Source organism: Homalodisca vitripennis, chromosome 4 (assembly GCF_021130785.1).
Source record: "Homalodisca vitripennis isolate AUS2020 chromosome 4, UT_GWSS_2.1, whole genome shotgun sequence".
Lineage (NCBI taxonomy): Eukaryota > Metazoa > Arthropoda > Insecta > Hemiptera > Cicadellidae > Homalodisca > Homalodisca vitripennis.
Window position 1 is genome coordinate 91,897,266 of NC_060210.1, and position 72,089 is coordinate 91,969,354.

General features: G+C 36.6%; 1 protein-coding gene and 1 long non-coding RNA gene across 2 annotated transcripts; both read right to left on the minus strand.

The window, feature by feature from the left end:
* Positions 1–34,007: 34,007 nt before the first annotated feature.
* On the minus strand, positions 34,008–34,808 carry LOC124361121. Its single transcript, XM_046815156.1, has 2 exons — positions 34,611–34,808; positions 34,008–34,530 (listed from the first exon to the last, which is right to left on the minus strand). The coding sequence occupies exons 1-2, from the start codon at positions 34,806–34,808 to the stop codon at positions 34,018–34,020; spliced, it is 711 nt and encodes a 236-aa protein (XP_046671112.1). The 3' UTR covers positions 34,008–34,017.
* Positions 34,809–34,815: 7 nt separating this feature from the next.
* On the minus strand, positions 34,816–35,204 carry LOC124361475. The gene is made up of 3 exons (XR_006922305.1): positions 35,183–35,204; positions 35,062–35,103; positions 34,816–34,985 (listed from the first exon to the last, which is right to left on the minus strand). It is a non-coding gene; the product is annotated as an uncharacterized LOC124361475 (long non-coding RNA).
* Between the last annotated feature and the right edge of the window lie 36,885 nt (positions 35,205–72,089).

Genomic DNA, 72,089 nt, shown 5'->3' on the forward strand with positions numbered 1-72,089 from the left:
TGGCATGTCCGCGAGTTAGCGAAAATAGACTTCACCGGAAGTCTTTTCAACCGCAACAGGAGGTCTCGGAAGCGCGCCCCTCCCAAACTCGGAGCAAAGCATAAAAAAAACAACCACATGCCACTAGTGGGAAGAGAGACAAAATTTCCAGTACATGATTTATAATTAATTATATGGCAAATATTTTCATACAAAATACAATTACTGCAGCACCACGGTGCACCGCGTAACTTAAAACTAGATAACAAAATAGATAGAATTCCAAATTGACAATAACATAATAAATAGAAATTTGGTATATAAATAACATAATAAATAGAAATTTGGTATATAAATAACATAATAAATAGAAATTTGGTATATAAATAACACAATAAATAGAAATTTGGTATATAAATAACATAATAAATAGAAATTTGATATATAAATAACATAATAAATAGAAATTTGGTATATAAATAACATAATAAATAGAAATTTGGTATATAAATACAATTTGGTACAGCATGTAGGAAACATTTTAACTGGTAATTATTATGAACTGAGGGAAGGGAAAAGGTTGTAGAATTTCTAGGCCCACTATTTTTAAAAAGTAATTTTGGTTTCAGGTTTGTAGCCAAAAATTAAAAAAAAAATATTTAAAGCCGATTTTCGAAGGAGGCGGGGGCTTAGTTGCCTCCACGAATCCGAATTAAAGATGAAATCCTCCCCTTCAGATCATGCTACTAAACTAAATAAACACTAGTTAATATTAATACTGGCCCTCCTCCAGATATAATATCTGGCAGCGCTCCATACAACCCAATCCTCTCAAGTTGGAAGAAGGAAAAAAACATTTTAGATCCAACCTTGTTCAAGACGAATAGGAGCACAGACACTCCACTCCAGTTGGATGACAGTACAGTAGCGCTGGCAGGGCGCGGGCATTCAGTTTTAGTTTACCAGTGCTGTTCCCGTTGGGCAGACTCGCCGCACCAGTCAAGTTGACGGCACTCACGGGGACCCACAAAGTAAATATAAAATATTTACATTTAACAATTAAAAATAACAATCTGTAACTAACAGTACCTTTTAAGTATTGAAAAACTGTTTCGCAAAAATAACTCAAGACACCAAGTATTATAAGATACACTACTTGGTGACAATATTAAATATTACATACAAAACAAATTTTCAAACATTTAAGGGGGCAACGTACCCAAAAAATTGATTTTTTATAAAAAAAAATTATTTTATTTTTTAGTTTCTAAAATGTTTGGAAAAAATAATCAATTATTGGTTTTGCATTATCATTGCCAAAAGTGTGTTTTTTTTAAAATAAAATCTATTAGCGTGTAGAGCTGATTTTTTCTCCTCCAGCCGGCCATTATAAGTGACAATCTTTATGTCATATATATATTCATAATATATCATATAACTATTCATTACTAATGTATTTTATTGCTGTATTCAGTATATTAGAATGTCATAGTTTCAGAACTTACTAAGATTCCAGCTTTTTTATGTATTATGGTAATCACTCAGTAGATCAGCTGTTGTCAGTGATCAGCTGTTAGTTCCAGTTACTGTATTCTAACCTCACTTTGTGAATGACATGTGTTTGTTGTGTTTTGTTGAACAATTTAGTGATTTAGACTATTAGTTTTCATTTAGTCATGAAGCAATCAACTAAAAATCAATATTCTAGATACAAAATTAGTAAGAAAAACTTGATGTATAAAAAATACTGTCAGCAAGTTAAATTGAAAAATATGAAAAAGGAAGAAAAGAAATTAAAAAAAGGTGTTACCTATGGGGCTGGACTCTTTTAAGTGTAAAAATATATTTACACTAAACACAAAAACAATGGTTATGTAAATAGTCTTACTTTTCATATATAATAAACATATGAAGTTTTTTTGCCTTTTCCCGTAAGTTTGTTTTTTTCCGTGTTTTCCAACACGTTTTACAACGTAACTTCTTTATTTATTGACCTAGAGACCTCATATTTTGTACATATGATCTTCAATATATAGTGCACAAAGTGTAGTATGGGATCAAGTATATTTTAAATTATACTCCTAATATAATTTTTTCCACTTATAGGAAATTATAATTTTTTGAAAAAATTAAAATAAAATGTCACTTACCTATTTTGATAACTACAAAAACTTCCATACTACACGTTGTAAGGCTATTTATTAGCTTTAAATAAATATCTAAAAATTTGGAATAGGTGCAATACAAAAGCAGTTATGGCGTAAAACAAGAATTCTTATTTTCTTGAAAAACCCCCTCCCTTTCCCCTGAAAAGGGGCGGGAGGGGGTTAATAATATATTTTCTTTAAATCCTGTCCTAGGGAGACACTTTAATGAACAAAAAGATTAATTAGTGGCAGAAATTAAAAAACATATGTTTTGGGTACATTGCCCCCTTAAACATTTACTTATAGTCTAGAACAGCCATACTAAATTATTCAGCTTGGTAACATTTACTTGTAACAATAATTCACTGTACTTTAATCATTCTATAATATTCATTTTAATGTAATAATAATTATGTAATTTACAAATAATAACAATACATTATTTCCCAAATAACAATAATTAAATTATAATCCGTTCGCGCTACTATAAAGCCAATAATTAAACAATAAAATTGAAATCATGAATGTTGCCACCCAATTTTTGCACGCAACACAAAACACGAGGTAACAAAATTTGCAAAGTCTGTACCGTCTCGCTTACACTAAATAAATACAAGGTGACTACTAAATAAATAATTCCCGTTCGCCGAACGGATCAAATAGAAAGCACTAGAGAAAAAAATATAATAAACTTAACTTAAATAAAGTAACAAATTTAGAACGTACGAAAGACAGGATAGAACACTTAGCGACACGAAAAACGTACACAAGGAACACAATTTATAAAATAATAAATAAGCTACTTTTAACTAAACAACGAAAATATATGTCTGGGTGAGAGAGAAAAACCGCCAAGTATATTAAGTTAAGAGAATGAAAGAGAAAAACAATTACCTGCCGAAAGTAGGAGAATTAGCATTAGCCAGCCATGGGCATCAGGACGAGCAGTCAACAGCCAGAGAATTACGTCGCCTCTGCCGAACGTGTCCGACCGCTCCGATCAGTAGCCGCTGCCGGTAAACAGCTGGTCAGTAATCAGTCAAGGTCAACCACCTGACCTCGACCAATCAGTCCATCCAGGCAGAAAATAATCAATACGGTCACTCCCCCACCGACTGACAAAAGTAGCCGAGGTGGGAAAAATAATAGGCAAAAATGTCCAAACTGAGCCCCGGCTCAGGCAAGCCTGAATATCTCAGGAAAAAGCTTACTTTCAGGCACGAAATAAACGCTTTCAGTACTGGACAGGATGGCCAACTTAATTTGCCAAGGGGCCGTCTAGAAATCGCCAAGAAAGCTTTTAGATACTTTGGACCAGAAATATACAATACTTTTCCCCCTGCTTTGAAGAGCCTTAGTTACCGTTCGTTTAAAAACCATGTCAAAAAGAGTTTTATGTCATTTTATTAAGTTTTAGATTTGAACAATTATTTATTTGTATGCTATGACAAGAGTTGTCTTGTAAATCAGAGTCTGTGTGTTTGAAGAACACTTGCTGAATAAAGACGTTATTTATTTATCTTCCCCCACCTGACGAAGATGATAGATTCCAATCCCCGAAACGTTGTGTTATACATCTTATAACATATAACAATAGCTAATGTTAATAACCAATCAGTCAACCATCAGTTGAGATTAGTTCGCTTTGGTTGCCAATTCTAAAAAATGAACTAAAGAGAAAACCAAAAGTATCAAACGGACCAGATATTTGTAATAAACCAATGCGGAGTCACAATATGGTTTTAAGAAGTTCATCTCGCATGAACCAATAATAACGAAAGGGCCCATTCCTGTCACCCTTCCTTTTTATTTCTGCCATATTGTTTTGGTCGGCCGTGACGATTACTATTGGCTAGCGCCCTCTGGTTAGTCGTAGGTGGTCAGTAGACGAATGAAGACGTATTGTGACCTGTATTCCGTAGTTCAGTTATAATGATTAGTGTTTTATATAGTTTTTTATTAAGTGCATGGTTAAAGAGTTAGTGAAGTTGACAAACAACATGGTGGTTGTGATTCGTGACCTAGGCGTGCCACAACGCTTTGGTAAGATTTGTTTATTTTAACCTAGTTTGTAATTATGTATTAGGTTAGTTCTTTACCTGAAGAAGAGATCAGATTGCAGATCTCGAAACGTAGTGTTACTGATTTCTTGTTTCACTGAACGATGGCAAATGTCCGGAAAAGTCCTGTTTCCTTCACAATCCCTCCATCGTCAAAAATAACCTTCAAACTTAGGTTACCTGGTAGTCCATAGTTACATAAAATATGTTTTTTGAAGTGAGCATTGATATGAACACATACTCATTTGTATATGGCGGAGGTTCTATACTAGCTGGATCCGAAACCGAAGTGGAAAGATATTATAACAGTTCCAAGTTGTCTAGCATTGGAGCCAAGATGATCCCTGTGGATGACTTGGTCATTCACATCGCCCTTTATTGTTCTTTTAAGGTATAATGTAGACAATTTCATGTACTATGCGTTAGCATTATTCTTCCCTCCTTCATTCCCAGCTTCGGGCCTGAGGAATACTGTATCTTAACTAAGAGAGGAAAAAATAAATTCTCCTAATACGAGATTGACAACATTGATTTAACATGTTGATTTCTCAGGTTATGGGTCTGATTTTTATGTATAGCAGATATAAAGTCTGTTACAATAGACTATGCTAGAACTGGTTTTCTATATTTTAAAATTCCAATAAGTCCTGGTGTGCCTATACAGGCAGGTGTTCTGTATATTTAGTTTTCACTTTATCAGTCTTGATCATATGTTTACCATATCATGCACTTATTAACATTATTTATTGCGTCCAGTTCACATCTAAGTTTGTGATTTGTAGATTAATTGGTCATTGTTGTTGCTTATATAGTTATTATTAAATACTGTCATATGTTATGTTATTGTTTAAATTATTTATATTGTTGTTAACTTATTTATTTTTATCACTGTTAAATTTATCACACACATCAAATTATTGAATTTTTATCTATTTATTATTGTTAAAATATCATTATTATTGTTATTATTATTATTATTGTTATTGTTTCTAACTTATTTATTTATACATTGTTAAATTTGATGCTTTTTTTCTGTTAGTGTAACAACATAAGTAGATTGGTTGAGCAGTGTATATTGTTAGTTGCTTTTTGTTATTATTTAATTTACTCGTTATTGTTATGGATTTTAGTTGTTTTTGATATTCTTATCAATGTATCTGTCACTTATTTAGACTATCTTGGTAAATTCTCATTGATATAATACAATTATTAAGTAAGTAGTCAAGTATTATTGAGTCTATAATTTTGTTATTGAATGGAAATGGTGTAACCGTTAATACAATAAATAAATAAATCAGTACAGAGCGTCAGTTATAATAAAATAAATTGGCCCAGGTCAATAGTCCTTATCCCAGAACGGTTTATGAAATTGATTTTGAATTATTGTAACCTAGAAAAAGTTGGAGGTTACCAAACACAATTTAGTTATTTGTTATGTAGTTTTATTTAATTGTGGTAAATGTTCTAAAAATCCAACACATTAAATTACTTAAAAATATTCAAACCTATTACTCCATGTCCACTATTTTGCTTTAATTATTACAAGTATTCGTCATCTTAATTTAATTTATTTAAATATTTTTATTTCAACGTTTTTCTAGTAAGGTTCTAGTAAGATCATGACATACGCGTTTTTCTATTTCAGTATATTTACATAACTTTATGAAGAGTCAACAAAGAAGAATCTTGAAGAGACGGAGTAGCTACAGGTTATTCACAGGCACTAGTTGCCAACAGTAACTGCTATATAACTTTAGCTTGCCAATGTTCCTGTATTAGAAAGGGATGTTGGCTAATTAATTAAAGATATCGGACACTCCATTGCGGTATAATACTGTTACAGTAACCTACTCCACCGCTACTGTGTTCATATACCGAGATCAAAGTGTGACGACCCCAGCATATAGTTCTAAGACCAGACCGGTGACATCGTATGCGGTCTTAATCAGCCAATTTAAAATGTTAAATTATCAGTAATATATTTTATTTTTATTCAGCATAACATCTAATTGTAGTAACGAGTAATGAATATATGCAGTCAGACTTATTAGGTTAAGCAGTGCAGGTGGAGAAGATATATATTTTAATTCAGCACATGAATTGTAAGTCCAAGTCTGTCAGCAGTAAGCCTGGTAACTTTCCATACCCAGAGCAGCTGCGCAGTTACTGGGTGGTAAACAGGCAGGAATCTGCTGAGGTAGCGTCTGGAACAACGCTGCTCCCTGGAGTTCGTTGTTCTGAGTTGCAGTCGTGCCAGGGTTTTGAACGCGTCAAGCTCGCGTGAAATCGCTCTCTCTCTCCCGTTCTAAATTTGTAATTGTTCAACTGATTCTAAATTATGCAATAAAATTCAAATTGTTTTCGCAATAAACTAAATTGTTTTATTTGGCCAACCGAGGAGAGAATTTTTATTACAGCAACCTGGGCTAGTTTCCATCACCGTGTCCGAATTAGAACCCGAGAACTTTTAAAATTAAATTACGTGTGGTCGTCACGCCACAAAAGTACACCTTTTATGTACGAGGTAAGAAATATTAATGAATCATGTGGCAGATACTTTTAAATTGGGTAATATATAGTCGCTAATAATTAGAAATATTAATATAATGTATTTACCAGGCGAAATTATGTAAGACACACCCTCGCTTTAAAGTAGTAGGTGAGTGACTTGGGACCAACTTCCGGCCAAGGTGGTTTGCAGAAACAGGATCTCTCAGCAGTCATCCAGCCACGGAGCAGTCACGGAGCAGCCACGTAGCCTACTCTGCGATAATCGTTGTACCTACCTGACAGCGCCACTGGCTCTACTTTATCAAATTTAACCACTTTGCTTGGCAGGCAAAAACTAACAAATATTATGAGTTAGCATGTCTTCTATCTAGCCTAATTTAAATTTTATTTTATTTCCTTTCAACGGTCAACGACCACTTTATAACAATACACATAGTGCAAGGTAGCTAATTACCATTATAGTGCCCAGACATAACAGGGACAAGCCAAACATGCGATTGGACTCTATACTCCTAGACATGATTGACAGAGTACATAAAGTATAAATTATAATAAATATAACAGTAATGATAATAATTGTTGAGCAGATAAGCAACCTAGAAATAAATAACAGTGCAAAAACAAACTATCCATAAAAAGTAACAATGCAGAAAACTATAAATGGATAACAAGAACAAAAAAAAGAAATATATAAATGAACAACAATGTTAATAAAATAGTTTTAAATAAGTGACAATGCAAAAAAAACTAAGAATGAATAACAAGTAACAAGATCCATAAACACCAACAAAGTAAAAAAAAAAAATAAATAAATAAAACATTTCACAATACAAACTACCATCCTTAACAGTAACGAGTGAAAAACACATACAAAACAAATGCCAAATATAATAATAAATAAATAAATAACAAATGCACAAAGCATATAAATAAATAAATACGAACAGCTACAATTATGGCAAAAGTGACAACTACATAGCGCTATGAATAAATTAATTACTTCTTAAAAAAAAGAAAAACATGTGAATTTTTTCTGTTTGTGATTTTTAAAAAAAAAAATTACATCATGACTTAGTTAAATTCATAAACCTCAGCAGAAATCTGTATTTTCCAAATTTAAACAGTTATTTAAAATATCAAATCAATCAGTAGGTGTCTGTTTCTAAATGGTGGCAAGTCGAAATGTCAAAGTTAAATATTAAAAGATCTTAAGATTTAATAAAAAGTCTAATAAATGTAACATATGTAGGAAATGTGAAGGAACGCCCTGTGATTTGTCATATAGTAAATTGTAACTGAAAAACAAAATTACAGGCATCTTTCCTGATTATTAAGAAAAAATTATGCTAGTTCAATAATTATAAAATACGTCGATGTTAAATGTATGTAAGGCGAGGTAAAAGAAACAATCTATCAGAACGCTTGGACATATTACTGGTGATGGAAAATCTTTATTTTGTCTTTTGAGAGTATGATGTACATGTAATTTTACTCGTTTTAGGCCATAGGTAAATTGAAAGGTATATATTCTGTAGGGGTTACAACATAATTTAACCGCCTAAGGGTGGTTGATTTTAATGACTACTCTTATTTTTTATATTTATGTGGTTTGGAACGTATGCGTGATACGTCATGTTTTTAAGGCAGCGTGAAGTTCAAAAACAAAATATAGTTATTCTAGAGGTTAAAAGACTATGCATCGTTAATCTGATTAAAAACCTTTTCTTTTTATTCTTAGAGCATGAGGCGGTTGTATGTTAACATTTCATCGTAGTATGACGTTGTATAATTGAAAGCTATTTCAGCCCTATGAATGGTTGGAGTGCAATAGATCAAACGTTCATGGAGATTGTCTCTCTTCTTTCTGTTGAGAGCATATAACACGTGTGCGTAAAATGTTATCTTTCTACGACATTGAGGATCCTCCCATAGATATTGATTATCATTTTTCAGATGTTAATTGGTGGTGAGGGGTGGTGGGAAATCTTAAAATTTACCAATTACTCTTCTAAAAGGTGCATTTAGCTATTAATAAATTCAGAAAACAATTTAGTTTCAGAGTTCCTGCATATTGAAAAGCAACTACGTTCTATTAAGCCTTAAAGTAAATTCCTAAAAAATATATAAAACTTTTTGTTCCAATACAGAACAGGATTAGGATTAAGGCTTTACGGCAGGATTTTATTGACTAAAATCTGCCCTTACCTGTTACTATGTAAATGTCCAATACGCTTTACATATATATAAAACATGTATTTCTGGGTTTGTCGCTATTGCCTATTCATTGTTTAATTTTTTATGCGTTATTTTTGCTTTGTATTCTCAAATTCAATGGTTTTTTAATTAAGCATTTCTCAATGCAGAACTTATGATATTGGTTTTGTGCTAAGAAATATTTGGCTACATGTAAATAAAATATGGTTTTGGTTTTTAAAATTTATTATTTTAAATAATATCGTACATTGTCATAGTAAAGCATGGTGAGTGAAAACAATTAGTGTGGTGCTCTGGTTAGTTCTGTTACCATCTGGAGGCAACTGATTATTAAAAAAGGTAATTATTTACAGCTCCGGAAAGCTATGGCACCCAATATCTTGTATGTACAACCTACTTATGTATTTGGTCAGTAATTTTCCTCCCTTGTCTGTATTTTAATTCTGGAATGTAATAAATGGGAAGTAAAAGTAAAAATTATAAATCGTACGTTTTTTCCCACCCATCAAAATATTTGAGTTGCCAAAGAAATTTGTATCTGTTCAATAACAGGTTTGCTGTTAGAAGAAAGCTCTAATATATTAATTTTATGCCTAGTTTTTTAATTATGAAAACCTTTCATTGGATAAAAAGACAATTTTACTGACATGATTCTTTGGGTGGACTTAAGGAAAATCTGTTTTCCTCTACAAAACACGTAGCTGTACATAGTAAGTGAATACTTATAGTAATAAGTAATATAGTACTAATAGTAAGTGTGTACATGTAGCTGCGACCAATACTACTTAAGTTTACTATAGGATTAATTGCCTTAACGTCTACTATTACCGCGTCGCTAAGCGTAATACCACGTTGAAAATTTAATGTTAACTCAAGTTGAAAGTCTTTAGTTTAAGTATAAAACCAATACATTAAAACCTAAATTAAATATGTTTACTCAATCAAATACTCATTAGGATCAGTTCTTCTTTAAATATGCTTTGAAAAGTGTTGATAGTAAATTATAAATTTTAAGATACTGATAGGTCGAATTCTATTTCAAGCGTATTACGTAGAAATTACGTAATCGAATAGCTTGAATCAATTTGCATTCTCGTGTAGGAGGAAGACTAAAAACCAAGAAGTCTGAAAGAACAATCTAGTCGTTGTTTCCTAATCTGGTGGTAATTGAAGTACATGTATACTTCGATCCTAGGTTGGACCTTCGTGTAGCAATGCGGAGAAAAGTCTGAATGGGAGCAGTACCTGTTAAGGGTGGACAGGGATTATAGAAAGTCTTTCATTTAAAATGTCTCAAATTGGATAACTTATACATCCTTGAACAGTGAACTAATTCGTGTCCCATCAAAACCAATCCTTGAGAATAATTCAAACTGTGTTAATGAATTTTTAAGTACAGAATGTGTCAAAATCCATAGGTTTAAGACTCAATTCCTAAACTTCTCATGTTATAATTGGAATAATATTTATATTTTTAAAAGTATTTGTAAGCTAAACACTTTGAATGAAAAAATGTACTTTTCTATCACAAAACTGCGAAGGAAAAATTATGATGCATAGAGTTATTTATACGAATCACAACTTTTATTTTAGCTGTAAAAATAAACATGTATCTTTTGTATTTATTGACGCAAAAAAACTTTGGTTTATTTTATATGCAACATAAAAATTCTATCATAGAAGTGTTATTGGTCATAAAGTTAGAAAGAAAAACATGTTTTAATCTCAAATACCTATAGTTTTGTACTTTTAGTAAAATGTTTTGTTGTAAAATATTTTATATGGTCTCACAATATTTTTTGCCAACATATTCTTCTACATTATGGTTCTACATATTCTACATTCTACATATGGTTTCTCTTCACTCATATTTAAGTCACATTTACTGCTGAGAATCTGATCATTTTGGTATAGCACAATCACTGATGTTACAGATCAACAACCCAGTTGAGGGACTGAACCCATGTGTCTACGTCACCGTGATATCTTCAGCTCCATTGCTCCCAATCTTCGATTCAACTTGATTTATTATCCTTACCTCTCCTCACTAACTTGACTGCTAAATTGTTCATTACTGAGAAATAAATTACTGAATATTTTGTAAAATACCTCTTTCCGATTATCAACTCTTCTTTTTTGTTGATCTGCAAAAGGAATCATTGCAATACCAATGTTTGCCGACAAAGATAACAGTTTACATTATACAATTTTACTACATATATCGATTAAAGATGTTTAATTTGTAGTGAAAAGTTGTTTATTTCTGATTTAAATAAAGTTGTTCAAAGAAAATATTGGTTTTAAAAACTACATTGACTGATATGGTCTTAAAACCACATTTGTATCCTTAAAATTTGGCACCCACGAATTACAGTGCCAAAACTAATTAAAAGTAACATATAATCTAAGTATGGGAAAATAAATTGTTATCCTAATTATAACAATGATCCTTTCAATTAAAATTCTCATTTCAATTTCTCCTAGATAGTAAATAACGTCAGCAATTAGTACTTGTGAATAACCTGTAGTTACTACATTCCTTGATACTTCTTCTTCGTCGACTCTCCATAAAGTTACGTTACATTCAGGAAGATATGTCGAAAAATAATAAAAAAGTATTTACATTTACACATAAACATGGGTCCGGAAATGATTTGTTTAGCGAGTTAAAGATTTCGCCTGGATTTCAGCTCACCATGTAAAACGAGGTATTTCTGGACTTCTGGATCCAAAAACGGGTATAATTTTAAAATCAGCGGTTTTCCAAATCTGAGATTGAATTATAATTTTATATTTAGCCTTAAAGTAACAGACGTAGTTTCTTTAAAAAAAAATATTTTGTACTCCGATATAATTTATTCAGTACCAGTATATAATGATATGATTTAGTTTTTTATGTTGTCATACAATCCTTTTATGAATAAGCTAAAGTGATGAAACTAACATACTCATTTACTTAAGTTAATCATAACACTAACCACTAACCATATAAATTGAAAAATACGTATTCTTTTAAATGTATACTTCTAGTCGTATATTAGTGGCTTTTTACTTATTTTGTATTTACTCAAAACATGAATGTATAATGTCACTATCGAACAGTTCCCTACTTTTATATGTATAAAGTCACAATCCTTGTACAGGAAGCCTGCCAGGCCTGGGGAAGCTATGTAGCTGACGATACTGGTCATGAATATTCCGCCACCAGTAGCCAAGCGTTCTGAGAAATTGCTTCTATTCCCTCACCTTATTTACATTGAACATCTACATATTCCATAGTTATTGAAATTAGCATGATTGTTTTCTTAACAATCAGGGATGATTACTGTTAGAAAAATAAAGTTCTCTATTATCAATTGTCTGACTTGTATTCAGTTATCTGGGTCTGATGATGTGTTCTTCGAATACGACAGGCCCAAAAAAGTATATTATTGATTGGAATGTTTGTTTTCAAATTTACAAAGAACTGCAATAAGAAAATAGCTTCTAAAATGTTCTCAATTGTCACTGACTATGACAAAACTTGATAAGCCATTGGATTTTCCTTGACATTTCCTACATATGCTGTATTTTGGCCTTTTTTTCAATTTGTAAATTTTAAATATTTAACTTTGAAAACTGCCGCCATTTAGAAACAGATGATAACAGATAGTAGTTAGTATTTTGAATTCGTATAGCTTAATATAATACAGGTTTCTGCTGAGTTTTAAAAATTTCTTTATTTTTATCTAACACATTTTTATCTTAAACTGTTCATGAGAGTATGAAAATACATATTGTTTTAAGTTTTCATGTTAAAAATTCTTTACATAAAATAAGTTTTACTGGTCTCTCCAGGCAATTAATAACAATTAGATTAGAGTTACATAAGAAAGTTTTAATCAACAAATAGGTAACTTCTATTACGTAAGGGTGAAATAAAGAAACAAAAAAAATATTTTCAATGTAGAAGATATATAGAACCAATAGCGCTGTCTGGAAGGTACAACAATTATCGCAGGAGAGGCTACGCGGTTACTCCTGGTCTGTTTGAACGCTGAGGGATCCTGTTCCTGCAAACAGCCTTGGCCTTGGTTCCCAGTCACCTACCTAAAAGCGGTAGTTACCATGGTTACATAACTTCGCCCAGCAAAATCAAATATATTTATATTTTTTATCATTAGCTACTATATATTACCGAATTTAAATGTATCTGTCATATGATTTATTAATCCTTCTTACCTTGTTTATGAAAGGTGTATTGCATATGACCGTTAAGGTAACGGTAGAATACGTTACTGTAACATTATACCGCAATGGACTGTCTGTAATTAGCCAACACCCCTTACAAATACAGGAATATTGGCGAGCTGCCGTTATGTATTGCAGTTACAGTCGGCTTTGTCTAACAGAAGGATATTTGTTTTCTTTTCTTGAATTTACTTACTTAGTATGTTAAACTGTACAAACAATTTAGTAAGAAAACCTATCTTCAACAGAAAGTTCTCATCAATAAATGTATTGGAAATGGCATGGCTTTCATCCTTTTGTTCTGGTAAGCATATATTTCGTGTCAAAGCAATACTTTCCAAGAAATGGTGATAAATACGCCTGCGAGTATCCAGCCAGTACGATATTCATGCGATGAAGTAGAAATCTCTTTTATTTATGGTCAATTGTTTTAATATAAATATATAAATGTAATTTTAAGTAATTTATGGAGCTGTATGTATATTAATGATATTTAAATTATTCGATGTGACATTATATATTATGATTAGCGCAAAGGAAAAAATAAATATATATTTTATATTTTTACACGATATGATATTTTCTTAATCACTGTAGCTCAACCGCGGCGCCCCTAGCAGGATTCGGGGCGCCTCATGGCCCCGCCGCGCACACAGGGAAGAGACTCTTTGGGAATCACCGAGTTAATGTGAACCATATACCGAGCTGACACCATTTGGAACTCCGCAGATTACACGTTTGTGTTGGTTAATCCTTTAATCTGGCAGTGGAACTTCACTCTTCCCACAGAGATTATTACTGCCTACTCGAATAATTTTAGTTGTTTTCATCCAAGTTATTATATACCATGTTTTTGTACTAAACAAATTGAGTTATGTCAAGACCGAGATATTAATGCGTAGATTTGTGAATTTAGGCGACCGTATGTTAAGGTTTATACCAAAGCGAACATATTTCGTGGCGTCCACAGTGTAGTAACTTGCCGTAAGGACTTATTTACGTGTATTCCAGTAGCCATCGTGTGACCGACAAAGATTCTCCTATACGTACATTCTTCGCAAAGCCAACTTCCGCCTAATTACCGCAATAATTATTTAAGCATCATTGTCAGCTGATCAGACTCCAGGGCATTCCTGTTGCCTTAATTTGTAACTGTTTTATTACTTTTCTGATCCCTCAGGTACAAGAACATACTTCTACAACTACAATCAATTATTGTTCTCTATAAATACAATTCTAAAATATTAAAATATTAGGCTATAAATATACAATAAAATATATATTGTGATTATAATTGTACTTATGTTTATCCTTTTCCTTTTTTTGTAACTTTCAAATTAATAGCATTTAATCATATTAATATTGTGTATACTATAGCAGTTTATATTATTCTATAAGTACTGCTTCATACATTTTAAGTATTTAAAAAACAAATAATTTGTTTAGTATTAATACCTATAAACCGTGATAGCTCATTTTCTCCAAGATTTGGCAATAATAACACGGTGAAAACATAGCAGTAACCAACTATAATATCAGATACCCGAAGTTATGGAATTTTAATAACGGTGTTAGTATAAGTTTAAAACTCTATACTAACATAGTACACTGAAAGTTTGTTGAGATCACATTTAAGTGTATTATGCACAAAGCAGATTCTAGGTCGTATTTAGGTTTACAACATATTATAAATAAGCAACAATATTCGGTATTATAATGTCGGCTAGTACTTCACACTGTGGAATTAGGTTAATTTTAATAACGGTGTTAGTATATAAGTTTTAAACTCTATACTAACATAGTACACTGAAAGTTTGTTGAGATCACATTTAAGTGTATTATGCACAAAGCATATTCTAGGTCGTATTTAGGTTTTACAACATATTATAAATAAGCAACAATATTCGGTATTATAATGTCGGCTAGTACTTCACACTGTGGAATTAGGTTATAATTTTAATAACGGTGTTAGTATAAGTTTAAACTCTATACTAACATAGTACACTGAAAGTATTGTTGAGATCACATTTAAGTGTATTATGCACAAAGCATATTCTAGGTCGTATTTAGGTTTACAAACATATTATAAATAAGCAACAATATTCGGTATTATAATGTCGGCTAGTACTTCACACTGTGGAATTAGGTTAATTTTAATAACGGTGTTTAGTATAAGTTTAAACTCTATACTAACATAGTACACTGAAAGTTTGTTGAGATCACATTTAAGTGTATTATGCACAAAGCATATTCTAGGTCGTATTTAGGTTTACAACATATTATAAATAAGCAACAATATTCGGTATTATAATGTCGGCTAGTACGTACTTCACACTGTGGAATTAGGTTAATTTTAATAACGGTGTTAGTATAAGTTTAAACTCTATACTAACATAGTACACTGAAAGTTTGTTGAGATCACATTTAAGTGTATTATGCACAAAGCATATTCTAGGTCGTATTTAGGTTTACAACATATATTATAAATAAGCAACAATATTCGGTATTATAATGTCGGCTAGTACTTCACATTGTGGAATTAGGTTAATTTTAATAACGGTGTTAGTATAAGTTTAAACTCTATACTAACATAGTACACTGAAAGTTTGTTGAGATCACATTTAAGTATATTATGCACAAAGCATATTCTAGGTCGTATTTAGGTTTACAACATATTATTAAATAAGCAACAATATTCGGTATTATAATGTCGGCTAGTACTTCACACTGTGGAATTAGGTTAATTTTAATAACGGTGTTAGTATAAGTTTAAACTCTATACTAACATAGTACACTGAAAGTTTGTTGAGATCACATTTAAGTGTATTATGCACAAAGCATATTCTAGGTCGTATTTAGGTTTACAACATATTATAAATAAGCAACAATATTCGGTATTATAATGTCGGCTAGTACTTCCCACTGTGGAATTAGGTTAATTTTAATAACGGTGTTAGTATAAGTTTAAACTCTATACTAACATATGTAGCGCGCACGCACACTACTATTTTAATATAGTAAATTTTAGATGGTATTTTAGTAATTACACAGTGTGTAAATTAACTGGACTAACCCAAGTCCCTTAACCGCGTGATGTGAGGTGACTGGCCGTGCTGAGGAAATGCAAGGGTCAGCACTCGTCAGCACGGGTCGGCAGTCGAGTTGAGGGCTCGGAGGTAGGCGGAGGGATTGGCAATGTAGAGTGTGTGAAGGGAAGTCTATTTTGGTGGAGTGAGATGCGAACACACCGGTACACATATAGTGTTTGGGTGCGCCTACGAGTGTTTTTAGTGCATTTTGAATATAGATTGGACTCAAACAAAGGAGAAACGTGAGTAATTATTTCAAGACCCTTCTCAACCACTATTCTAAATTTCCCTACGAGCTAGGGTGGTGGCAGCAAAACGCTATCCCTTTTATTAACCATGAGCCTCTCTGGCTAATATCGGAGGGCTTACAGTGGTGGCAGCGGTGGGATACGATAATTAAACCAGCAAATTATTTCAAAATGATTTCAAAACTTTAAAAGAACCCTAAAAGAAATAAAGAAGTGTACCACGTGGTTGAGAAAATTATTAGAACATTTTCAGTTTACACTCCATTATCCAAATAACTACTATTCTAAATTCATTTACAAATTAATTGCAATGTTTATATTTCTAAATTTCGAGTAAATTCAACTTATATGAACGAAGATGGACTTGGATTAGTTCTGTGTGCTTATTACACCATGTGCAACGCCATTACACTATGAAGCGGAAGTTGGACGCCATCATCATACGTCATCATAGAACATAGAAAGGAACAAGGAGGGCATACGTCACCGGACATCCAGTGATCCAGACCGGAACTACCAACTGCCGACCACTGTCTACGCAGATGTTGTCATCTCCGTCAACGCAGTCAACGATCATCCACAGCCTTCGAGATGGCAGCCCTGTCACTATTTGGTGAGCAGTGGGAACTAAATTAAATTAAATTAAATTAAATCAATGGCGAAAACCTAAGATTAGACTACCGTATTATTAGTAAATAGTTGGTTAAATAATATGGTTCAAAAATGCTTTGGAAATAAATGGTGAATGCAGCATTGAGGCCAGGCTTTAAGCATTAAACTTCTTTATTGACAAACAGATTTCAGAATTATTTAAATAAGAGAAATTAAAAGGATAACATCCTAGTATTTTATTTTGCCAAAGCCTCCATGTCAGGTCGTCACCTCCAGGGCATTCAAGTCCATCATGTTTTCAGCGTAAATATAAGCAGAATAACGTGTTGATTAAAATCATTTGCTTGGAAATAGGGATATGCCAATGATTCTATATTAGCTTACTGTTCAATTTTGATTGATAATTCATTAATATCTGTATACAAAAAGAAACCCGTAGAAATTTTAATATAAGTGTAAAAAGTATAATAGCAATAATTGTTGGAAGTAACTTGTTTGCTGACTTATAAAAAGGGTAAATTTCGAATTATACTGAAAACAAAGTGATATCAGTTAATGTGATTTAACTATTAGAGTATATAAGTAATAGCACATAGTATATCATATAACAAATACGATTATTTAATATTATTGCAGCTGTATTGAGTCACATTACAGTATTGATATACTTGTATATCGAGGCATTGTTAGACTATTGATCCATTGATAACTCAATACTACCGCACCGATTAGTGATTGGTATCATTTGGAAATCGAAAAACTTTATTGTTTGATTGATCCATTATCGAAAATTGAAAAAAAAAGGGGAAAGTTATTTTACTGAAAAATAGGGAAACTAGTTATTCACATTGTTGCTGTCAATGTCTTTTAGGGATTTCATTTAGAGCGTTTAAGTTTAACTATTGAATATCACTGATAACCTAGAGAATTGTATAGCTACTGTATTCCAAAGAGGAAAAACCAAATTTTTTTAAATTATTAACGATGGGCACTGTACACCTAGAAGGGAAGACCGTTGAGGTCCAAGACGCCTTTGATTGCCATATCGAATAAAGTGAGGTCGCTTCAAGTAACACTAGATGAAACGTTAGCCAACGCTGTCTACCTCCGCGGTGAACAAAACTGAAACATCTCCGTACCCGATGGACATGACCCTTGCAGACAGCAAGCCGTCATTTGAGCTTGTCTCAAGTATAGCCCATTACGATGGAGAGAAAGCAGATCTAGTCGCCCCCTTCTTTGACAACATCGAAGGAATTGGAGAGCTCAGCAATTGGAGTGAAGCTCAAAAACTTCAAGTTTTAAAACTTAAACTAACAGGCAGTGCTCTACAGTTTGCAAAGTCAGACGAAAAATGTAAAAACTCAACAACTTTAGAAGAAATAAAAGCTGCTTTTATGGAAAAGATTCGGCGATAGCCTACCAGATCATTACTACTTCGAGCAATTGGCTAGCATACGACAAAACAGAGGAGAAACTATTGAGCAGTTCTCTGACCGAGTAAAAAGGGTCAGTGATATAAAACTCTAAGAGTTACAAACAACGCTGAAGCAAACCAAATTCTGAGAGAAGAGGCCGATAGAAGAGCCATGGATGCCTTTGTAAGAGGATTAAATGGTGAAATAGGACGGCAGACCAGGATCAAGTTTTCTAAAACATTCAGAGAAGCTGTAACCACGGCGATAGCTCTAAACAACTTAGAGAAAAGACCATCCGAATTTGAGGAGAAGACAAGGCGAGTTTTTGGAACGATCACCGATACTACGTGTTACACTTGTGGGAAAACCAGGCCATAAAAGCCAGAGAATGCCAATCCAGGCGAGTAGATTATTGTATGTTATACATGTAAGAAGAAAGGTCACAAAGAGAGGGATTGTAGAAGTAAAAGTGAAACAACTACCTATTATTGTGAAAATTGCCGAAAACCTGGACACACAGCAAACAATTGTTGGGGTATGAGAAATACAGCATTAGGAAGAGGCGCAGCTAGAGGAGGAACCTTCAGGAGCAGAGGGTATCAGCATGGAGGACGTGGATCAGCTTCGAACACGTTAAACCACAACGAGGGACCCAGGCACGCCGCTGGGAACCTCAGAAATCATTAAATCTGAACCACACGGGACTCAGACAGGCGAAGTTGAATTTCAAAAGCTGTTGCCACTTTGACACAAGAAAATGTGAGTGAATTAATTGTACAAGGGTGCATAGGAGGAGTGAACGGTCTCATTGTAATCGATACAGGAGCACAAGTATCACTGATCGATAGGACAATGGCTCAGAACAAGCTAACTCCAACTGAAATCCAAATACGAGGTATCACTGGTGCTGTTATGAACGTTTACGGCACTGTAACAGAGACCTTGCAACTGGAGTTACTTGATTTAAAATGTGACTTCGTAGCAACAGATCTCCCTGAAGATTATATTGCTATCCTAGGATACGATGTTTTGAAACGAAAAAAGGCTGTGATTGACCTTGAGAATAAGTCTCTGAGTATTGGAAACAAGATAGCATGCAGTTTCCATGAAAGAGAATCCCCTGTAACTCGAAGCAGGAGAAGTGGCATTGGCATTGTTCCAATGTTCCCACGAAACAAGTTCAACAAACCTTAATCCACCAAAACAAATCCTGAAGGAAGAAATACCTGACATTTTAGCGTATAGTCGCACAAACATCAACGTGCCTGCCCGTTCAGAAATGCTTATTCAAGTAAAATTAAGCAAAAACAAAAAGGATCAAATGGAACAAATGGAAGGAAAAACAGTAATTACAGAACCAGCGTTAGTAAAAGTTCATGGCATCAATGTCGCTAGAAGCCTTTCAAAAGTGAATAAAGGAATGTGTTGGACCAAAATCATAAATATCACCTCTGAAAATTTAGTGATATACAAGAATACGCCTGCTCTGCAAAATAGAAGAGCCACACAGTGAAGCAAAATAAAAGGAGCATGGAAACGAGTAAATCTAACACAAAATAGGACAGAGGAATTCAATGGAAAACTTGAAGAAAAATTAAAGCACCTCCCAACTGAAGACCAAAATATAATTAAAAAATGTTCTCCAACGCTACAAGCGTCTATTTAGCTTAGGAGGAATAGAGAATTTGGGGTGTACTTCTTTAGTTACTCACAAAAATCAACACGAGCCAACATCCTCCGATCAATAAGAAACCTTACAGAGTGCCACAATCACAGAGAGGTACTCTACAAAATTTGATACAAAACAATTAGATAAAGGTGTAATTGTACCCAGTACTTCCCCATGGTCAGCACCAGTAATCATTGTCCCCAAGAAAGCAGGCTCTGATGGTACCATCAGTTATCGTCTATGTGTAGAAGTAGCCAAAATGATCCAAAAGCTGCTCAGGTAGCAGAAGAAGAAGAACAGGAAGAAATCATTGAAGAGACCGAAGACCATGAAGAGGCATTCAATAGAGTAGCCGGACAAAATGAAGAACAAGACAGGAGAGAACCAAGCCCAGGAACCGCAGAAGAGCGACCAGGCCCTTTTAGATCCATAAGAAGATAGAAGAAAACCGTGTAGATTCAAAGACTATGAAGTTTATTAAATAATAGGAATGTATATACATATTGTTATGACAGTGAACGTGTATTGCATCGTTTATTTAGTAGTTAAAAGTAAACGCAATGTATTGAATAATTATGTATTGTTTGTTATTTGAGGATGTTATATGATACACTAAAATATTCCTCGTTAGTATGTTATGCTTCTTGTCTGATGTGTAAGTAAAAGATGTTTTAGAGTACCACGTACAAAGCAGAATGCAATAGTTACTCCGAATTGAATGGGTTGTATGCGTGAGTATGAATGTTGTATGACTGTGAAACGAATGTTGATGAATGGGTATGCAAGGTGTGTGAATAAAAGCCAAATTAAAGGATCCAAACAATTCAAATGTGTGATTGAGTACACTATAAGGAAAGAAGTTATATCTACGCAGGTTAAGATAAGAAACATAAGATCAAGCTGTACGTAATAAAATAAATTCGAATAAGTCAGGATATTCATGAAGTAAAACAATTATTAGGATCTAAATGATTGATTTCAGGAATACTTGTACTCTTTGTCGAGACAGGAATGGCAGAGAATGAAATGACACAGGGAATCGTTTTCAAGAAACTTCATGACACAATTATTTCCGAGGATGAATGGAAGATTGTATTAGATTTTAATATGATAGAAATAAGAGACGAAACTTGAGTCACTTAAGACATTGTGCACAGACTTAGTTTATTATACGAACACTAGTGTAAATGTGTGGGATGAGGACTTTGCTTTCGAATATAGTAGAATTAAGACCGGGATAGACCAGTATGAATCCGATGTAAGTGACTTATTTAGACTTCTACCTACAGAACGCTCCAAGCGAGGACTAGTTGATGCAGGAGGATATGCATTGAAATGGTTGTTTGGTGTGCCCACTAGCGAAGATATGGAACAAGTTAATAGTAAAGTTGAAGAGATAAAAAAGATTAGCGGATCACTGTTGAGTTCTAGAGAAAACCAAATCACCTTAATGAAAGACATGAATGAAAAGATGGTAACAAATACTAAAGCCATATCAGAGATAATGACTAAACTTACTCATTCAAATAGCATGTTAATCACTTCACTCCAAGGATTCGAACAAGAAAACATTATGCTACATCGTTCATTAACAAAACATTTAAAATCTGTCAGTTCTAGCACGTCATTTAGGTCAAACCATAGATGAAGCAAAGTTAAGAATTGTTGAGTTTAGGCAAGCTTTAGAATTAGTAAACACAGGTAGAATAAGCAGCAAATTACTACCACCCCATGAGTTTGTAAACATATTGCTTGACATAGGAAAAAGTCATACCTCGTCATTTGAAACTAATTATACCAGTTAATGAAGAAGACGTATTTATGTATTACACCTTTTGCACTGCTCATGCTTTTAGCCACCAAGACAGGAATTAGATTGATCGTAACTATACCTTTAAGTTCGCAAAGACAGACGTCTTGAACTTTATAAAGTAGAAGTTATTCCATTGTACCAACACAAACCTTCAACATTGGTTAAAATGGAATGTACAAGTTGATTATTTGTTGATCTCCAAAGAGAGACAGTATTATGCACCTATCGATTTTAACACACTAAGTCATGTAGACTAAGTCATTTTTATTTGTGTCCTAACTCTATAAATGTATTGCATCATAGCGTTAATGATTGTATATTCGCTCTATTCATGGGATCTAACCTAGTCACAGAAAAATGTTCACGAACCTTAACCATAAATGTAACTTCACCTGTATGGATCCAAAACGGCAATGATTGGATCTATAGCCTAAAGGAACCATATAAAAGTCATACTTAATTGTATGAGGAGTTCTGATGGAGAAAACTCAGTTATCTCTCCACCACATCTAGGTTATTTAGAATTAACTTTAAACAAGTCTGGAATATTTAAAACAGGCTTTTCAAGTTGCGCTATCTTTGGTAAATATAATAAGTTATTCTCGAGGACTCAAGGAAATATAAAATATAAATTTGACATTAACCATTTGCACATCCCAAAGATTAATCTGTTGCTATCTCACGAAGAAAATCTAATCTTTAAAAACAGTAGCTTGTTATTTGAAACAATGCAAAAAGTCAAGGACAAATCTTAAAGATAATCACATAGAACTAGACCTTAACAAGCTTTTAAATGATACACATGTTTTGTACCCTAGTATCAAAGAAAGTATAGAAACCCCACTGAACTATTTCTACATTATCATAGTTTCAATGTTTATTTTGTTCATTTTTGAATAGTGTACTTTGCGTAGTTTTGTTTTGTCACAGGAAAATGCCAACCTGTGTGAGGATGTCCTCAGTTGCTGAGCGGCAAGCCCCAACCATTCGAGTAGAACATGGAACTCCGCTCGCAGAAATTATTCAGGAGTCTTCCTTTGTTCAATTCAATACACCAAGCCGCCTTGAAGTACGGTATTGTGAAATTCATTGTAGTGCTGAACCAGTCAGGTCAGTGTTGCAAAGACTATATTTGTTATAAATATGTGGGGACTTGCCAAGCTCAAGAAATGTAATGTAGTTAGGAGGACATATATCTTAAGTGATTGTCAATGTCAAGTAGAATTAAATTGTAGATTATAAGAACTTACGCAGCCTAAAATACTATTTTGTCCTTTTAAAGTTGTGAAAAAAAATGATGTAATGTAAAATGTTATCCTATACATTTTTTTTTGAAGTATTGTAAATGTTTGTTATATTCTGAGAATCTAAGATGTATCACCATGAAAATTCTGTATGATCCATCTTTCCTGAAAGGGAGAGTGATGTAGCGCGCACGCACACTACTATTTTTAATATAGTAAATTTTAGATGGTATTTTAGTAATTACACAGTGTGTAAATTAACTGGACTAACCCAAGTCCCTTTAACCGCGTGATGTGAGGTGACTGGCCGTGCTGAGGAAATGCAAGGGTCAGCACTCGTCAGCACGGGTCGGCAGTCGAGTTGTGAGGGCTCGGAGGTAGGCGGAGGGATTGGCAATGTAGAGTGTGTGTGAAGGAAGTCTATTTTGGTGGAGTGAGATGCGAACACACACGGTACACATATAGTAGTTTGGGTGCGCCTACGAGTGTTTTTAGTGCATTTTGAATATAGATTGGACTCAAACAAAGGAGAAAACGTGAGTAATTATTTCAAGACCCTTCTCAACCACTATTCTAAATTTCCCTACGAGCTAGGGTGGTGGCAGCAAAACGCTATCCCTTTTATTAACCATGAGCCTCTCTGGCTAATATCGGAGGGCTTTACACATAGTACACTGAAAGTTTGTTGAGATCACATTTAAGTGTATTATGCACAAAGCATATTCTAGGTCGTATTTAGGTTTACAACATATTATATAAATAAGCAACAATATTCGGTATTATAATGTCGGCTAGTACTTCACACTGTGGAATTAGGTTAATTTTAATAACGGTGTTAGTATAAGTTTAAACTCTATACTAACATAGTACACTGAAAGTTTGTTGAGATCACATTTAAGTGTATTATGCACAAAGCATATTCTAGGTCGTATTTAGGTTTACGACATATTATAAATAAGCAACAATATTCGGTATTATAATGTCGGCTAGTACTTCCCACTGTGGAATTAGGTTAATTTTAATAAACGGTGTTAGTATAAGTTTTAAAACTCTATACTAACATAGTACACTGAAAGTTTGTTGAGATCACATTAAGTGTATTATGCACAAAGCATATTCTAGGTCGTATTTAGGTTTACAACATATTATAAATAAGCAACAATATTCCGGTATTATAATGTCGGCTAGTACTTCACCACTGTGGAATTAGGTTAATTTTAATAACGGTGTTAGTATAAGTTTAAACTCTATACTAACATAGTACACTGAAAGTTTGTTGAGATCACATTTAAGTGTATTATGCACAAAGCAGATTCTAGGTCGTATTTAGGTTTACAACATATTATAAATAAGCAACAATATTCGGTATTATAATGTCGGCTAGTACTTCCCACTGTGGAATTAGGTTAATTCGTTATTCCCGGTAATTGAGAAAGTTTACGAGGTAGTGGCTTTCAGAATTAGAGGAGAGAAATGGCCGTCTGGGGATTGATGACGTGCACAAAGACTCAAACTGAGTTGTAATTTGTGTAGTAACTTTGGTGAATAGAACAGTATTAGTGGCATATGCCCGAAACAGAATTTAGAATATTTTTAAATTATGATTTGTGTTGGTTCATTTTTTGAACTAGCTTTAATCTTCTTTCGTAACTAATTTATGGAAAAAGGTGGGTGCTAAGTACAAAATCAATGTAAAAAAAGGTAATTGTATAATATTTTTCAAAAACAATATTTAAATAGTTGAGTATAGTCTCCTATACCTGCTGGGACGGTACTTGAAGAGAGTAAGGCTGAGTACGCTGTAACATTTCAGTACTATCCCAGCCAGTGTAGAAGTCTAAAGTTTAATACTAAATCTGTCCTGGCTAAGATATTCTTATTTTAAGTCATACAATGAACAACAGCGTTATTAGCTATTTAATTTAATACGATTTAATGTATTAGCTTTAATTAAAATAAGAAGTTTGGTTTAGAGTTGTTATTTATTGCGAAATACTTTAAGCCTAAGTTCGTAAATAAAGAAAACTCTGTTAAATTAAGTCAACAGATCTGTCTTAAAATATTCATGTTAAGTCTTGAAATATCTGTTATTCTTTTCGCACTGAGAAAATTGCGTATACATGGAGGAAGAGCTTGGTTTCTCACCATCAGGGACTATGACAGGGTTAGGCTTACCTTTGGTAGGTGACAATATTCTTTGCTTTTTAAAACTATTGCTACTTTCTTAACTCAAGGAGCGTTTTAACCACTTATACATTTTTTTCAATTAAATCTTTTACATTAAATTTAGAGTGATGTTTACACTCTAAAGAAGAAGGTAGATTTCAATCCTCTTGAAACGATATATTATTATTAACATATAATGATGGCAAATCCTATTATTTGTTCTATCCTACCATCGTCAATAACAAATTTTAAACAAAGTAACAAGTTTATCGGAATACAGAGAAGTTATTTTAAATATTACATATGACACAACTGTAACAGCGTCATTACGTTGTTTTAAAAGCTATATGGGTATTATATTGTATGTATTTTTTTAACCACTTATATAATGAAACAACTTATACAATATGGAATAAGCGGAGTTAGGACAGATAGAAAGCTAGTTGTTATGATGCACGCTTGACTTGTCGGATTACTTGTTAATGAAGCTAAGTTTCAGTAAATTTCTTCAGTACAACTGACACACTATTGATAATCTTATCAATAACATTTTAATTTAGGGATGAACTAAGACTGTTCTCTGGTAAACTAAAATAAAAATTATAATAGAACCGTTACAAATTGTCATTTTCATGGTTTTTAAGGATTCTCTGTTTAATATTATTTTTAACGATCTTTCAACTTAAAGGAATACAGAATCTCGGATAATTGCCATATAAATTTTTCTGCTGCAAATTTTCTTGAATTTTGTAATTTCATCACCATATATTGATTTGTGCTTTCTTAACCCTATATATTAAGTTTTAGCACCTGAATATGAAGATAGTTTTCAATCCTTGAACGTAAAGGTATTAGGGTTTTTGCACCGGAAGAATAAGGTAGAATGCAATTCTTGAAACGTAATATTCTATCTTTTCTAACATATAAACCATGGTATACCTAAGACATACGTGTGAAATCCTGTTTTCTTCAGTACAGTTTCGAACTTTTCCAAATTCTGTTAACGTGAGTTGATTAGATTGGCTTTCTTTTATTGGTTACATATAAGACTGTAATTTCCAAATCGTTGAATAATGATGTAACTTACGTCATTAGTTAAGATAAAATATTATAAATACTCTTTATTTTGTGAAAAGTAATAATCTGTTACAATATTAATAATAATTTAATTGATTAGCTGTGGTAAGAAATCCATTATTTCTTATTAGGTTTTAGTATTAAACAGATCTCCTGTGGACAGAGCAACAGACATTAAAGTTCCCTGGTAACAAAACACAAATATATGAGGAAATATCACATACACTGCAGATCATTATTTTCAGTCAAACTAACTACTGTACAAGGCAAAGCTTTCGTTATACTGAAGTAGTTACGCGCTTACACACAGGTTTCGCATACAGCTGAGTGTACTTTAACAAATTTAATAAGGACATAATATCTTGGGATAGCCTAGCACGAAAATTTTTAAGAAATGTTTAATTTTTAAAAGTTAGTGAACATTTCTTAAACGTCTGTAATGCAAAACTTCTGTTTTGCATGTCTATGTTAATGTACCAAATACACACAACATTATGTATATAATTGTTTTAATAGGTAGAATACTTAGTATGTTAGTGGAATTCCATTTATAAAAGTTTATTATAAAACATCATAAAACAATATCAAAATACAGCACTGATAAAAATGCAACAATGATTTTAAGCGCTATTAATGATTTTTAAATTTAAATTGATTTAAAAAACGAGTTTTCGACTTTTGTTAGAAATAATCATTTATCCTTTACTATTTCTGTACAGGGCAGATGCCATATTCGCCACCGAGTACCATTCCTATCTCCTGCCCTTGCTGTGGTCTTTATTCTCTCCTGGCGCTTTTAGACACGGCGTCATCGGCAGTAATGGACTGCTACTGTTACAGATTAATCCATAGGTAGCCTAGCCAGGGTGATCAATGTCCATATTTCTTCTGGTAACACTACCCGTCAGATATTAATGAATGTTTTCACTAAAGTAGCTGTTCAAAACAACTATGCATATAGTCTGTTAGATAGGCTGTACTAAGTAGAAATACGACCACTTACAACAAAATAAGAAGTATTTCTTGTCAGTGGAGTAATAACTAAAAAGATTACTTCCATATTATTATAGAGATTTCCGGGATATTTTCATTAAATTACGCACGCTTGAAAAATATGTTTAATTTAGTAACCATAAAAAATATTTATTTCAGATTCCCGTGTACACCGAGATGCGGCAGTGGTGACATCTGTGTCGTCCCTCCCCCTAAACGTTCCCTCCGCCCGCTTTTAGTACTTCTTTGCAAGCACTTTGACAAATGGAGATATCTTGTTAACTATTTGATGAAATGTAAAGAACGTTATCTATTTTTTTTTCTTTTAGTGTTATGTAGGTTTTTGTAACTTGTCCAGCTGTGATGGGAAGGGTTTAATAAATGTTTAAATATTTGTGATTTTAGGGGATAAGTACTCAGATAGGCCTTGTATAGAATATTGTAAGCTATAAAATAATGTACAGATAAATAACATCATGCAGGTTAAAGCAAGGGAATGCCGAAGATAGGTGGCAGGCGCCTAGTCTACGAAGCTCGTTGAGCGCTGTACGGCTAGTAATCGAGTGTCGTTAACACGAAACAAACTGTTCAAATTACATCTCATTATATTATTATATTATTATATATACATAAATTTAAAACATTATGACGTTAGTGTTACTGTAATAATACTAATCCATTTAACTAGTGAAAAGACTATACATCAGAAAATATAGTTATGGATATTTACCTTGTTAATCGGTAATTCGAAATTGTACGTTTCAGGAGGAATTTTATAACTACAAAATTAAGAAATTCCCTTTATCCACCATCTATGGACCCGCCGTGCTGCTGACTGATTTATCGGTAGTCGTCAAATAATTTTGATATTTTTATATATGCAATGAAAAAGCACATAACTACGTCCATTACCTTCCACTATAATGTTCATATTCATATAAATCTAATATTATACAAGTTTCATAGACCTTCGTTTACGTTGAAAAATATAGATTTAGTCTGAAAAAAATTATTTACAAAAATACTAAAATGGGGCTACTAAAAGAGGATTGGGCAAAAGCTGAAGGAAGAAAACATGGGAACGTTAATAAAAATAAACATCTAGTGCTCTAACATCTGCGAAAAATTTGAGATTGTAGCAAATTATTTCCGACATTTGGTGCTTTTTGACTTTCGTTGCCTGGGATACAATAAAGGTTGTACTCGTTAGACCGACTTAAGCAATTCTCACAGGGTTCGTTTACGTTTCTTAATTAGAGCATCGTTAGTAGGCCCTTGACGTGCAGTATCATTCTCAATTACTAGCTAAGAACTCCTGCAAAAGAAGCTTTCCTTTTTTGTAACTGCCACGCGAGAAGATGTAATGTTGAAAAACCTCTATTATTGTGCAAGTTGTAGAGTTAATTGAAATTTACGTTCAGTTTTTTACTTCAGGTTATGTATTGTAGCTACACTTGCTACACATTACTGTTTACGATGCAAAACTTTTGTGAGTTTAAACGAGAATATTTTTAGGTTTCCTATTCAGAGAAGGAATAATTTTTTAGGGAGTAATGATTACTCATAATACCATAGTATTAGGCCCCCGTTCATAAACGGGGGCCTAAAAATCAATCGGAAGATTCAAACTTTTTAAGTTTTTGTTTTGTAACAATGTGCTAAAAGTGAAGAATAATTTATATTCTTAGTATATTATTAAGGTTACAACAATTAAGGTGTGGTTATTCAATATATTTACAGACAAAGGGTCAAAAATAAAAGTTCTATTTCAAATACAGGCAAAATGAAAAATATAAAATTTTAATTCAAGCCATTTATGTCAAATCATGATGGTTACTTATCATTTTTAATTATTTTTAGTTGCCTAACTAACTTATTTACTATTTATGAAATTTAATTTAATAACTAAAATTTTGTGTATTTTTTATGCAAAATTTCAAAACTATATTTTAATAAAAATGTAGATTTATTATAACAACATAGGATTGCGGCATACCAAGTCCGGTAACCATCTTCGCCAAATTATACTACTAGATGACTATTTTAAAATTAGGTTTAAGTTTAAAGATATATATTATTTTTTCAATCTTGAGCATTTACATATTCTTTAAGCTGAAATATTAAAGTGAGAGAAGGAGAGAAGTAATAAGTCAAGTTGGACCTTGCCCAGTGAGAGCAACAGAGTAGAAGATATCCAGAAGACGTTGACACGTGGCTTTCCTCTTTCACGCGCCCTCGCGTAGCCTGACTGTCCCGAAACAATGTAATAAAACACAAAGTAAAATCTTGTATCTCTTATAATATGTCTATTATTATTTTTCTTTAGTTAATACTAATTACGTATCAATAATCTTATAATTTGAAACACATTTTTAGTTGTTTAAAAAGTTATTAGGAATATAATAGGAGGAATAGTACCTTCTATTATTTAAAACTCTCGCATATTTTCCTAAGCCCTAAAAGGAAAATGAGCAGAATAATTTTCCAGTCGTAAAAAAGTATTTGAACTAAAAGCTAACTAAAAATCGTGTAAAATGTCAGTTGAACGAATAGAATTTCCCCAATGAATTTCTTTAAGTAGGCCATAATACTAAATAAGGAGATAAAAGGTCATAATATGGGGTAAGGACATGTTTTTATAGACCAATCCGAATCTTAGCAAGCTTACTTATATTCAGCAACCTTCTTTTAAAGTTCAAAATCTTTTTATGATCTTTGGATTGCAAAACAGTTTTTTCTTTTTGATTTTAATTGGTTTGGTGCACAACAGCACCAAATAATCATTACGTCATTATTAGCAGACGATAATTGGTTCGAATGGAGCTATAGCCCAACTTTTATGTAAATTAGAATATTATCAAAACGTAGGACCCGTTTCTTTGGAAGTGAGGAATTAATAATAATCTAAAAGTCTGAAAATCGAACGCTATCCATTATTGTTATCATACAAATTCCTAAAAAAGGAAATATAGTTAGGAATTCCACTAAACAGTTAGCAAGGATCTCATATGATTTTAAAACGTAAAAGGCTTTTGCAAAATTGAATAACAATACTTTATAATTAGTTATTATTACTGTATGATTACCAACACTCAAATTTAGTTCTGATAGTGGAAGGCAATTAGTAGTAACGGAACAAAGCGAAATGAATATATTTATATTCAAGCAAACCTCCATATCCACCTGGATGTTGTTCTAACACAATGTTACTCTATATGCAAATAATTATTAGAGTTGTGCTCATTATCAGCGACAATATAGACCGAAACCACTCCTGCATAGTAATTGTTTGGCAATGTTCCATCATTGTATTCCTACGTCATTACAAGCAAATAAAGTGTAACGAAGCTTGGTGCTTCATTAAAGAAGCACTGTATTTGATCTAAATATTAAACAAGTAACACTATTAATGCTTTTTGGAATAAAACTGACGAACAAGATTTAACTAAAGGTGAAATTGTGTGTTTTAAAATTGTCATTGAATCTGAACTCACAATTATTTTATTTAACCTCCGTAGTATGACTGATCATTTTACATTCCTTTCGGTGAATGTGAAATATTCGACTTGTTTAGAAATAAAATGCTAATGCTAAACATAGGCGTGTGCGTATAAAAGGGGGGCTGGGGGCATATACCTAATTATTAAAGGAAAAGATTAAATTTCTACCCAGTTATTTGTTTCCTTAGAACTCACTGATAGGGTTTTAAAGTTTAAACATTTTCAGGGGTAGGATTACTGAGTGCCTATTTTAGAGGGTGTTTTATACTAAACAATCTAATGTATCAGCCTCGCCCCGAAATAATTTTATAGATACGCCACTGGTGCTGGAGATAGTAATAAAAAATTTAATATACGTTTCCAAAACTTCTCCTGTGGCCGAGCGGGCAGCTTGCTTGCTGAGAAAGAATCGGTCGCATGAACAACAATGTTGTTTTTCGATATGTGGCCTTATGATAACCGCTATATCACTTGATAAGGCGCGGTTTGTAATTATATCACGGTAAACACTTTTATCTCTGAAGCTCTGAGGTATCTTCTACTGTTCTGGTTGTACTGCGCACTTCTGGTTCGAGTAAATTATATATCCAACGCCATTGTTGAGTTTTCCTTTCTGCCACGATAAACAAAACTAATATAAAAATTTAAAAAAATAATCATTTATGGCTATTATAATTGACTCTAAACTTGGTGACTACATTACTTCCCCAATCAATGAAGTATATATACGACACACCTACTCCTGATACACACACCTGATAAACCTACTCCTGTAAAAATACAACTAAAAAGACTTTTGTAACAGTCTTTAAATTTATATTAAATTTAATATATTAATATTGTCTTTGATATCTGCATTATACAGTAATGATCAAGCACTGACTAAAATTTTAGGATATTTGAATAGCTATTCTATTATTCGGAACGGTGACGATCAATATACTGTAGTCGGTATAGCAATTATTGAGTTATAAATTGTGTAACTAAACTGACTTTGTTTTATGTATATAGAGAGTTCTGACAAAAATAAGAAAGAGGAAAATGAGATATCAACTAAAGCTTTAATAAAACAACTTTCTAAAATCTGATATCACGTATTAATAAAATTGCGTCTTTTTCTACATTCGTATGTTATCCGTAATAAAATATACATCGATGTACACCATTATTGAAAATGTCATTTATAGTGAATACCGACCCTCCCAGAACCTGCAGCAAACCTGCCAGGCCTGGAGAAGCCTATATAATAGAAGATACTGGTCATGAATATTCCAAAACCACCAATATGTCCAAGCGTTCTGAGAGACAGTTGTTACTGTTCCTTCGCCTTCTTTGCATTGTATATTTTTATTGCTAAAGTACGGATAATTTACTTCTAATATTATTCTAGCGGTATATACTAAAATTTTACATTTGTTTATTTGTACATACCCATATTATTGGCATATTTAATATGTGGGGGAACCTTTAGACAAATATATCGCTATAATTTAGTATTTACTAGTGAAATACTACGTTTTATTTTGGTTATAGCATTCATAGCTGTCCGCAATGTTTTGATATCCTAATAGCTGAATAATTTGTGTCTCAGAACTAAAAAATCTAGGCCTAAATTACCATATGAACATTGAAATTTTGTGCTTTAACAAATTAAAATCTAGCTTGATGTATGAAAAGAGGCCAAACATCCATAATTTTTTGTCTAACTCAATTTATTTAGGTTCTTTACAAAATTCTTAAGTTATATTTAAAGTACTCTTCAATATACGTATTTCCCTACTGTTCTACGTATCTCCCAGAGACCAGATAATGGGTCTAGAGGTCTGGTGAATGCAGTTGGTGGGGAATAACAGGCTATCTCCCAGAGACCAGATAATGGGTCTAGAGGTCTGGTGAATGCAGTTGGTGGGGAACAACAGGCTATCTCCCAGAGACCAGATAATGGGTCTAGAGGTCTGGTGAATGCAGTTGGTGGGGAACAACAGGCTATCTCCCAGAGACCAGATAATGGGTCACTCATAAAACAACGCTTGTTAGGCCATTGTCATAATGAAGGAAACAGTCACATGTTTTCTTTTTTGATCACGCAAATTCCAAACATTAACTTTCTGTAAAATCCTCTGGTAAGAACTCTTCATTGATGTTTAGTTGACCAGAACGAGCATGGTTCTCAACAGTGATCTCACCCGGTTCAAAGTGCCGAATCCATTTAAACAATTGTGTGTAACTCATGGTATCCTCTTTACAAGCCTATTACATCATTTTGTAAGCTCCGTTGCCAATTTTTGAAGCAACAGACAAAACGTTGAATACACGAAATTTTTCTGTTAAAACGGCCGTAACGACTTTCGAGTGGAGCAAAATGACAGCACAGAAACAAAAAACTATTCTGATAAACTGACGACGCGACATCTGCACTGTTTTTTCAAGAAATATTCTACTAACCTCATCTAGCAGCATAACTCTATACTAAATCTACTAACGACAGCTTTCTTTCAGTTCAGTTTTTAGAGTCTCTAGTTTAATTAATAATCGTTACCTGTCAAGAACATTGACACAAATATACAAAATAATCTTCTTAGTAGATTTATATTGCAATTTCGATTAAAACCATCTTCATCAATAACATGATTCACTTACATAATCGTGTACCATATTAATATTTGGAATATATAGAAACAATTTATATAACTTCAAATATATAATAATTAGCAAAAAAATAAAAAATTTCAATACGCTTTATAATACGTTTTTTAGCGGAAACTACTTATACTGTGCACCTATTATAAACTGTGTAAAAAATATTGAAATATATTTATAAGTAGAGTTAGCCGGAGGATAGCCCCGCGCTCTGATTGTTCGAGAGCAGGTCACGTGATCCAAGATGGCGGCTAAGCCCCGCCCCCACGGGAAAAATCCCTCAAAAGCGGGAAAAATGCGGGAAAATCCCTCACGCGCGGGAAAAAATCCCTAACCTCAAAAAAAGTGGCGGGAACTTTGAAAAATCAAATACTTACATAGAAAAAAACGTGTTTATTTTAAAAATTTTAAGAAAAAAACAATGGCATCCTCCCGTGGATGATCACCCGACAGATTGGACAACGTAAGAGCCTATGGGCACATTGTGGGCACAGAGTGTGTCCACAAGGCCTCAACCCTACCGTCGGCAATCTGTCCATACAGACACAGCAGCGAACGTGCCTAGCCGGGGGCGACGGTTCCGGTTCCTCAGGGTCGATGTCGTAGGGATCCCTCGAGGCCGCCGACTCCATGCTCTCGCCGATGCCGATGAGCAGACCCTCCAACGACGAGCGCACTTCCCTCCAAAGCGCGTACGCTATCACGAGGCTCTGGTCACGGGGCATCTCGTCGAGAAGATGGTCGACGAGCCAGAGCATATCCCTGAGCTCGGCCCTCAGGGTGGACATCGCAACCAACGCCCCCACAGTGCACGCCACGGGAGCGTGCGCCGGCGAAACAAATACTTGAAGGAAATGGTCCAGCACCAGTTCCCGTAACCTCTGCCGTGCCACATCTACTCCTGATGCAGCTGTAGGAGGCTGAAAAGCAAGTAAGGTATCACCACTACCACTAATACTACTTACTACTACTACTACCACTACTACCGGTGGACACTTACCCTTCTACAAGCGCCGGTTCGACCCGTTGAGGTAGAGGGTTGGGTCGAGTCGACATTGGGCCCAGCAGAGGACCGCGACGTCGAGGGGGCCGGGGCGACGGTCGCTACATTGGACCCACCAGAGGACCGGGACGTCGAGGGGGCCTGGGCCGGGGCGATACTTATCCTCGGAAGTCGCCGCGGCTGAGGAAGCGGCATCATCTGGAGAGGGAGCCTGCGGGCTGCGGCCCGGGGCGGTGATGGAGACGGTGGTAGAGGCATACCCGTGATGGCAGCCTCCAACACTTCCCAGGGTCCCAGCAGAAGGTCCTCAACCGCTGTGTCATTGAGAGGCCTCTGCCTCGGCCTCGGTCCAAAAGCCCACGGGTCAGGAGACTGCAAAAAAAAACAAACCGTAGGAAAATAGCAAAAAACACGAGACGGACAAAACAAGGAAGCCAATTGTACTTACACCGGGTATCAGGTTCTCCACGGTGGCATCCGAGTCATACTCCTGGAAAGAAAAAACAATTCAGCCCGTAACGCAAACAAACACGCATACAAACACAAAACCAACACAAGCGCACACGTACCTCCACACTGTCATTAGGGTCAGGCGACAATGGGGAGTCCTGGACCTCGGGGTGGGGATCGGGCCGGGGGTCATCGTCGTTGCCCTTCAAAAAACAAAAAATTGTACCCAATCGGAAAAACGGAATCTAATTATTAATTCTATAATAGTAATAATAACATTACCACCAATCGAGGGACTTTCCGCGGAGGCGGCTCGTCGTCGTCACCAGCAACGAGGGGTGCTGCAACGACAAGAAGGCCCACCAGTATCAGCATCAAGCGAGTGTAGCCGACTCCGGGAGGCAGGCGTGCTCGGCAGAGAATCGCTATCAAGGCCGTAGACACAGTCATAACTCCCACGGATAACGCCAACACAAGGTGCCTGCAACTGTACATGATTGCACAATGCTGGATACATTCGCAGCAGTCGCTTATATGCAAGCGCAGCGTACCCCCCCACCACACGTGCGTTTGTCCTTGTTGCAACGTGACCCAAGTTTCCACACCACCCAAGGGGTAGGGTCCCGGCGCGTTAGGAGATATTTTACGTGGCTCCTTCCCCAGTAGGCCTATCCACGTGTGTGTAAAGAGCCCCAAACATCGCTCTTTACGGTGGTAGCCACTCCATAACAAACTTGCTACCTCCCAACATATTTTTTATTTTACAACTTTTGTATTTTTTTTTGTAATCCTTGCTAGTGTAACAAGCCGCTTTACTCGGAAAAGCCTTTCAATGCAACCCGTAAAACACTCGCAAAGAAACATTTTGTTTTTTAGTATATTTTTTTTACATCTCTTTTTTAGCAACTAGAGCGAGGCTCGTACCCCTAGACTTACGGAGGTTAGGCCTGCCATAGAGGTATCCAAACACACACACACAACCGCCCCCGGACTTACGGAGTTTAGGCCTGCCGTAAGAGCAGTTGAAAACCCCAGGACTTACAGGTTTTACGCCAGCCTTAGGGGCTTGCCACTCACTCACCCCTCCCTAGAGCCTTTTTTAAAGCACAAGCATATGTACAGTCACTATTATGTTGAGGTAAAATACAGTGAGCATCGGAAACAATAGCCTCCTTACTATCTACAATATTCCTATCAACTACGTTATCGTGAAAACGAGACAAAAATCTAACTTTTTCTAACCCCGTAGTATATACAGTAGCGAAGGGTTTACAGAGAGCGCGGACGATATCCTCGTCAAAAGGGATCCCTCCGTCATTCCAATTAATATGATGAAAGTGACGCACCAACCAACGGGCGGTTCTAGCCGCTTTTGAATCTAATTCGGTTACGCTGTACGGGGGTTTGAACACTATGTGTGAGCGAAACAGATGACTGACCACAACAAACTCCTTCACAATAAACCGGTTCTCATTATCCTTGAATGCATGAAACTCCACTATCGCTTCCATTTGGCCAACGTTTAAAAAGTTCAACTTCCTGGACCAGTCTGCAAAGTACGGGACTAGGGATGTCGTTATACTCCACGTCCTCCTCCTCCTTCTCGCCAGCCAGCAGACACCGAACAACAGTCTTAGCTGACACCTCGATGGAAAAGAGATCCCGTAGTGCGATGTAGACCGACGGGAGGTTGTTAACGAACTGAACCCACTCGGTCTTGTTAAGCGTTAAAGAACGTTCACCGTCATAGAGATACGCATGCATTTGACCAAAGACGTTCGAAACCCTGACATCCTCCCCACTGTCCACCTTGATATTCAACCTCTGCGAGGTCTCCAAAGCCTGAGTGATACAGTTGAAATTCGGAGCAAACTGATTAAATACATCGTGCGACCAGTAAACACTCCCCTTCTTACCATGGAATAGCACCCCGAGAGAATCGCCTCTGTCTTTAAACAACCCCAAAATTACACACTTTGATAGATCGCTACCTAAAAAGTAAACCGACTTTAGGAAAATACCCGTTAACGAATTTATGCGTTCCTTACGCCTGGGAACCTTCGCAGGTTCCACGTCCATCACTGAAGCCTGCATGATCCCGTCTGACCGTAGCCCCTCACACTACCCCCTTATATACCACCCAATTTAGACCAATCGGCGACGTGCTTATTTCGACCAATGGAAAGCAGCAAATTAACGAAGTAAGGGTTCCGTTTCCGCGTCTACCTCCTCTTCCTCCTCCTCTTCGTCAGAGTCAAAGTCTGAATCGTATTCTGAGGAAAACCTAACCCTAATTTGGTCGTAGTCCTTCACATCGTATATATCGGCATTGGAAGAAAACTTGTAGCAATTAATGTGGCCTTTTTTTTAATAATTTCCCGTTTTTGTAAAAGTAAACAGTTACAAACGCTTCGACGCCCATTTTGAATGTCACCGAGTGGATGAGAGCTAATGAATTCCAGCACCCAATGAAGTCCAGGTCCCGTCTGACCGTAGCCCCTCACACTACTCCCTTATATACCCAATTAAGACCAATCAGCGACGTGCTTATTTTGACCAATAAGAGGGCTAGGAAATACGGTTAGATTTAAATTTTCTAATTGTAACGGACCTCGTATGTGTAATCGCTACAATACATGCAATACTCCAAACCATCATCAATAGTGTGTTGTAGATACGCCAACACGAAACCGTCAAAGGCGGGAAAATCCTTGACGTAAAATATTTTAGAATGGAACAGATTCCACTCTTTCACATTAATGAGTAGTTGGCCAACAGAGCAACCCTCTTTCTTGAATATTACATTAGCAAAATCCTCAAGAACAGTCTCGTTGTATCCTTCGCTAACAGGTTCATATCTCTCAAATGTGATCCTAAATGCATCAAACTCTGGGAGTTTGCTTACATGGTAATCATCTCCGTAATCAGACTCACCCTCTTCTACATCTAACTTATTAGTGCTAACAGTTTCGTTATCTTTAAGCAGTCGAATAGTTACGGTACACTGTTTAGGCCACTCCCGGTCAGACATGATTGAGCTAATGAAGTCTAGCATCAGGAACCCTCAATTTATACAATTACCCCCACCCTAACAATACAGCCCCTGTGTTGCGTTATCACGGAAGGGTTCAAGTAGAGCCTGTAATCTCGAAAGAAACGGGTCGTACATACCAACTAACTGATCCAAAATCGTAATCGAACCCCCAATGTATGAATCCATATAGTAGCACTGACAAGTGTCAGGACCTGACGTAGCCTCGGGTCGTGCCCACACGCATTCCTTGAAATGGTCGTAATTATAAGGGTCACTGGGTACTCTAACTGTAGGTCTAAATTGAGCAAAGAGTCTTCGCATACCCTCGACCTTGCAGAGTAGTTCGGTCTTTAATCTTAGGTATCGGATCGCATCGAGCGAGTCAGGCTCGTTTAGAAAACTGTTTAGCTCCTCCATGACACAGAATGAGACACACGTACAAAATTCAGCTATTTATAAGAGTTCCCCCACCACCACCACCGCTCCTACATTATACGTTGTACCGAACCGGTGAGCACTGTGTACGCCATGTGGGAGTCATGCAGTAGGAGACAGTATGCAGCTGTGTTTGGCGGGAAATTCTCCTTAGCTTCAAATTCCAACCTAACATCTACAGGTCCCGACTTGATCGAATCGTTCTGCTTGGAACAATCAATCACGTACAGAGGCACATGAGACGTGAATGTTTTAAAGTCAACCAGCGGAGACCCTGGTTTTTGATAGTACGAACTTTGGAATCGTGTGTACATGTCGTAAAATATACAGAGATCGCCGTGGACATTGTCGTAAGGGTAGTACTGTGAATTCAGATAAAGTTTAACATTCGTAAGGGCACAACGGTCAAAAGTAGAGGCGTCCTTTCTTAGGTCGTTCTTTCTACCGGTCTGAAAGGCCAGCACCACGTACCGAGGCTTTTCAATTTGCGAACTCGTTTTTATTGTCCAGCTCTGTCGAGTTGTTTGCGGTAGTGAAGGATATTTGTGAAGTTCCCAGGACCGAAACGGTAGGTGAATCAAAGTGTCTTTCTCAATCACGCGCAATAATTTTAATTTGTAACTATCTGACACTGTAACATGTGGTACACGCCACTCGAGCGATGTAATCTGAAAGTCGAGGTTTGACGCGTCCGGTGAGATAACGGCGTTGACATCCGTAGCTGACCTCAAGAGAACAAGCTCTTGCTTAACATTCGCAACAATTCTCTTGTAATCCTCGGCAAAACCCATCAAAAGTTTCAGAGGCACCGAATACGTAAATTCACCGGCCTCACCGGTCTTATTGGGACCGAGCCAGCACGCGTTTACGAGACACTTTTGCTCTTCATCCCTAATGGAGAGTAGTCCTTTTATAGTACTCGTTATACCTACATTTTTCGTCCTGTCAACCTCTATACCTCCTATCTCGTACCTTACATCGTCGAATAAAAATGCGATGGCATTGTTTATTAGTGAGATACTGGCCTCACTCCCGTCAGCTTTCTTAGCACTCACTTTACCAGTGATGTGTATACTGCTTTCGAACGGTGCCGTAATTATATCCTGTTGACTTATCGGAATACTGATTTCGTCGTTGTTCTTCAGAGTTGACGAGGCGTAAGGCTTATGAGAGTGAAACTCCCAACCTGTAACAACTTCATCATACTCTGCGGCCGACTCTATTGCCAGTAGCGCCATATTTGAACCCCAGTGACGCTAGAAACCGAATGTTTCTTCCGGTGTTTACTGGCCAATGCCTGAGCAGACACTTCTCTAAATACTAGACCCATTGCCGCTTCCTAATGTGCAAGCGTAACGAGACGGGTTCGTTTCTAAAGTTGATTAAATCGCCGTTTTGGTCTCTGAGAGAGACCTCTATATTGTTCACCCTGCGGACGTTCACCGGTAAATAGATGACAGTGCTCGGTTTCTCAACTATTTTATACCCGGGAGCCACATCGGGGTAAAACTCGTGCAACACGTGTCCTTCCATACCGTTTTGAAAGGAACCGCGTGCAATGTTGCACTCGACACGTATCGTGTTTACCGCCATAATACTGACGGGGAGGTCGGACATGTGGGTCTTATGAGGCTCCAGTTCCTTAGCGGTGAAAACCCAGTACGGAGGCTACCGAATTCGGCTTTTCAAAATGTATCGCTTCACTGCACGATACTTCGGACCTTAGCGTGCTATTGTTTGCCTTAAGACTGAACGTCACACTTCCGTCAATGTGCGACTTGATATATTCTTCTATGTTTTCAATTTCATACGACCCCTCGTCTATCGCTATTTCTTTGTCGACTCCGTAGTGGAACATGTCATTCACACCGCTTTCAATGTTTGGTATCGTATAGTACGTCGAGAGATCAATTAGACCAATCTCGTACTCTCCATCGCTCAAATCCATTGGTGGAAAGACCTCGCAAGATACGTGCGGAGCAGCTCCGTTAAGTGAAAACATTACGCGCCAGAAACTTTAAACACAAGTGACCGCAGACTACTGAGTCCTCAGACTGTTTACGCTCATAGTTATACTGTACGCTCACCCCTGATCCAAAGTAGGATACGAGTTCTACCGGCGGTCTCAGATTTCCAAAGCTGTCAAAGTAGTACACTCTGTCTCCGAGTTTCTTATAACAGACCCAGTGCGTACCTTCACCGTGGGAACTGTCCAGGTTAACTATGGCCGACTCGTACTGCCGCGGGGTCTTGGGCAGTGTGTCCCTCATGTAGACACCTCGAAAGTTTGGAATATTGAGTAGCCTCGCATAACGGATCAATTCGTGGTTTGTTAGAGGTTTTATCGGTATCGAGATTGTTGTTTTTTTTTACAATACCTCTTCTTTTTTCTCACCCCACCACCTCCCCTCTTTGGATACGGTTTCAGGTAGAGCCCTCTGCCCTTAGGTTTACCCCTCCCTCGCTTTGTCTTTGGTTTTTTCTTTCTCCCACCCCCAAACGCTGTTTTAGCTTTCATTGCTGCCGTCACTGCTAAGGCCGCGGCCCTTTCTCCTACACTAGCGTCTCCCGATTTCACCCTTTGCCAAGCTCTTTCGGCCAATTCCTTGTCGGCCTCTCGCCGGTGTTCTAAATCCGTGTATTTCGAGTACGCTATATCGTGGAGCTTACAGGCAGAATCGAGTTTGTTAATACCCCTATCACCCCTTGCCAATCTCACCCCTAATCTCGTACCTGGCCCACAGTACTGATAGCCGCCGGGAAGGTGTAATTCGACAGGTAACGCGTCAACAGCACGGTTTATTATGGTGCCTACAGCGGGCAGTGCGTTGTTCAGTACGCTGGTCACTATACCTCTACCCCGCTTGACAGCTCGTTTCACTCTGTTTGAATTACGTTTGTGGTTCACCATTTATATACCGTATCACTTTATACAACTGTTTGAGTAGCGATTCACGCACACAAGTAATCTGCAGTACGTCGAAGATGTCCGCCTCGGATTTTGTGACAGTACCGGTAAACTCGTCAAACTCCAGCACGTAACTGTCTGTTATAAAATAAATACGACCGTTTTTATATCTGAAACCTCCCTTTATGGATCCCGGAACACCGGGGAGTACGCTTGAAGTCATCCCCAACATGGTGCCTGTGAGGGTGCATTCGTTCAACTCTACAACAAACTTGTCATCGACGAAGACGTAGGTTTTACCCATATTACTGTTTAACGCTGCATTGACTTTCTTAACTCTGGTATGTACGATTCTGCTAATGGGTCTTTGATTGGACAGTCTAAGTGACGGGTAATCTATAACGTATAGAGTTCTGTCTACGATCATGACTACGTCCCCGTTCGGTCTCTGGTACACGGCGGAAACGTTAGTAAAGTCTGACGGTAAGAAGGTCAACCACTCTGTAATTATCAGAGGATTGGTAAACTCTTCAGGCGTTCTATGGGCTTCGTTCAGGCTTAGTATCCAAACGTATTTACCGTAAAACGCGTATAGTCTGTTTCTCACTACTAAGAACGTGTTGAGTTTGTGTCTTAAATTACAAATGTCCAAATCTGTAGGTGTAGGCGTGACCTCTATTGGTCTAGTGGTAGTTGATGTTGTTGTTGTGGATGGTGTTGTAGATGTTGTAGTGGATGTTGAGGTGGAGGGGGCCGGCGGTCCGTAAATATACTGTATTGCCATTTGATCATCTCTGTCTAAATCAAATTGGTAAAGATTTGAAATACCATGTGGTACAAAATAAAAAGGATACATTATAGACGACGAAAGTGACGAATGTTGCAAACCTAGAGCGTGTCCAATTTCGTGTACTAGAACCAAAAAGAATGAACTTTTTCCAGGTGCAGGTAGATCCATTGTATAATCCCAATCTTCTTCACCGTCCATATGAACATCTGTCTGGTTCATCCCCAATATAGGGAGAAAGGCGTGACCCATTAAGCCACCCCTACCATCAAACTCTCTACTGCAATTTTTCCGTAGATAATACAAAAGATGTTTCCTGGGAGTGATACTTAAAATGATTGTGGGATTTATAGGGTCCCGCTGGAAGGTCAGGTTGGAATGTCTTGAGAATAGGGAGAACGCAGTCCGACATAGTTGGTCATACTGATAATTACTACCGTACATAAAACCAGGTAATATCGTTTTTTTTTTCCGCCATCCGTAGTTTTGGGTTTGCAGTGAAAGACGCTATTAACTCGTCTGAATTGTCGCATCTGGGCTGGTTCATTAAGTTAGTCGTCTCCTCATTTACATATCCGGTCACATTCAAGCCGAACGTCTCTTGAAACCTAATGATCGCCTGTGTAATGTCTGTGGATAGCTCTGAGGTATTAGTATCGAGATAGCCGTATCTCTCCAAGTACAGCAAAGTTTTATTAGCAGCAATCAGAGGAGCTACACATAGAATAAATACCAAGACCCGCATCTCGCCAGGTTATAAAGTAAACTGACGGTAAAAATGTCAGCAACTCACATATAAATAAAACCATCACGGTTTCGATCTCACCCTGCTCACTGGATCTCTAAAGTATGGGTTGACAATGTTGAACATGATCCACTCGTCTTTATCGGTTAAGTGTATAGCGTCCAGCGTCGGAGCCAGTAGTTTGTACATACCGTAATAGACTTCGCTCAGTACTCTCACTAGGTAATTCATGGACACCGCGTCACTCATTTCGGTAGGATCTCCCAGATTAGTGACTTTACCGGTTTGTGCGTTCCAATTTCGCCCCGCTCTGTTAATGGCGTGTTTTCGAAAGTATTTCAGATTAACAGCTTCGCCCTCGTATAGAGGCTCTTCAATCTCGCTCAGACGCATACGTCCAAAACTCCAGTAGCCGTCTTTCATTTGAGGTAGAAGTGATAGTGCCCTATCTACATATCGTTTAGTCGTAGCGTCCGTAGGCTCGACTGGCCATCCAACCATGCAGAGTCTGAAATTATCGAATGTAACGGTAGAATCTGTAATACTCTTGATAGGTGTAAGGGTACGTAGTTGTGACAGAGTCACAGCATCGCCCAGTCCCTCACCATCGCTCAAGTTGATTATTCTTCTCTTTTTAGCGTCTATTATCTCGGTATCGAAGTTTAATGTTCTTTTGTTTAGCGTTCGCAAGTTGACGGCGTCCGCTTCGTTCGTGGGGTCAGCTACGTTAGGTAGTCTATTATTTCTGGCATCGAGTTTATTCGCATTTAGTGTCTTGAGCATAGACCGGGTCATATACGTTTTGGTGTCTTTTAATTTCTTGTCCAAGGTCTGCAGGTTTACCCCGTCGCCAGCGAGAAGAGGATCAGCCATCTGTCCGAGTCTTTTGTTATCACATTCCCAGACGTTACCATCACTACTTCTTTTTAGAGTGTTCGTTTTAAGATATTTTAGCGTCACTGCATCTGTATCCCCAGCGGGATCACCTATCATTCGCAATCTGTAGTTGTCAAACCTGTAATATTTGCTGTCCGTGTCCTTATAGGGCACCTCACTAGCAAGACGGCGAAGAGTCAGAGCATCGGTCCACAGTATAGCATCACCTATGTTGCTAATCCTGTTACCTTTAGCGTCCATTACATTTTTCTTGGATACAAGCGAAACGTCAGACACAGTCTTGAGGACTGCACTATCCACATTATTTTTCAAGGTCTGCAAGTTTACAACGTCTAGACTCTGCTGCGCATCGGCCACGTTACATAACCGTTTGCCCTTGATATCGTAGTTGCCGTCGACTGTGAGACTGAATCCTTGTCCAGGCGGACCTCTCTTACCGGCCTCGCCACCTGAGCGACCAAACTTGTCCACGCTCATTTCGAAACTGTACATTACGGGGTTTTGTCTATACATTTATACCAGAGCTCTGTATCTGGCGTTACCACTACCGCTTATGAGTTTTAGCTCCCTCAGCTCTTCTACGATGTTAATAATCTCGTTTTTATGCCCCGTATTACCGGCCTCTGCAGAGCTTACCAACACTCTTAGCCTCTCACACAATTCATTCGGGTCGTCATAGTACACAGGGTCAGGACGCGACAGGTCCTTGAAACCCTTACCAGTGTGTGTTTTGGGGAATAACTTTGAAATTACGAGCTCATATTTTGTGGAGTTGTTACGGTTTATGTTGCTTTTATAATTGTAACCTCTTTTGTGCGCCTGTGTCCGCTTCATTATATCCCTGTAAGCGTGTAAATCGTTTTCGTCGTACTCTTCCTTGAGTGGTGCACGTTTGAAGAGCAATTCATAAAGACCCTTTGTAGGCGTGTAGTGTACGTCATCTATGACTATACTGCCGTCATTATCGAAAGTTAACGGTTTGTTCCCGAGCATTAGTGTACTGTTTTCGTAGCGTGGACCGTATATGGAATCAATCTTTCTATTGCTAGGAATGTCCTTCATTAGTGCCTTCATGTACTTGACAGTCAACGCGTTCTGGAATGAATCTTTGACCCACTGTGGGGCCTCCAGCTGACCTTCGGCCGTGGAGAGGGCCGTGCTTACATCGGGTACAGTGGTTTCCAGCACTTTATTGTGTACAGCTGGTACTGTCGGAGAAGACGTTACGGACGGAGAAAAACTTGGTTGGTTCGTCTTTTATACCGTCCTCGTCATGCTCTTCTTTTGGTTTCCCCTTTAATATCGGGGTCCTTGGTTTGCTTTCGCAGTTCCGAGAGGAGGGGTTTGTACTGTTTTTTCCAGACGGACTTCGGAGGACAGGTTTCCTTGTTTGAACTCCTTGTACTTTCGTTTAATAGCCGTTCTTAACTTTGATATCTCGGCCGTTAGCTGTTTCTTGTTCCGCTCCATTTTTATCAACGATGACACCATCTGTCCGTTTAACACTTATATACGCTTCACTCTGTCGTCAAATCTTACCTTCTTGTTTGGCTCCATATTGCACACTGACCGCGTCTGTGTTGAGTTGACACTTTTCAAGGTAGTTCGACTTGTCTGAAGAACATTGCCCTTTTTTTGTTTTTACGAAGGAAGTGAATGATTTCACAAAGTGACGCTTCCGTCCCAGTTTCTTGAAGTATACCGATCTCGGTATCTGTACTCGTCCCCGTGATCTGAACACAAAGGTTCTCTTCCAGCCGTCCCTCCACTGGGGGATCTCGGCCACTGTATACTTGTCGTTCTCCACAGTCTTATCCATAAACCCTTTTAACTGTGCGATGGGGTTTCTCACTGTACCGTGTATGTGAATTAGGTAAGAGTTGAGTAGCCAGAACTCACTCGGATTGGCTCCTGTTAACCGCCTCCACGCCTCAAACTGCTTACGGTCTGTAATGCTATACACCCCGTCCCGCAGACTTATTCCGAATCTGTCGCAATACATGGGCACCGTTGGTAGAGCCGCCTTGAGAAATTCGGATGTAAAGAGGCTCTGACACAGATTGTTTACGCCTGCAAACACTTTGTTCCTCTCGCCTCTCGGCAATCCGTCAGGGACCGGGCCGTACGCTACGTTGTAGCTGATGTCACTGTAACACTTTGATGCCAGTACGTGTCTGTAGATTGTAACAGGTTTCCTAATAGGTATAGTTCGCTCCGTGAGAATGATGCAACGTGAGGCGTGTGGGATTTTACAACCGTACTCTAACATTTTTATACAGACTTGGGCAAAGTGTATACCACCGTGCGCGTTTCTCAGCGGTACAAGCTTTCCGAATTGATCTGGAAATGGTCTGAATCTGGACAAGAGGTTCTGTGATTCCCGCACAGTACACTTTAACATGTCTTCGTGATACACAACGAGTTCAAATGGTACACCTTTCTCTTGGCTCTTTTTCAAAAATTCTATCCAGATATCGTGGTTATAAAAGCGTTCGATGGACGAGATCATTAGCAGAATTACAGGAGGAATGGTTGCACTGTACTGTCCTTGGCGTTTGTGTCTCCAACACCTTCTATTGAATAGAAAGCCGTGTGGTGGTCGTCTGCTACAGTAATTACCGCAAAATTTTTTCTTGTCTGGGTAGTACCATGTACACAAATTTGAATTGACTTTGTGGAGTCTCTGGTTCGAGAACCCTCTAACGTCGTTATAAGTGTAGATCCTAACCATTATAGATCTTGAACAAAACTGTCGAGACCTACGCGGTACCTTCTATTATCAATGTCATCGTCCTTGCTTATGACTATAAACCCGTGTCTGTCCTTCCAAGCCATACTGCACAACTGTTTGAATTTTTCCAGGTCCATGTCGTTATTTACGTGATCGCTATAGGCATAACGTAGGTTTATGTCGTCTTGTTTGAACAGTATTATAAAGTTCGCATTGTCCCTGATAAGCTGTTTAGGTATGTGCGTGTACGTTTGCCCGAGATAAAACGTGTCTATGTTCTTGTGTCTGCCCATAGTGAAGTAGTTACGGATGTTATCGTGTTTTTTGCAAGCTATATCGTCAAAAACCATAACTGAGTTCTCTTTTGCCTCGTCCGTCGTAATGACCTGCGAGTTATCATCAAAGGCGAAATATCCAACTTCTTTCGGCATTACCTTTGATAGTAGTTGGTACTTTGGCTGATACAGAGATTTTGAAAACACGTACACATTCTCGAACCGTAATCCGTTCGGATCTACAAGTAGATTGAATAGTACGTTTGTTTTGCCACAGTTCGAGGGGCCTACAATCAGGCTCCTTATAGTATCGGGTAGGAGCGGACCGTTCTTGTTTTTGCGACCTAATCCGCTACCTATAAACTCGTCCATATTGCAGACTTTAAACATTATACCTTGCTTTACGACCTTCATTTTGGTAATGGAGTTTCCAAGACACCACGTCACCTTTTATATTTTACTGTGTTTGGGCGAATAATGTCTTTGGAGTTTACCCAGCTATCGTGGGTATGGTCAAAGCCACGCCACCGCACCAAGGCCTTGAGGCCTTTCCGCCTAAGAACTTTATCGACGAGATAGACGTTTCCTGATGCGGTTCTTATCAGTTCCTGCTCATAGAATCCGCCTTGCAAAATGTTGCCTCGTATATCTTGTAAAATATATGTTACAGGTTTTGTAGGTTTTATTGCAAAGATTGTAAACGTCTCGTTTGACCAATTGGGTAAATAACCCTTTTTGAAAACTCCTTTGTGTCTGCTTATCCTAACCCGATCGTTTACATTGTATTTAGGTTTTGTCGGCTTGATGGGTCTACTTTTGTTTATTCGGTCGAGAATCTGTTTTACATGTTTCCGTCTAACGTCTTTTGGTTTCATGCCGGTCGTCCTGTGTACGGTACTGTTGTACTCATTAACTATAATAGGTAGGATGCTTAACCATTCGTAGCTACCGCGTGCCGTAAACATTTTATACATTTTTTCTTTAAGAGTTCTGTTTAGTCGTTCTACAATGGAACTTTTCAAATGTGATTGGGTAGAGTACAGGTTAATGTTGTGTTTCCGTATGAGTTTGTTGACGTGGATGTTGTACCACTCTTTACCTTGGTCCGTTTGTAAGTTTTTCATCTTATGTTTAGCTAGTATGGACCCTAGTGCGGCTGCGACCTCTGCGCCGGATTTGTTTTTTATGGGTATGGCGAATGCGAATTTTGTGAAACAGTTGAGCATCGTTAATATATACTTGTATCCTTTGTTCGCTCTTGCATGCGGAATCATCTCTACAAGGTCGGCCTGATAGAGATCGTTAAGTCCTTTCAGCGTGACCTTGCGTCTAGGATAATTTCGTCTAGCCGGTTTGTGCAGTTCTCTCGCTATAGCGTCCATGTTGGGAAGTGATCCTTAGGTGGTAATACAAGTGTATTTATAAATGTCTAAGTGGTGTGGTTTTGGAAACATCCACGTCAGGCACGCGAGTGTCTGACGCCCAGGTTAAACATTATTGGGTTTGGAAGTCCGTCCAGAAGTGACTGGTTGATACTCCTTGACCCAATAATGCCAATAATGCCCCATCCCTTATTCTTAGACATTACACATACATTCACGGTCTCAGGGACTTATGGGGTTTAGCCCACCCCGAAGGACCACATTCGTACCGAACCGTTCGAGGGCCTAGTCTTGTTCATCTCCATGCCCAAGTCCAAACCCCTTACTGAGCTCCCACATTCATACATACCCATTTGCACAGGGACGGTTTAACAAGACTACATTGTGTAGTCCAAGTGACGCGGTCTACCACCCTACGTCACACGTATCGCACGTGCACATTGGTTGTACCATGTGTATACAGGTGCTGTTGCAAAGAGAACAAGAAAATATAGTTTGGATCCTACGCACGTTTCCTTTTTGAAGTACCATATCTACCTTCACGTTAGGGTTCTTACCCGAACTGAGATTATACCAGCATTTTATTCAGTACATTGCTCCCTGGTTGAAGTGGTATACCGCTGTTATTGTTCGGCAGTTTTCACGATGAATTTCTTCTAGCTTGGATTCTATTTCGTATGTATGGTATTGTCGCAAATGTGAAATTAGCGCTTCCCCCATTTCAAACTGCTCACAGTATTTTGCTCCGCTCAAATTGGCGAGGGGTGGTACTATACCTCTATCGATTACACCGATTGGAGGTACCCTACAATCAAACCGGTAGTCGCAACAACACATACAGCGTACGGTTGTTTTAAACGGGTTGTTACACGATTTACAGATAAATTTAGATCGGATCTGCTCCCATACTCCCTTTTGGGTGTATATACGTCTATCTACGGAAGGGCGAGTGTAAAGGCACCGTAAGTCCCGGAAAACGCCATGAGTAAACGTATTCCTCCAACACTCCTTGCAATACTCTTCACCACTCTGGAGGTGGGACTCGGTGCGTACGGTTATACAATTTGAGGTGTGAACGTTAGTCAAAATGTCGGTAATTTTGCGAGGAAGGGATACAGTGTTCTGGAGCAAATGTTGTTTACTATCAAAGGATTCACAATACTTCACCGCACATAGGTCCACAAGCGAGGGTATCTGTGCCATGATTTGAGTTAGACTGAAACACTCACCCCTCCCCGGCGACATGACCGGTCATGTGACCTCCCCTCCACTTGGACGCTGAGCTCCCGTGCTCTGAAAACACAGTTAGTTACAATGTTGACCTCACTTCTAACGATTCTGCAAGTGATTGTACAATTGTCTAAGCTCCTGGCATGGACAGACCCGCCGCCACAGCAGCCATCCATCTCTGCCTGGGCATGGAGTCGGGCTCACCGTCAGCTGGAGCGGGATGCACGGCGCGAGTGGCGACTTTATTTTGGGAGGTCACGTCGAGGTAACCGCTCGCGCACCCATCAGGTAGTGGAGTACGACTTCACCGTTTCTGAGTTGTGGAAGCCCCTACCTGACCCCTGTGTGTCATCCCGGCATGGCTCCCGTGGGACGAGGTCCCTACTCTCCAAGCCCTGGCCGCTCTTCAGGTATGCAGAAGATTCGAGAGTAGAGAGGGGTTGCTTCATCATTTTGAAGAGTCGGGACCTCGTGGCTTGCTACCGATCCTCAAGGGTGTGTGGGACGAGTCAGGTAAGTCTTGCTGTATGTAATGCGTTAGTTTTTATGCTTTTTAAAGCCAAAAGGTAAAGTCTCATAGGGTCCTTCGAGTTTCCTTTTGGGTCCTGTAATTTTAAATAATTTGTGTGCTCCTCCACGGTAACAATGTTCTTTTCTTTAGTACGTCTTATTCTGTTTTCAACTATCTCCAAGCTTACATTGGTCTCACTCAGCATCCATTTCTTTTAATTTGGAAAAGTTTAATGTTTGGCTTGTTTTTAAATTTAGAGTAAGGCCTTTTAATTTTGCAGACCTCAATTAGTGCGTTTTTTGGCTGGTGGACCATAGGAGAGTAGGCGTAAGTCTTGGGGCCGCCTGAAACAAATTCAACGATGTGAGAGCCGGGGCCGTAGTCAACCAGTTCATCGGTCATCTCGCCCAAGTAATCCCCTGTAGGGACCTTGTACACACCTTCCCTTTGTACGTAGAGGACACTGTCAGTGTCGTAATAGAGGACCTGGTTCTCCAGAGCTTCCAGATGTTCGTACAGCTTGAGTCTTGCTTGGGAGGTGGTGTAGGCAGCTAGTACGACGTTAACTGTTCTCAAGGATTCCCCGACTTCGTCAATATGTTGCCAATTAACAAGGAGTACATTTTCATTTATTTCTTGTAACGTGTTTACTTGGACCCCCGGACTTGTAAGTAATTTGTACAGGTCGCATGGTTCTCTAACAATTGATGTCTTTGTTTGGTTCTCTCTTTGACCGAATTTACCCCAGAAAGAATTTAACATTAATTTAGCTAGGGAGCGAAGACCCCCGTTCTTCTCAATTTTGGTCGGGTCCAGGTGAATACCTTCGTGTTCGTGGTAACTATGAATGTACTTGGTCTTGTCTTCTTCAGTTAGGCACCAGGAGGGGTAACCTGATGCCTCTTGTTTGATTTTTAAAAATTTGTTTATGAAGTCTGTGAATAGACCCCCTGTCTCGTATCTTGCCACCTCGTACTCCCAGAGCTCGTACATTTCTACAAATTTCGTATCCCTTTTCCACAGCCTTGCGTATTTCCTGCATTGTCCATGTCCCTGTCAATGCTCTTTCCTCGATGTTGTGATTACACTCTGTGTTTGACATTTCTAGACCACATGTACGGCATAAAACAAACATTAATTTATTGTTCATTATGCGTTCTGGAAGGACGGGATGATACAAATTTAGAGGAGGCAGGACTTTACACTTGAGGAGGCCTTCGGCCTTCAAGCCTCTTTCTCTACACTCCTTGTCCCCTACACAGATTTTTGGGTGCCCCCGAGGATACATTCCACGTGTACAGACGTACGGGTAGAGTGAGCATACGTCAACGTACTGGATAGTTTCCCCGTCCTCGCACTTGTGATATGATTTTGCATTTCCTGTCCTTCCCCCGAAGAAGGCATCTCTGGGGTTGAGCGGGAGTGTGTGTTTAGAATGGGGAGAAAATTTAGATAATCCAATTGTTGTTCTTTCTTCAGTTTTTGGAACTGACACTCCCACATTTCAACTACTTCATACCCTGCATTCTCAAGTCGAGAAATTTTAGATTTGGTTCTCTCGAACCTTAAATGCAGAGTATCGGAAGGGTCATCTGTAAGGGGCTCTTCCCTTTTAAAAGGAAAGCATTTAGGACACCCGTGGAAGTAACAGCCCTGAAATTCATAGATTCGTTCTCCGTCAAAACCGTCTACTTTTAGCCCCTCAATTTTGATTTCTCTCCCCCGCCCCGCGTGCTGAATTTGAACACCGCGCTTTTTCTTCCTCCCAAGACAGCCATTGCAAAGCGATAGGCGACTGAATGTCCACAAGGCGGTATCCATTCTTAGGGATCAGACCGATGGTGTTTGGTTTTAGGAAGTTGCGTCTGAAAGCCAGATTGCATGCGCTTGCAATGGTAACGGCTTCCATGAAGGGGTCAACATTGCACTCTTTCAAGAAAATGTCTCTGAATTTAATGCACGCTTGCGCCAGTATGTCTACATCTGAAATACAGTACTCGATCAACTCTTTTTGAAAATGAAAAACTACATTGTTAGCGACTTGTTCGTTATACCAATTTTCAAAATCTCTGTGGGTTTTTTCGAACATGGTTTCAGGGCTGTAGTACTCCTTGGATGGTATGGGGCCTACATAATTTTGGTTTGCCAATGTGTTGAAGAGGTGAGGGAAGTAGCCCTTCTTCTTCTTCTCCGGGGGAAGGTCAAAGGCTTTGGGTAATACAGAGAGGGCCATGGGGAAATAGTTTAGCGAATCGATAAATCGCACATTGTCCAACTCCATAAGTATGACTTTAGTGCCACGCATAATTAGCTCTGGAGTGAATTTGGTTTGTTCGAGAACGTACTTTAGCAAAAACTGGAAATCGAAACCTTGGCCATTATGAGCAATGACGCATACGTTTTTGAATTTTTTTTCTCTCATCCATTACGTACTCCATAAAATGATTGGTCGGGTCTTGTCTAAAGACTCTGGTGCGGTTGTTGCAATTTTGGCAATTTCCCTTATCAATGCATTTCCAACAAAATTGCTGCGATACACAGAGATTGACTTTATGAATTTTTGAATTTTCGGTTAAAATTTCATCTTGGCGGGTCTCAAGGTCGAAGAAAAATGAACAGGAAATCTTTAGTTTTGGGGTTTGTTTGTGTCAACCTGCATGTAACATTGATGGTTTTGGTAGCATATAATCGTTACAAGTTTTGCAAAACTCTTCACCGCACACGTGTTTTGACTTACGATTTTTGAAATATACGAGTTTTTTGGGCAGTCTTTACATTTCTTTACTGACTTGCAACGCTCACCCTTGTGGGCTGTGAAGCAAATTTGGTTTTTGAATTTGATGTTACAATTTGGACAAACTATTCCTCCATGCTCCTCTTTACATGGAGGAGATACAGTCTGACACGCAGGGCAGATATTGGAACACCTGTGTGCACCCTTGTGGTCATAAAGGGGTATGGCAAGGCTCGCAGAAGTAGGTGCATACAAAAGCCGCAGTGAGAGATGTAATCACGTTGTAGTGTCCATCGTGATAAAGCAGGTTGATTTTGTACTGAGCATCAGAGTTGTTACCATTAAAGTACACAATCCGGCCTTTGTTTCCATAGCTGTAGACTGTAATGTTGTAATTTTTCAGGTGGTCTTGGAATTTTGAAAGTTCGGGGATCCCCGCTCCCAGTTCTGGAATTTGGACACCGGCTTTGGTCATCAGTTTTTGGGCTCTACAAGTTTTGTCGCTTACCCTTATCCTGCCTTATTGCTTTAATTTGAGGATCTTTTTTAGCGTAGGCTTCAGCCACAACCAACGCACGCGGTAAACATAGGTTGTCGCTATTATTAATAACTACGATACCCTTACGGGACTTACACTCTTCGTAAAAAGTATTGTACCAGCCAGGTCTCACTCTACCCGTTTCCTTACCGGAATATTTACTCTAGTGCATTCTACTTGGAATGTATCGCTGGAGGTGAGGGCTTCGGCATTGCTCTGGACGATCCCTCCGAATATGGTCCACAACACATCACTGTCCAGCTCACTGGCGGGTCGGAATGCTACGTACCCCGGCTCTTTGAATATTGAATTTAGGGACCTTAGAGTGAAACCGAGTTGGTCTGTGTCTTCGGCATCGGCCTTCATTCGGTCCGTGATTTCGGCGAACCCCCGTCTTACCCAGTCGAGTTCCGTAACCCCTTCAGGGACAGAATTAAATTTTAAAAGTCACTTTAGTACCACGGACTCGAAACCTTGTAACATAGGTCTCGTCGGTACACACTACATGTACAGGCTCCATCTCTGTATATAACTGTATAAGTATAGTAACTGTATAACTGTAGTAACTGTATAAGTATAGTATAGTATAATAGTGTTAGGAATGCTTAGTACTACCTAATTAGTGGGTTAGTCGGTTAGATTTCGAGACTATCGACTATTACTTGGATGTGTTGCTGTGGTGTGCTGCAATATAGCGTGCCTCTACCGCAACTGACTGGAAGGGAATAATTTCGGTCTCTTATAAAGCCCCGGTCACAAGGATCCAGGATATGGCAATGGCCTCGTTGACCCTGGGCGGACGGGTAATCTTGCCAAGGAACCGGGGCAGGATGAGGCGTTGGTTGCGAATTTGATTAGCGACTGCGCTTCCCGGACGCGGTGACCCTGGGTGGGCGGCATTCCCAGACAGGCCGCATTCCCAGACAGGCTGCATTCCCAGACGGGAGTGCTGTTGACCTTCGCGGATGTGGTGGGCTCGAGCCGGACGCGACTGCTTTACTGATTACTGTGTTTTGTTTCAGGTGGCTACGGGTACAGCTGACGGCTGACTCTTGTAGTGCAGTATACTCTTATAGTACAAAATAAACAAGTTTTTTTCTATGTAAGTATTTGATTTTTCAAAGTTCCCGCCACTTTTTTTGAGGTTAGGGATTTTTTCCCGTGCGTGAGGGATTTTTCCCGCATTTTTCCCGCTTTTGAGGGATTTTTTCCCGTGGGGGCGGGGCTTAGCCGCCATCTTGGATCACGTGACCTGCTCTCGACCAATCAGAGCGCGGGGCTATCCTCCGGCTAACTCTACTTTTATAATTTTATTATTTTATAATATTTTCTTGTTGTAAACTTTTACTATCTACTTTCTTTATTGGAAGCAATTCATATGCTGGAAAATGAATAAGAAAGACATAAATAAATGATTTTTCCCGTACAATGCATTTTAAATTAGTTCCTGTTAAGTATGAAAGGAAATGAGTTCCGTCAGGAAATAAAAATACCTTTTCAAAATAAAATAAAAATCCCAAGCTTGTTGCCAATATAAAAATAGACCAATAATAGTAGTAAAACTATTTTGAATTTTCTCAAATCCCTGAAACATGGATTATAAATCAGTTCACCAGACCGCCAACACAGTTAAGGTAATAGTAACCGTGGTAGAATAATACAATGGAGTGTCTAACATTTGTAATTGGCGAGTTAACGTTACACATTACTGGTTATGTCAGTAGTTAGTTCCTGTGATTAACCGGTAATTACTTTATTTCGTGGTGTTGCTGCTATATGAACTATCCAGGAGATATTAGAGTGAAAGGGTTATATTGAATTTCATGTTAGTGACAGACAACTAGTCTGTACCTGTAGTCAACAACAGTAATACAAATATAAATATATAGGCGCGGTAGAAAGATGTCATGTGCTGATGAACTGCTAATATTAAGGGCTATAGATAGTTTGAAAGGTATATGTATATAAAGTTATCGTTTCTATGAGGATTTGTTAAGGACTAACATATTTATATTTTTAAGAACGACCTGAATAGCCTACTGTCATGAGTGAAGACTTGAAAAAAATAATTTGATGGGGAAATTTGCCAAAACGGGCGCTTCACTATTGTTGAACTTCATCAGAAATTTCCTCAAGTTTCATACTCTGAAGCTTATAATATTTTTAGCGATGAATACCGTTACAAAAATATGTGCGAAATTGTATCAAAAATGTTAACAGAAGAAGATATAGCAAAGCGTTATGGGAAACTTATTGCACATTCTTTATCCTTTTCGGAGAGTTTATCACAAGGATGTTGATGAGTTCTTAAGTCACATTGTGACTGGTGAAGACACGTGTGTGTTGCATACTATACTCCAGACACTAGACGTCAATCCAGTGAGTGGCATCACTCAATCTTCACGACGACGTAGCCACTGAAGTTCAAGCAAGAACCTTCAATAATGAAAATCTTGGCCACAGTTATTGGGACCGGAGAAGCATACTTTTGACAGAATTTTCTGCCGCAACTAATTACAAAAAATGTAGAGACATACTATGAACTATTTAGTGAAGCTTAGGCACGCTATACAAAACCACTGTTGAGGCCTACTCTCTAGCGGTGTTGTTCTGCTTTACGACAAAGCTCAGCCTCACGTCGCTGTAAGAACACAGACGTTAACTTGACAAGTTTCGTTGGGATTACAGGATCACCAAAACATACAGCTCGGACAACACCATCAGGATTTCATGTTTAAAAATAAAACTCATAGTGACTAAGTAGAGAATTAAATAAATGTTCATAATTTAGTTTGTGATACAATTTACATTCATAAGGTTTTTTCCTTGTACCATTAAAAAACAGTTCTTGCTTCGAAATATCATCTCGTAATAATATTACTTAATAACAGAAAGCTTCTCTTCGTTTAAATAAATGTTGTTACTTCTTTGAATCCTTTATTTTTTTCAAGTATTTTCATCATCTCTTGCACTTATTCACATTAATGGAATACCTCTACCAAGTTAAATAAATGCACAATACATTTTATACGTGTTTCTAAAATACTTTATTTTTCTAAATTTGAAAACTATAATTTCTTTATTCAGGATGGCTGGAATATTTTAAATTTAGAGATTTTTTTATGTTTCTGGTTTTAGGATAAGTACATGATCTATGCATGGTTAATTGAATATTAAATTTTCCTTCTAAAGTTTAAAATTTTCTTGCTATTTAGGTATCTGATTTTAATAACTTTAGTTTTTTTTCTACATGAAATTATTTCGATAAATGTTAGTTGCATCATTTTTATAAATATGTGAAAAGTAATATTACGAATGTGGAATATTGCTGCACATGCTGGTTCTTTCATGATGGCTCATACAGAAACTAACATCTTAATATATCTACGCCATGTACAATGAAGTGTAATATTTATTGTTATGGCAGTCGAAACAGGATACACTGAGGTATGGAAATATTTAAGTTTTATATTATTATGTGACATGTTAAAATGTCATATGATTGAACTCAATTGCTTCAAAATTTATTTTAGTGACTCATAATGCCACCATAACCCTGTACTGACTGTAAAAATGAACTAAATATTAAAATTCATAAAAACGTGTCATCTTATCGTGTTGTAATGAGAGAGGAAGTCTGGTAGTATGATCCGAAATAAATGCTATTTAAAATTTGGATGTACACAAAGGTGCTTGCTTTTCTCTCAATAGCAAACCGTAGGTACTGTTCGATCTTCACATTTACCTGTACAAACAGTAGTTGAGCAAATTCAAAACGTTAATCAGAAATCAAATTCTATATCTCTATTCAAAAATATTTATTTGTCTTGTCTTCGTTAGGGTAGGTTGTAATTGGACATTATCAAATACCATTGTAACAAGTACATTGGGCACTATCATAAATAATTGGACACAAATGTTGTTTTTTATTTATTTAAATATAAGTTAAATTCTATTTTTGGATTAAATAAATTGGAATTATTCGAGAATTAATAATCTCTGTGGGAAGAGTGGAGTGCCACTGCCAGTTTAAAGGATTAACCAACACAACGTGTAAGCTGCGGAGTTCCAAATGGAGTCAGCGTGGCGTGGCGGCACGTAAATGTGTTTACCCCCGGATATGGTTCACATTAACTGCTCGTACTTTATATAGTAAATTTTAATATGCCATCGTTACTTTGTAATTTCCAATAATATATTAAAGTTCGTCTAGCAAAAATTACAATTTATATGAATTAAACACGCGTGTACTCTTTTTAGCCACAGAGCGGTTACTCCCTTAGGGTCGTGATACGAGGACTGTGAGAGCACATCTGTCATTTGTGTCAGAAGTGATTACAATTGTAACTTGAAGAAAACTTTAATTTTATTTTATCAATTTGTTGAATTTGTATCAAACAGTATTTGCTTGGCATTGGTTCACTATAATTTATGAGATAAGCGTTAACGAAGCCTATCATCGTGGGATTGTCTGTAATTTCTGGCTGCATGATTTTCTATATACAAAAGAATAACTCCATATTGGAAATTTTGCAAAGAGCTTCATATATTTCGAGTTATAAAGGTGAAATTATTATATGAAATACGATTTGATATTATATGAAACAACCGTGTGCATGTTTTGAAATAGCGTATTAAAATTCATAGTTTATTCAAATATAGACCATTTTGTATTTGAAAACCTTGGTAACTACGATCGGTTAACATAGTTTAACATAATTTAAATAACATAACATAACGATTAACATAATTTCTATCTTAAAGCAACAAGTTACATAAACTTATATTACAGACTTAAATATTGTGAGGTATTTAATGTCAAACTGAAACTATGATGTTGGCTAGCTCTTCCCATTGTGAAATTAGGTTAATTCGTTATTCCCGGTAATTGAGAAAGTTTACGAGGGTAGCGGCTTTCAGAATTAGAGAAAAGAATTGGCCGTCTGGGGATTGATGACGAGAACAAAGACTCAAACTGAGTTGTAATTTGTGCAGTAGCTTTGGTGAATAGAAACGTAGTCTATTAGAGGTATTTAAGCTAGAGTAGAATTTACTATTATATTAAAAATCACTAATATTTTATTACTTGTCTTTTCATCTAAGTCTTAACCGAGTTTTGTCTGTTTTTTTTTTTGCATAAAAATGAAACTGTATCAGAAAAAACCACTGTATAGACACATATTTTATTTAGGAAAACATGAAATAGATTATGAATTCAACCTCTTATATATTCGTTGTTATGTTTGTACACCAAATATTTCGCAGTACGTAGACTGACCTAAAAAATAAGTTCAAATGTTGAAGGGTTACTATAGGACGAATTATTAATACATTACGGAATTCTAATCTGACCTTTGTGATAAAGCAAGTATAAAATGCTGAAGAAGTATGAAAACACCCAGTGATGTGTGGATTAATATTGCAAGTAATACAGATTTTCTCAGATTGCATCTTGGCTCAGTGATTATGTTCTGCATAATAAATGTACTTATCCACAGTGATGTACAAACAGTTTTAAGTGTGCTTTTAGTTATCTATGAACACTAATTCTTTCCGTAATGTAACTCTGTAATGCCCTATTTTCATGTTTTGCGCGGGTATTAACACTCCTTGTTCTAATGAATTTGCGGCGACGACATAGTTGAGTTTAACGTTCTCTCCTAATTAAAGGAATAAAATGAAATAAATTTATATGTATATATAGATTTGAGAAGCTTACTTCATTTAAAAATCGTTTATTTTTGGCTCTTTTTACCTTCTTCCAGTATAATGGTTGTATTAAAAAATCCAACTTCTGACTGTGACACTACTAGGCAATAGGTTAACATTTGGTACTAAATATGGCTGTACATCAAGCCGCTTCCCCCAAATTACATGATAAACTACAATAGTTTAATACTGGTAATAAATTGTATAATGATATTTTTGGATGAGCGTTAGCGAATATTTTAAAATTTGTCTTATTGGTAACCATGATGACAACGAGAAAAGAACAGAATAAATACATTTTTAAATAAACTGAGTACAACCAAATAATAATTTAGTATGTTACATATTTAAACGGGCACATACATTTTTTAATTCATAGAAAAAAGCAATAGAGTGGACAGAAATATAAATAGAAGTTCTATAAAGTTGCATTTATAACCATGGAATTTCGCTGCGTGTAATAGAAACATATGACTTTTTTTCTTTTTTTGACTCGGTGGGCTGAAATAATTTCTATTTTGTCTCTTGGGGGATTTAAACTTTTTTTCATTATGACTGTCTACCTGTCTGAAAGTCCGCAGGAAATCTCGAGAATAAAATTAGCTATAGAGTTAAAAATTTATTATGCATTCTCAGCGGAGCCAATTACGCAACAAGTAGTGTGATGTGCTCTTCCTTGTACTCCTCCATTGTTTCCTCAATGTCTAAAAACTCCAAAAATACCTATCACGTACATTCTCTTCTGTCGAGCGTAAGCGTAAAACACCTCAAATCTATAATTGTGGTAAGAATTATGTTGTAGTACACAAATAAAGCACAATGGTGTTTTTAAGGATCCCAAAAGAATTAAATTTTTAATTTATCATTTCATTAATATTTTTATAAAACAAATGATAAGGGTATATGGTTAATTAAATGTCTGGAATTATATCAACTGCTAATTTGTTTATCTAATAACACATTGTTAATTTTCAGGAAATATCTCACTTACATTTCATAATAATTTTAAACAACGCAATTTCATAAACCTTTTTACTGTTTTATATTTTTATCAAAATTACTCGTATAAAACTACGGGTACTTCAATACTTACTATTTAAAATAGCAATGGAGATTAATAATTTTAATTTTCGTGTATATTTTAATAGATTTTAAAATAGTAAAGTAATTTACCTAAGTTCGCTTATGACTTTTAAAAAAGTTGAAGAGGATATCCCCTTAAAATAAAAATTTTAGAGCCTACTATTTTAAATATGACAATATAAAAAAAATATGTTATAAAATTTAAAATTTCTTTGGAACATTATTCCATAGCTCTAATAATAACAAAGGCAAATGGTTAAGGGGAGGAAAAAATACGTTTTCTTTCAAGTGTCAATATTACATCAAATTGTGCGAAAGTGCCTGCTTAAAGTACCTCTGGCATTCCTTCAACTGCTGGGGGTGACTGTCATAACGGCTCTGTGATAACGTATCTACACTTATTGACGAGATATCAGTTTGTCTTATAATAAGCCTTTGAGACTGGATGCAGTACATAAGTAACCCTGTTACTGCTTCACCACCGCCTGCAGTAGATCCTGCACTACTTAACTGCTGGGGGTGACAGCCATAACGGCTCTGTGATAACGTCTCTACACCCATTGACGAGACGACAGTTTGTCTTATAAGCCTTGAGTCTGGATGCAGTACATAAGTAATCTTGTTACTGCTTCCCCACCGCCTACAGTAGATCCTGCACTACTTAACTGCTGGGGGTGACAGTCATAACAGCTCTGTGATAACGTCTCTACAAACCCATTGACGAGACGACAGTTTGTCTTATAAGCCTTGAGTCTGGATGCAGTACATAAGTAATTCTTGTTACTGCTTCACCACCGCCTGCAGTAGATCCTGCACTACTTAACTGCTGGGGGTGACAGTCATAACGGCTCTGTGATAACGTCTCTACACCCATTGACGAGACGACAAGTTTGTCTTATAAGCCTTGAGTCTGGATGCAGTACATAAGTAATCTTGTTACTGCTTCTTCACCACCGCCTGCAGTAGATCCTTGCACTACTTAACTGCTGGGGGTGACAGTCATAACGGCTCTGTGATAACGTCTCTACACCCATTGACGAGACGACAGTTTGTGTCTTATAAGCCTTGAGTCTGGATGCAGTACATAAGTAAATCTTGTTACTGCTTCACCACCGCCTACAGTAGATCCTGCACTACTTAACTGCTGGGGGTGACAGTCATAACAGCTCTGTGATAACGTCTCTACACCCATTGACGAGACGACAGTTTGTCTTATAAGCCTTGAGTCTGGATGCAGTACATAAGTAATCTTGTTACTGCTTCACCACCGCCTGCAGTAGATCCTGCACTACTTAACTGCTGGGGGTGACAGTCATAACGGCTCTGTGATAACGTCTCTACACCCATTGACGAGACGACAGTTTGTCTTATAAGCCTTGAGTCTGGATGCCAGTACATAAGTAATCTTGTTACTGCTTCACCCACCGCCTACAGTAGATCCTGCACTACTTAACTGCTGGGGGTGACAGTCATAACAGCTCTGTGATAACGTCTCTACACCCATTGACGAGACGACAGTTTGTCTTATAAGCCTTGAGTCTGGATGCAGTACATAAGTAATCTTGTTACTGCTTCCCCACCGCCTACAGTAGATCCTGCACTACTTAACTGCTGGGGGTGACAGTCATAACAGCTCTGTGATAACGTCTCTACAACCATTGACGAGACGACAGTTTGTCTTATAAGCCTTGAGTCTGGATGCAGTACATAAGTAATCTTGTTACTGCTTCCCCACCGCCTACAGTAGATCCTGCACTACTTAACTGCTGGGGTGACAGTCATAACAGCTCTGTGATAACGTCTCTACACCCCATTGACGAGACGACAGTTTGTCTTATAAGCCTTGAATCTGGATGCAGTACATAAGTAATCTTGTTACTGCTTCCCCACCGCCTACAGTAGATCCTGCACTACTTAACTGCTGGGGGTGACAGTCATAACAGCTCTGTGATAACGTCTCTACAACACCCATTGACGAGACGACAGTTTGTCTTATAAGCCTTGAGTCTGGATGCAGTATACATAAGTAATCTTGTTACTGCTTCCCCACCGCCTACAGTAGATCCTGCAATACTTAACTGCTGGGTGACAGTCATAACGGCACTCTGTGATAACGTCTCTACACCCATTGACGAGACGACAGTTTGTCTTATAAGCCTTGAATCTGGGTGCAGTACATAAGTAATCTTGTTACTGCTTCACCACCGCCTACAGTGCCTCCTGTATCATTTAACCTCGGGGGTGACTTTCATAATGTCTCAGTGATAACGTCACTACACCATTGATGTGCCAACAGTTTTGCCGTATATACCCTGTGTCTCTAAACAGTAGATACATCATATTGTTATGGCTTTACTACTTTACAATTTAGTAGAATGTTTTGGATGTTTACAGTTTTGGAACAATAAAGTTAAATTAAGTAGCGTTAACCTTTTTATCAGAACCTAGCCAATTTTTTCGTTGTAGATAATTTAATCACGTTATATAATAATATAAAAGAATATTCAACACCCTAGGAGCTCGACTTATTTTATTTATTTCCTGTAACTTCAAAAACTTTTCTTAAATTCTGCAATACTGAAATATAAGGGTTTCATACCAATGTGAGTAATACACATTTATTTATTATCAACTGAGTGTCTGTACAAACAACGTTTCCAAGCCGTTGAGTGCAACTGATAAACAATTTTAATTATTGTTACTGACGAAAATGTAAGGAAAAATCATATGGTTAAGTTTAAAATGTCTTGTTTTATTATTTTAACGGTGATTACGACAGATGCTGAAGGTGAGCTTACAAATAAATATCGCTTAGTCCAAAGAAATAAGCTTTAGCTGTTGTAGGTGGGGTGTCGTAAGCTGGAAAATTACGAGCCTGGATAACATCTTGGGTTACTTTGTATAATGTTTTTGTAAGTTCTAATTCATGTAAGTTTCTGAACAGATTGTAAAACTCAACAATTATTTTGAAAATTCACTTTTTAACTTAATTATCAGATAGTAAATTGTGTTTTGCAATTAACTGATATATGTGAAGAATATAATGTGACAAACTAATTAAAAATTATGACCTTACCTTTACTACAGATTAAAGACTGTTATAAACCACATATTTTGTTTATCTTGTAGAATTATTGGTTATAAGAATTACATATATATATACAGGGTGAGTCTGACCACCCGTGCAGTATTTTACAGCTGTCTTAATAACTGACTTTCAAACTTTTTCTATCTCTTTTCTCCATAATTTGGCCTCTCCGAATCCGTTAAAATTATTTTTTAATTTTGAAAAATTGCCCCCAAAGGGCCCAATTTGGGGGTAGGGGTACTTTTTGGGGAATTTTCAAATGTAAACATGGGTCATGTGGATACATCAATTTAAAGGTCTTATTACACCGAACATTTTGGCGCAAACAAAAGTTAATTATCTTTAACCGTATGTACAGGGTGTACCAAAACGTTTTGAAATAGGACTTTTAAAATAAAGTACCGTGTTACCCTACCTACAATACGGAACAGCTCCAGATTTTTTTTCCTAACTTGCTATTGACCTATTTTTTCCATGAAATATGTGGTACGGGCATTTTTTCACTGGATTTTCTAAATTTCAAAATATTCAAAATTTAAGAATACAAAAAATCCTAACACTCAAAATTCTTAAATAGCAACATATAATAAATTTTATATCAAATAAAAGGTCTTTTTAAAACAAACTTTTTTTGTTTTTAACTTTTTCCCCTATCTCTTACTGTTTCAAAATGGCAGCCGAAAAACTGAATTACGTATATATCTGTTTACAAAATGTAACAAATTATTTTTATTTGAACAAACAGGTTTTTGTGATTAAATAAACAGAATTTGTTATGAAAATCAGGCCAAAATTAAGCATGTTTTAATTTTCTAATGTGCCCCAATATTTTTGTAGTAGTTTTCCATGTTATCTTTTAAAAGATAACATTGATTCATGTATGCACAATCTCAATGCAGTCTTGGACTAGAAAGGTACTTTGTACCAACCCTCAAACAGGCTTATCACTTGCGGTAAGCCAGCTAGACATCTTTATCTGACAAATGTGATAAGGCTACCCTTAGTCAGTTCATTGGTGTCTGCTGTTAAGGACAGCTTGTGGTTTTTCGAAATGCCGTAACACAAATGCAGAGGCATTCGATATGCTAATGGTGTTAGGCGAATGTTTTCAAAACTATGTGGCTTCTGCGCGAGGGTATATGCCCGAACGGTTTTCCAAATAGAGAACCTCAGTCACGAATGGCCTTTCAAAGACTTGCTATTCGAGTTCGTGAAACAGGACAGGTACAGCCTGACAGCAATAATGGAAAAACGCTTGCAAGGCCTGTAAGAAGTGATAGGGCACCAGAAGTATTGGCGGCAGTGCAACTAAACCCAAATGATTCTTCCAGAAGAATAGCTATTGATTCTGGTATGAGTCAAAGTTCAGTGGTGAGGATCCTGAAAGACAATAAAATGCATCCCTACAAGATGTCCCTGCACCAAGAACTTCATGGTGATGATGGCATTCAAAGAATGAATTTTTGTTTGTGGGCAAGAGAAAAAGTTGCTTACAAAATGAACATTTTTTTTCGCAATCTACTATGGTGTGTCGAAGCTACATTTCGGAGCAACGGCGAAGTTAACCGTCACAACATGAGGTACTGGGCTCATGAGAACCCCCACTGGATACGAGAGGTTGACAACCCAAGAGGTACTGGACTGTGAATACTTGGTGTGGTATTGTTGGTAGGAGAATTGTAGGTCCTTTTTTCTTTGAAGGACACCTAGATGGAGAGACTTATAACAATTTTTTAATTAATCACTTGCCTAACTTAATTAATAGATGTACCTGACGAAGTTGTTGGCAATATGTGGTTTATGCACGACGGTGCTCCGGCTCACTACTCGCACAACGTGCGACAAACGCTTGATGAACAATATCCTGGAAGATGGGTTGGAAGAGGTGGTCCAGTTAACTACCCACCAAGATCCCCTGATTTGACCTGTATGGACTTTTACTTTTGGGGTAGGCTGAAAGACTTAGTTTATGTTTTACGACCGACAACACCCGAAGATATGATTGCAGCGAATCCGGAATGCTATAAATTCAATCAGCCACGAAGAAGTGTTGCGAGCTGTAGATAGCTTAAGTTCCAGATTAGAACTGTGTTTAGCAAATGACGGACTACAATTCGAGCACCTTTACTAGCAAAATCAATGAAAGGTAAGATTATGGCTAGTTCAGAGAGGTCATTCAAAGCTATTAAGCAAATTAAAAATTAAAGGACATATTTTTTATTTCATATAATTTAAAATTAATTTGTTACATTTTGTAAACAGACATACGTAATTCAGTTTTTTCGGCTGCCCATTTTGAAACAGTAAGAGATAGGGAAAAAAGTTAAATACAAAAAAAGTTTGTTTTTAAAAAGACCTTTTTATTTGATATAAAATTTATTATATGTTGCTATTTAAGAATTTTGAGTGTTAGGATTTTTTGTGTTCTTAAATTTTGAATATTTTTGAAATTTAGAAAATCCAGTGAAAAATGCCCGTACCACATATTTCATGGAAAAATAGGTCAATAGCAAGTTTAGGAAAAAAATCTGGAGCTGTTCCGTATTGTAGGTAGGGTAACACGGTACTTTATTTTAAAGTCCTATTTCCAAACGTTTTGGTACACCCGTACATACGGTTAAAGATAATTAACTTTTGTTTGCGTCAAAATGTTCGGTGTAAATAAGACCTTTTAAATTGATGTATCACACGACCCCATGTTTACATTTGAAAATTCCCCAAAAAGTACCCCTACCCCCCAAATTGGGCCCTTTAGGGAGCATTTTTCAAAATTAAAAATAATTTTAACAGATTCGGAGGGCCAAAATTATGGAGAAAAGAGATAGAAAAAGTTTGGAAGTCAGTTATTAAGACAGCTGTAAATACTGCAACGGGTGGTCAGACTCACCCTGTAAAATATATATATATATATATATATAAATATATATACACATTTCTTGATCGGGGTAACAAATGAAAATTAATTTTGATACCAGAAATATCTTAGACCGGAAGAAAATTACAATGTGCCAACATAGAACGTTTTAGAAAACCGATGTGAGCTTTTTCAGAGCTGTGTTTTTATATATATTTTCTTGGTCTGGGCAACAAGGAAAACTTAACCATGACGTCGGAAATATAATGCTCTCTAACCTCATAGCTCATACACGCGCAAACCCTAACAGAAAAACCATATGGAATTTTCACTCATCTGAAGCTATTAATCATACAAATTGTAATAATATGTATATAAAATATGTCTACCTCCGTTTCTAGATTAAATAGAGCTCGACAATGTATTACCATAATTGTGTTATCTGAAAAGCTAAGGAGTTCGACTTTAGAACTTTTAGAACTCCTACACACTAAAACACTTGGGATGAACAGAATTTGATTAGAAATTTTTGTTCCGCGTGTACATTGTTGGTCGTCTGGAGTCTCGGAGAGTTTCAGTGAATGTTTCCGTCAGATAGTATGTACCTTAATACTCCACTCTTTATTAATTTATAAATTACATTGATTTTGTTTTGAATAAAACAATTAATTTAAAATTCCTGAACCGTAACACCAGGAACAGAACATTTGTTAAAAATTGAGAAATTGAAGTTACACACAAAATAAATAATAATTAAATTTATAATAAATTGTTAATACCTTAAAATAGGACGTTATATAGTTGGAAAGGTAATTTCCTGTAATATAAACTTAATATTTACTTTCTAATAATAATATATAATTTATTTATTTTTAATTGCTAGAGTTTTACGTAAAAAATATTTTCAAGTGTTTCAAATAAAATAAGGACTTTAAAGTCTGATATTATTTAAACAACCACAAAATTTATTTTACTTTGGTAGTGGACTTGCAGCTTTATGAACATTTTTACTAAAATATGTTATAAAAGAAATTAAATGAGCTATATCATAACATCCGATATTTCAGAATTTCACCACCAAAAGGTTAAAGTTCATTTTTTATACGTACGTCAGCTATAAAACACGTTTTGATCAGTATTTCATATAGTATATATCTCAAAAAGGTTTGACTGTAAAATTAAACGGAGAAGTTTAACAGTAATACTGGGTATTTTATTTTTGTTACTACTGCCACTATTGGTAGTCATTAATAAGACAAGTCACTAATACAAGACTAGCATCAAAAACGAAAGCGATAAGAACGATGTTACGAATATTACAAATTAGTCGTTCAAATAGTTGACCGATAGGCATTCATGACCATTTACTCGCTGTATTTCTCTCGCTTTCACTCTCTCGCTGTGGGAAGTGTGGGAAACGAGAGTGTCTGTATTATATTTGGCGATCCCTACATATTCGGCATTTCGATTAATTACAAAGCATAAGTTTTGTACTTTTACTATATTTCAGCTGTTGTAATTAAAATATCAAACCAAATATAAATAAAACTGAACTATACATTGTCTACGAAGCAAACTAAGTAAAAATTGTGACATTATGAACTAAGTATAAATTGTGTGTAACCACGAGTATACTTTCAGTTTCACGCAAGTTAAAATATACCTTTAATATTTTTTATCAATGGGATACAACCCCTAAACGCTCCCCTGGATACGTCTATATAGTTATAGCTACGTTATATAATACATGTTTCTGAAATACCATACACTAAGTACATAATATTAAGTAGTATTATTCTATAAAACAAGTTAAGCTTTTAAAAAAGATTTGGCTATGAATCTCTTACCCCAATTATTTGCATTACGAGCACTGTATTCAAGTAATTAATACTTGTAATTAAGGTTTAATCGGTAGTAAGCTAGCTGTTGTTTGGGTGCACACAGTTGGCAAAGATTTAATGCAGCTGTAACCCCAGTCTAACCCGGTTATCGAAAGTATATGTAATAGGGCATACATTAAATAGGTCAACCTAGCAATATATACATTTCAATTATCAACAGAGAGGTACTTTGTTCAATACACAGGGTGTCCCAGAACTCTTTCCAGGTATTATTCCTCGACTAAAATAAAATCAGATTATCATACTAAAGCATTAAAAAACCAAATAATTATCCAAACAGTTGCCAGTTTGTTTTTCCTCCAATAACGAATCGTTGTAAGCAGCAGCTGAAATTTGGGAAAAGTCTTTATAGAACAAATACTTAAAAACAGAAAACATTGGATCTTTAAAATCTTCATTTTCAAAACGATAGCATTCTAAAACGGCTAATGATTAAAAACTTTCAAATTTAGGTTTTATTAACCGAATTTTATTACAAAGCTAATGGTATTATAAGTTGAAGAAAATTTGTTGAAAAACGAGAGAAAATTAAGTTTGTAAAAATTTAAGCGGTACTAATCAATGTCAGCTTTAATTAAGTGACAGCACTGTCAGTTTAGATGACAAGCGATTTTAACTAGTTTAGAATTACTAGTAATACAAACTGTAATCGTAAAAAAATGTATTATAGTAATGAATACACGAAAAAAGTGCTTTAACACCCTCAATCTAACTATGTAGGTAATTTCTGTTTTGGTAATATTCAAGATTTAATAAAAATTATATTTTAATCATGTGATAAACAAAATAATAGTAAATGAACTATGTATGGTATTTGACCTTTATTGCACTTCACTTCAGAGGTAAAATGTCATTAATTAACATTTAAGTTCGTTTTTCGCTTTCCACTTCGCCTGTAAGGAGCGTTTCTTTCTCTATTTTCAATATCTACGATATAAAGCAAAAATTGTCTTGTGTTTAGGTAACAATAAATTGATATTAATATCAATTATTAATTTCAAAATAAAATTATTTCATACAAAATATATATGTTTGTAATATATTTGTATTACACCCTAACAGTAATATAGTATTTATTGTTAGGTTCATCTTTGTCAAAAAACAGTTATATCTTTAATAAAACATACAAATTAAACACTGTATACAGGGTGTCCAAAAAGTTCCGGGTCGGTTTAAATATTTTTCCAAATATTTAAAATAGAGGCTACAAAACCTTACAAAAAGTTACTGGACATACAAATCTATTTTATCACAATATTCAGTGATCCGCTACTCTCCTCCAGGGGGGCGGCCCCACTAGGAGTCAGAAGAAAATCTTAAATGTAAGCATAGGTTTGATATGCATATCAAATAAAAGGGTCTTTATTAGTAGAGGACAGAGCTGCAAACCCCGACCTCAAACGGATAACCGAGTCAACAATTACAGCCCGTTCAAAGATGGCTAGAGTTTGCAACTTAAGTTAATGTAAAAAAATACACTGATGAGCTTTTTTGAATTTAACTTTACTAACATTAAAAAAAGGACATAAGGTGTTTCTAAAATTACTGATTCAATTGCAAACAGTTTTTGGTTTACAAAAACTTATGTATATAAAGAATAAAGTTAAATCATGCTGCAAGGAAATACTTTAGAGGAAGCACATTTTCCCGTGATACGGAAGGTGTGCTTATAGTCGAAGTAATAAATAACTTCTGCTCTAAACTTGTAAAGTAATGGCGGATAATTCCTTAATTTTCTTCACTTCTTCTGCTAATTCACTTCGTCGTCTGTTTGTAAATAATGATATAATTCTTTTATCAAGTAATATTTAAAATTTATGAGGAGGAAATTTTCCCTTTTTTAGAAATATTATAAATAAAATTAGGAAATAAAAACGTTATAATGTAAATATAATTACTATGTGTAATTAAAACAAAATAATAAAGTATAATACATATTTATTTAAAGTAGACAGCTGTTCAGATAAGTTCATCAAAAGGTTTAAATATGATTGAATTGAAGGACGTGGCCAGTCCTGCGTATAAAACAGCTGATACCGATGTGTTAATAACGTATGGCGGGTGCCGGCCTTGATCTTGTACAAGGTGAGTTCACGCTTTTCTTAAACTTTGTTTGACCTACTTATAAAACCCATCTCAGAGTTATTAATAAAGATAATTTAAAGTATTAATTGAAGTTTTATTAATCACACATAGCGGGAAGGGTATATAACTGGCTGAGGTTTATTGAAGCCTATCACTCCGTGAGGTAACAATTACATATTTTATGTCTGTCTGTCGGCACCAATATATCTGTAACGAACTGACCTTTCACTTCCAATTGTGCGTGAGGCTTCATTGCTAGACGAGAAACACTGAGTTGCTATGATGGTGCATGTTATTCTATGAGGTTTGGTTGATCATTAAAAATTTTTTACATGGGTCTTATTGGTAAGAATGATGGACACGAGACAAAAGCGGAATAAATACATTTGCAAAAAAAAACTCAATAAAAACCCCATGATAGATTAAGTTAGTGACATGTAGTGTTACTATTCCAACACGTACAACATTATTTTACAGGGACTTAGTGAATAGAATGTTATTATTTAAACACTTATATGAATCTCAAATGAAAGACTTGTGAATATATAATGTTTAAAATAGGACGAGAAAGATTTTATATAGATATACTTTATATAAATTTTACGTAAAACGTCCATATTTGTATCATCTTATTGTGTACCTATTGTCTGCAGATCATCTCGAGAATGATATTAGCTATAGATTTGAAACTTTCATGAAAACCTCAGCGAACCCTGCAGCGATTTGAGGTCCTGGCAAACTTATATCTTGTATTCTCCATAAGAAGTAAGTACTTCTTCATGAATCCCTATGTGGCTTATATCCAACCTCATGACGTTGCAGAAACGTTCAAATCAACGAAAGTTTAAGTAGTCTCACCAGACAGATTAATTCCTACTCAGTTTATGTTCAGCCTATAAAATTAGATAAAAGTATAACCGGAACTATTGTAGATAATAGCTAATGTATGGAGGCGACTTAAGTTTTCAAACCTCTCAATTCATGTAAATCCACTTACTGTAGGATTCTCTCTCGATATAACTGTTAATATTTACTGGTTTATCACTGATTCTTCTGCAAAAATCATGCTGAACTTTAAGATACTTATTTGGCTTCGAACAATGAAATGACAAAGTTAATAATATATCTGAACGAGAATTGGATCTATGAAATTGAATCTCCCAAATGGCTGCGTTGTCATAACACTGCCAAGAAAATAAAAACTTGCTAGTCTGTAGAAATTATTTAATTATTTACCGTGTACACGATGTTATTGCTTCCATGCTTGTTTAATTGTTTTAATTAGAGCTTATTGAAAGTAAATAAGGGTTTCAGAGTTTCTTTCTAACAAAATAAAATTGTAATAGTCACGCAATTCTAAAAAAAGCCTCCCGAACTATTTAATTGTAAACAATATTTATATAATAGACTTGTTACGAAAAATACTCGATTTCACACAAAAAAGTGGCATTAAGTTAATTTTTATAATATACGTTTGCTTGACATTTTATCTCCCATTTCCATTTTGAGCTTGGGTGATCCATCGATTGCAACAACCATTATATAAAATTTTTGAGTACATGATACTGTAGGTGAACAATAAAAGCTTGATGCTTAAAATGGCTGGTATTATCATTCCTTATTAAAGATTTTGATGTTTTATTTTTTTTCTTCTAACTTACTTTTTTTTAAAATTAAGCTTACTATTTAAGCATGGAAATTTAGGGTTCGCTTTGGTTGAGTATATTTTTATTGTTTGTCATTGATACTTCAAGGTTCCACTACGAAATTTCTTTTTATTTGTTGCTATTTGAAAAAACTTGACAATCCTGACCTTTAAAGCTCGTGATTTTTGCGGATAAACTTGACACCCCTCTCTTTTGATCGATGAAGTAGCACATCATTTAGCTCTGCATTTCATACTTTTCCTGAGTTACGCGAATATCAATCCCATAGCTCTGATCTTCAGCAAAACGTATTTATTTCAATCTTTACTCCTAAACTAATCCTTCGCTTCCAGTATATGGTGTTGCAGTAATGAAAGATAATGTACAGACTCGTGCAGAATCTTTGCATTTATATACATTTCAAACTATTCTTCTTTGATGATGTAAACAATG

Bases quoted from the DNA above. Each gene is read 5' to 3' on its own strand.
- LOC124361121 (XM_046815156.1), bottom strand. From the start codon at position 34,808: ATGCCGCTTCCTCAGCCGCGGCGACTTCCGAGGATAAGTATCGCCCCG. The intron at 34,531-34,610 runs GTAAGTGTCCAC...CTTGCTTTTCAG, and splicing joins GAACCGGCGCTTGTAGAAGG to CCTCCTACAGCTGCATCAGG.